We start from the raw sequence: 71,214 nt of genomic DNA on the forward strand, positions 1-71,214 counted from the left end.
AAACCATTAGAATTCTGCTCAGTGTATTACTTAACTACATAACCTGTCTTGATTTTTCACATCTGAAACATTCTTCATCTCAGTGCATGGTAACAGTGAGAACTGTCATGGACTGATGGTCCCTTGCATGGGGGAAGTCTCTCCATTCACCATCTTTCAATGCTCTACCTTCCAGCGTTCAGGACCCACTTGTTTCCCTTTTTCAGGACCTATCAGTGGAATTTTTAGTGCAGGTTGTTGTTTGTTTTTTTTTTCCCATGGCCTTACCTATGCTCTAAACTGTGATTTCAGCTGAAGTAGTTATTTCACCCAGGGGTTCAGAGAGTGATTTAGGTGCTGGAGTTGCAAGATTTCTTGCCTTTTCTTCCATCCCATGACTCTTGCATTTTTCTTGGGTTTATCATCAGAGTTTTTCCTTCCTATAGCAACCCCAAGCTCCTTGGTGGTGGTGGAGGAGGAGGAGGAGGACTAAGCTCACACAGAGTCCTGGATAGATTTCCTGGCTGTTGAAGCCCACTAGTAGGCTTGGAAGATTTAATTTACCATCACAGCTTTGCCTCAGAATTTCTGAGGGGCCTCAGAGAGCGTTTGGCTCAAATATGTAAGCTCAGAATTAGGCAGTTTTAATTATCCATCTTGGGAAGTGGCTTCTGTTCAGTTCTAATTTGAGGCTGGACCAGACCAGCAGGGTGGGAGAGGTTGATTATTAATTTCCCTGCAAGGTGTCACATGATACTGAGCAGGAGGGAAAGGGATAAATAATTATAGAATTGTGCCTGGATAATTGCAGGAGCTCACATTTTATTGGGAACCTGCAGTCAGGATTTTGCCTCTGTGCATAATTACAGCCAAGCCCAGCTGCATCTTAGCTCTCTGCTTGCTTGCTGCCCTGTGCCATGCCTGCCCTCAGAAGCTGCCTGGCAGCCCCTCCTCACCTTTCAGTGCACAGTTAACGTGTCAAAAGCTGTAGCATCCTCCAGTTAATCAGTGGGGTTCAGTCACTAAGGATGCTGCAGTACATTAGTGCACTGTAGCCTGCTGGAATAAATAATTAAGGTGTGGTTGTCAAAAGGAGTTAATTATTGGCAAAGTTATTCTTCTTCAGCCTCTTTGCTTTATGATTAATTCATGCACTTCAGCCAGTTCTAATTGTGTCAGCACTGAGAATTGCTGCTTTAAAAGAGAATTCCTCTCGTAGCCAAACGTGCCATTTTTGCTCCCATTGCAGCAGGAGAGCTGAGGATCCTTCTTGTTGATGGAACACTGGCTTGATGGGCTGTCTAGGTACTGCATAAAGCTAGTGAGGGTTTCAGCTGGAGGCAGGAGAAATCAAAACAAACTCAACTTTATGTGCAAACTCCTGTCCTAGTGGGGTATTGAAATTGCTGTACTCCTTAAATAAGGCAGATTCTCCCTCTGAGAAGGTGCAGTAGTGATTCTCCCCCTCTACACTACTCTGCTGAGACCCCTCCTGGAGCACTGTGTCCAGTTCTGGAGCCTCCATTACCAGAAGGATCTGGAGGTGCTGGAAGGTGTCCAGAGAAGGGCCATGAGGATGAGCAGAGGGCTGGAGCTGCTCTGCTATGGAGACAGACTGAGAGAGTTGGGGTTGTGCAGTCTGGAGAGGAGAAGGTTCTGAGGAGACCTTCTTGTGGCCTTCCAGGATCTGAAGGAGGCTCCAAGAAAGCTGGGGAGGGAATTTTGAGGGTGTCAGGGAGTGAAAGGATGGGGGTGGGGGGTGGGGGGGTGGAAAAACCTGGAAATGGGGAGATTCAGATTGGATGTTAGGAAGAAATTCTTCCCCATGAGGGTGGTGAGAGCCTGGCACAGGTTGCCCAGGGAGGTGGTGGAAGCCTCATCCCTGGAGGTTTTTGCAGCCAGGCTGGATGTGGCTGTGAGCAACCTGCTGTGGTGTGAGGTGTCCCTGCCCATGGCAGGGGGGTTGGGACTGGCTGAGCCTTGAGGTCCCTTCCAACCCTGACAATTCAGTGATTCTATGAAAGGACCTCAGAGATCACCAAGTCCAGAACTACTGGTGAGGCTGGTAAGCAGGGAGATGTACTGTGTGCTTCTGAGTGATACAGACTGCTGTGCAGGACTGCTGTCCTCCTTGGATTTGCCTCTCTCTTGGGCTTTTAATCAATGTAAATTCTGGGAGGTGAATTGATCTGGGAGGTGAATTGATCTAAATATTGGGGAAGAAATTAGATTGGAACCGCTAGCATCAGTCAGATCAGTGTTGGCATCACCCAGCAGCTATTGGCCTCTTGATATTAGCTAAAGAATCCCTAAGTTGCCAGGTAGGAGGGGATGGCTCAGCCCTACCACTGACACTGATCATTAGCTAATGCAAATGAGTGGCCCTTTGCTGGGAGCTGCAGCTAGGTAAACAGCTCGAAGCCCAAATGGAAACCCTTTGAATTACTGCAGATCCAATTTATCAGTATTTGGGGTGACAAATGGAATAAATTGTTGTGAATGAATCCCATTTGGCTGTGTCAGTTGAGCACAACTGAATGTATTTACAGAAAGAATTTAGAACTGGGGGTGAGGGGGAGGGGTTCTTGATAAGCCAAATAAAAAATGTGCCTACCTTCTGTGTTCATTACCTCAGTGCCTGCCTTTATTTGAGGAGGAGAAAGAATTGTTTTCTAACAGAACACAGCTGCCTTGCAAGTGAGAGTTCAGTGATGAGGTTTGTCACAGGGACTGCATTTATTTGTATCTGATACACTGATCTCCACACTATGTGGAAATACTTTGGGATGTGTAGTTTTGGGTGGGCTCTGCTCTGCAGCCCTGCAGCGTCTGAAGCTGTGCTTGACCTTCTCAGCAGCCAGGACAGTGGAGAAGCTCTCTATGACCTTCTCAGATAGGACAGTGGGGAAGCTGTGCTTGACCTTCTCAGCAGCCTGGAGAGCGGAGAAGCTCTCCATGACCTTCTCAGATAGGACAGTGGAGAAGCTGTGCTTGACCTTCTCAGCAGCCTGGAGAGCGGAGAAGCTCTCCATGACCTTCTCAGATAGGACAGTGGAGAAGCTGTGCTTGACCTTCTCAGCAGCCTGGAGAGTGGAGAAGCTCTCTATGACCTTCTCAGATAGGACAGTGGGGAAGCTGTGCTTGACCTTCTCAGCAGCCAGCAGAGTGGAGAAGCTCTCATGACCTTCTCAGGAGACAGGACAGTGGGGAAGCTGTGCTTGACCTTCTCAAATAGGAGACTGGGGCTCTGTGTTCCCCTCATCCAGGTGTTTTTCAGCCTGGGAGCCTGTGGAATGCTTGGCTAGGGAGGTTCTTCTCCCCTTCTGCTGTGCCCTGGTGAGACTGCACCTGGAATAGTGTGTCCAGTTTTGGGATCCCAAATTCAGGAGAGACAGAGATCTGCTGGAGAGAGTCCAGTGGAGGCTTTGAGGAAGATGAAGGGGCTTGAACATCTCTCCTGTGAAGAAAGACTGAGAGACCCTGGGACTGTGAGAAGGCTGAGAAAGGATCTTATGAATGTCTATAAATATCTGAGGGGTGGGTGTCAAGGTAAAGGTGCCAGGATCCTTTTTGTGGTGCCCAGTGATAGGAGAAGGAACAAAGGGTACAAGCTAGAACCCAGGAGGTTCCACATCAACACAAGGAGAAACTTCTTTCCAGTGAGGTTGACAGAGCCCTGGAGCAGGCTGCCCAGAGAGGTTATGGATTCTCTTCCTCTGGAGACTTTCTAAACCTGCCTGGATGTGTTCCTGTGCAGCCTGCCCTAGGAGACCCTGCTTTGGCAGGGGCGTTGGACTCAATGATCTCTAGAGGTCCCTCCCAACCCCTAACATTCTGTGATTCTGTGATTTCTTTTTGTGTTTATTCCCTTCCCTTGTGCTTCCTCTACCAAGATGGGCTCCTCTTGGAGCTCAGCTCTAGGCAGAGACACCTGCTGATGAGCAGCAGTTATTCAGTATGTGTCTTGGATCACAGAATCACAGAATGTCAGGAGCTGGAAGGGACCTCAGAAGATCATCCATTTAATCCAATTTCAAACTTGTCTGCTGGTCAGGCATGTGCTGGACACAGCCTTGTACACTGTGACCAGCAGGAATTGTTTCAGTTGCCTTTTTCAGCCCTCTCAGGACATTTGAGGTCAACATGGAGAGGCAGCACTTGGTGAAAGATCACAGTTTGGTTCTGAAGGTCATTTTCTTTACCATGAGGGTAGTGAAACACTGGAAAAGGTTGCTCAGGGAGGTGGTTGGGGCCCCATCCCTGGAGATATTCAAGATGAGGCTCAACAGGGCTCTGGGCAACCTGATCTAGTTGGGGATGTCCCTGCTGAGTGCAAAGGGAGCTGGACTGGATGAGCTTTGGAGGTCCCTTCCAGCCTGGACCATTCTATGATTCTTCTTGATCTCCTCTTCAGCTCTTAATTACTGAACAAAGAGGACAATAGTGCCACACAGACACCTCTTCCCATATGTAAATCTGCTGAATTCTAGAAATGGCCACTGAAAATGACAAAGATTCATCAGAATGTGAAGAGATCCTCAGGGTTTAACTAGGCATAGATTGAAAATAATAAGTAAGGCTCTGGAAAATGGCAGTTGCTCATCTCATGCTGAAGTCAAGGCTTAGGCTTTCTGCACACCACAGACAGACCCAAAAGGCCATCAAGGTGTTTAGAATTGGTCTGTTATTTTCACAGGGAAGAAGGCTAAGGAGCTCTAAAGGGAAAGGAAAGCTGTTTGAGTAGACAGTGAATGACTCCTCACACTTCAAGTATCAGCTGAAAAAAAAAATTAATCATTTGTAGAATAAGAATCTTTACACTCCTCTTCCAGCTGCTGCCATGAGCAGCAAAGGGTTGAACCATAGTTTGTACAGGTAAAAGAAGGCCACATTTGTGCAAACCTTGTGCAAGGAAGGCTGTGATGGCTCTCCCTACATACAGATAGACAGAAAAAATAGAGCATGAAAGAAATGGCCTTTGGAATTGGGGTGGCATGGCTGAGCCTGAAAGAGGAACTTCAGCAAGGGGTGCACAGGAGAAGATCTCCCAAGTGCTCAGCTGGCAGCCTTCTTGAAACAGTTTATTCTTTGACTCTGGATGCCAGACCGAGCTGGCAAGTGGCACTGGTGTCACCAGGCAGTGTCTTTGGGGAGAAGAATCACTTTTTCATCAGCCAACTGTGAGAAAAAAAAACCCTCTGTGCCTCTGTGTCTGTAACCAGAAACAGGCATCCTAGGAAACTGTGCTCTTGAGGAAAAGTTTGCAGGTGGCTTTTGTTCTGCAGCACCTGAAAGAAGAAGGTATCCTTTGGAAAGCTGCAGTCCCCTCCCTTAGCTGAGATCTGCCCAGGCTCTGCCCTGGGGTGAGGACTAGCTTCTGGCTGCCACACAGATAGCAGGGGTGGCACTGCCTTTGACTCTGTGCACAGATCAAGTTTGAAAGTTTTTAGAATGCAGATAAGCTGCTTAAATCTGTGGAGAACAGAGATTTCAGTGCTCTTCCTCTGTACCTTCTTAGCATTTTTGTTTATCTCTTGAGAGAATAACAGGGGAGAGTTAAGCCTTTTTGGGTTGGTTTTTTTTGGCCCCAAAGCCTTCTGGTGGAGAGCCCAAGCACTGTGCTGTTTGTTCTGCTACCTCCTGAGAGAAAGAGAGAAATTCAACAGCTGCCAGCAGCCCCCCAGCTCAGTCTGTCACCATCCTCTGTCTGTGCTGCTCTGTGACCACCTGGGAATTCTGTCTGGGGAATGGGGGGTTATTTTCTCCCCCAGGCAACATCCTTCCCCGCCTCTCCTCCCTCCCACCCCAACCTTCTTTCTCCTTGAGTTTCAGTAGCATTTAGAGCTTCACTAAAAGCATCTCTTTAGGCCTGGAGGCAAACTGTTCCAGGCATGCTTGCTTTTTTTTTTCCTATCCACTTCTTCTAGACATATGGAACTTTTCTGACTTGGAATTATTATTGTGGCACATAATTATAACTGGATGTCTTCATTCTATAATTGCATGATATATAACGAGGAGCAGAAGCTGATTTCCTCTGCTCTTTGAATGCTGAACTTCTGAGATTAATTAAGCTGATACTGAAAATGCTTTTAATTATATATGCTGCATAAACAGCACTATTAAGATCAGATGAGAATATTATTGCCTGAGCAGTTGCAGGGTTGTTGTTGGTTTGTTTTTTTCTTTTTTTCTTTCAGCTACCCACTGTGTGTTTTGTATCACTGACTAAAGAGGTGTGGGGCTTTGTTCTGAAGGGAAAACCTGCCCTGGCAATCAGAGGCTCACAGGATGTTAGGGGTTGGAAGGGACCCAAACAGATCATTGAGTCCAACCCACCTGCCAGAGCAGGACCATACAACCTAGCTCAGATCACACAGGAACACATCCAGATGGGTCTTGAAAGTCTCCAGAGAAGGAGACTCCACAACCCCTCTGGGCAGCCTGCTCCAGGGCTCTGTCACCCTCACTGGAAAGAAGTTTCTCCTCATGTTGAGATGAAATCTTCTCTGTTCAAGTCTGAACCCATTGTTCCTTGGCTTATCACTGTGAACCACCAACAAGAGCCTGGCCCCCTCCACTTGGCACCCACCCCTCAGCTATTGATAGACATTGATCAGATCCCCTCTCAGCCTTCTCTTCTCCAAACTAAACAGCCCCAGGGCTCTCAATCTCTCTCCATAGGGGAGATGCCCAAGTCCCAGTGAAGAAGTTCCTCCTCATGTGGAGGTGGAACCTCCTGTGCTGCAGTTTCTATCCATTGCCTCTTGTCCTATCCCAGGGTGCAACTGAGCAGAGCCTGTCCCCTCCCTCCTGACCTCCAGCCCTCAGATATTGATAAACATTTATTAAATCCCCTCTCAGTCTTCTCTTTTACAGACTAAAAAGCCCCAGGTCCATCAGCCTCTCCTCCCCAGGCAGTGCTCCAGTACCCTCATCATCCTCGTAGCCCTCCCCTGGACCCTCTCCAGCAGGTCCCTGTCCCTCCTGAACTGGGGAGCCCAAAGCTGAACACAGTACTCAAGATGAGGTCTCACCAGGGCAGAGTAGAGGGGGAGCAGTGGATGGCCTCAGGCAGGAGTACCTGACTTTTGCTCATCAGCTGCTTTGGTCTAAGTGCAGCACCCAAAAGCAAGCCCCTGTAAAATGAAGACTATTTTATTTCAGTAAAGAAAAGCTTCCACATGTCTCAGCCCTAATGTCCCTCTCTAGGTAGGAAGTTAATGAAGTGTGTTTCCTTCTTCCTTCTGTGCTGTCCATCAGCCTCTTTGAAAGAAGCAACCATAGAATAGTCAGAATTGGAAGGGACCTCAAGGCTCATCCAGTCCCAACCCCCCTGCCATGGGCAGGGACACCTCACACTACAGCAGGTTGCTCACAGCCACCTCCAGCCTGGCTGCAAAAACCTCCAGGGATGAGGCTTCCACCACCTCATAAATCCTTCATCAATCCCTCATACTTCAGGGTGCTCTGCTGGGAAGATTCTGAGTGGGCATGAGGAAAACATCTCCCTTATGAAGAGAGACTGAGGGAGCTGAGGGCTCTTTAGCTTGGGGAAGAGGAGCCTCAGGGCTGACCTCATTGCTGTTGATAAAGATGTGCAGGGTGAGTGCCCAGAGGCTGGAGCCAGGCTCTGCTGGGTGATGCCCAATGCCAGCACAAGGGGCAGTGGTGGAAGTTAAGGCATAGGAAGTTCCATGGGAACAGGAGGAATTTTTTTTCCCTGTGAGGGTGACAGAACACTGGAACAGGCTGCCCTGGGGGGTTCTGGAGTTTCCTTATCTGCAGATATTCAAGACCCTCCTGGATGTGTTCCTGTGTGATCCTGCTCTGGCAGGGGGTTGGACTGGATGATCTCTTGAGGTCCTTTCCAACCCCTAACATTCTGTGATGCTATGAAAACTGTACACAATGAGAACAACCAGTCCCTGGAATCATCTCCTTGGAGAAGTAGTGAACTCCCCAACATCAGACATGTTAAGTTTTGGCTTGGCAAGGTGCTGGGCCAGCTTGTCTAGACCATGCTTTTCCCAAGAAAGCTCTCAGCAGCAATCTTCACTCCATTGACTGTCACCTCTTAAATGTCTGTCTAGTTAAATCTTTGAAGCCCTTTCCAGGGAAGTATTCTTAGCATGCCTGCAGAACACAGAATAAACTCGAATTTCTATTTATTTTGAGCACCACTTCTTCTTTTGTGTCTCAGAAGACTTTAAAAAGGTTGAGCAGGAGTTGCAGCCCTGTTGACTGCACTGCTGTCTTTCTACATTTGTCTGGCTTCCCTGGCCCTCCTACAAGAGGCATTTTAGGGACCTGTCAAGTGCTCAGGAAAATGGACTCGTTTATGTTTGCTCTTTCCCTCTCACCAGTCATTTACAACCATCTGAAATGGCTGTGTGTTTGCAGCAGAGGAGAGCTCAAACTCACTAATTGATGCACAAACAGCCTCATTTACATGCAATTTTGGCATGGTGTTTTTTTCTTTTTTTAAGAAGTGCATCTATTTGCATAAATAAGACCTCTCTCCCAAATATTAGTGTGAACAAAAGCAGTTTTCATGGGTGCCAAAAGAAGTGGCTTGAATAGAAAAGCCAATTCTAAATTTGCATAATAGTTGCTAATTGTTCTCCTTGCTATTTGCCTGTCTCTGCTTAATAGGCAACACTGGCTGCAGCCTCATTTCTGGGTACAGCTTGAGCTAAGGATTTTGTCCTGCTGTGGAGACCTGAATAATTCAGAGCATCTTGGTGTATGGGTCTAGGACTGGGTTTTCTACAGGAGTCTGGCAGAGAAATCACAGGATCACAGGATGTTAGGTGTTGGAAGGGACCTCCAGAGATCATCCAGTCCAACCCCCCTGCCAGAGCAGGACCAGAGAATCCAGCACAGGTCACACAGGAACACATCCAGATGGATCTTGACAGTCTCCAGAGAAGGAGACTCCACAACCTCTCTGGGCAGCCTGTTCCAGTGCTCTGGGACCCTCCCAGTGAAGAAGTTCCTCCTCATGTGGAGGTGGAACCTCCTGTGCTGGAGTTTCTATCCACTGCCCCTTATCCTATCCCAGGGTGCAGCTGAGCAGAGCCTGTCCCCTCCCTCCTGACCCCCAGCCCTCAGATATTGGTAGACATTTATTGAATCCCCTCTCAGCCTTCTCCTCTCCAGACTAACCATCCCCAGGGCTCTCAGCCTCTTCTTACAGGGCATTCCTCCAGTCCCTTCAGCATCCTTGGAGCCCTCCCTTGGACTCTCTCCAGCAGATCCCTGTCCCTCTTGAACTGGGGAGCCCAGAACTGGAGACAGTATTCCAGGTGAGGTCTCACCAGGGCAGAGTAGAGGGGGAGGATTCTCCCAAGGCATTCTGAAGTGTGGAGACAACCTAAGGTTTCTTTAGGGGAAGGAAGGCACATCCTTGTTGCAGCCAGCTTTGCCAGCTTTGGGTGGATGCTTTGTTCCCTTCAAATGGTATCACTGAAGCCTCCAGAGAGCTGCTGGAATGCACACTGTTTAAATTGGGAGTAATGAATAAATGTCCCTCTGCCTGCCTCAAGGGTATTTAATGAATTGCCTTCATTTAGAAATGCAGAGTAAAATCCAACATGTTTTGTGCTGCTGTTCCTGGTATTCACTGCAGCAGGTTTGTGCTGAATGCAGCAGTCAGGATGGCTTGAGAGCATTAAGTAGGAGTAAGCTGTCAAGCACCTTCAGGAAACAGAGAACAAAATCAGGTTTTCTGGACAGAGGTTTATTCAGTAGAGAATCATAAAACCACAGAATGTTAGAGGTTGGAAGCGACCTCCAGAGATCATCCAGTCCAAACCCCCTGCCATAAGCAGGATCACCCAGGGTTGTCTACACAGGAATGCATCCAGGTGGGTTTGGAAAGGCTCCAGTGAAGGAGACTCCACAACCCCCCTGGGCAGCCTGCTCCAGGGCTCTGTCACCCTCACTGGAAAGAAGTTTCTCCTCATGTTGAGGTGAAACTTGTATCCATTGGTCCTTGTCTTATTACTGTGCACCACTAAAAAGAGCTTGGCCCCTTCCACTTGACACCCATCCCTCAGATACCATTTGCCCTCTTGGCTACAGGGGCACATTGCTGTCCCATGCAGAACTTGCTGTCCACCAGCACTCCAAGGTCTTTCTCCATGGAGCTGCTTTCCAGCAGGGCTGTGCCTAACCTGTCCTGGTGCCTGTTGTTATTCCTCCCCAGGAACTCCAGAACTCTATTGATTTTCTACACCTAGATTTTCCCCCAAGAAAGGGAAGAAGAGTAACCCAAATATGTTTTCTTCTGGAGCAGAAAGGATGATTATTTTATTTCAGAGAGGTTCTGGTGCACCTTTAAAACTTTCCTGTTAAAAACCAACCTCTTCATTCCAGTGGAATGAGTGATTGCCATGCACTCTGTCCAGCAGGGAAGATGGAAGAAGCTAGGTTCTGCCTGCAGCATGGCAGAGGAGCTGGCCTGGAGGCCAGAACCCTTGTAATTCATCTACAGCAGGCACTGGAAATCATTCTGGGTAGCTCTTTGCACACATCTCATATTCTGACATACTGTATTTAGGGATCTCAGGTCTTCTTCAGCAGGTCCTCACCCCTTATATCCAAATTGCTTCAGGAATTTGGTGTTGTTTGGAAGGACATCCTCAATGTGAGGAAGAGCTTCTTAATGTAAGGGTCACAGAGCACTGGATCAGGCTCCCCAGAGAGGTTGTGGAGTCTCCTTCTCTGGAGACTTTCAAGCCTTGTCTGGATGTGTTCCTGTGTGACTTGTGCTGGATTCTCTGGTCCTGCTCTGGCAGGGGGGTTGGACTGGATGATCTTTGGAGGTCCCTTCCAGTCCCTAACATCCTGTGATCTGCCAGTTTGGTGACTGTAGCCTGAGGCCAAGTGTGGCCTGGGAAAAGCTGGCTACGTCCCTGGGACAGATCAGGGGTTTGATCCTGGGAGGAGGATGAGCTGTTGTGGGAAGGGGAGCTGCCTTGGAGAGAAGGTAGAGGGAGCAGCATCACGCCTCTCTGTGCTGTGGATCCTAAAGTGGAGATGAAAAGCTCCAGAAGTAATACTGCTGGCCATTTATGTGTATTCTTGGGGTGAAGAGATGCCATTAATGCCACCTCCAGTCTATCTCTAGCAGGGGGCGAGAGCTTTCTTTCCTCATCTGTAACTTTCTTCCTCTCTTGCCTGTACTTCCTGCTTTTCACAGCAGTAGTGCTAGAAGAATTTCAGGAAGTGGCTCTATTATCAGTCTTTACAGATGTTTCTTTAGCTTGCCCCTTGCTGAAGCAAATCTGTTTCCTCTAAAGATGCAGTGCCCCTTTCCGCTGCCCCCGCCGTGATTCAGAAGCTCTTTTCGGGCAGCTCTGCACACGGTCTCAGAAACATCTCTGTGCAGTTCTGCTTGAACAAGTGTTCCTGCTTTCTCAGGAAAACTTTGACATGGTGGTTTCCTTCGTAAGAAATGTCTCTCTGTTGGAAAGGAAACATATTTTCCCTTTAAAAAAGCATGCCACCAAGAAAGCCACAGGAGAGACAAGATGGAGATGCTGCCCTAGAGCCAGGTCTGCTGCCCTGCTGCTCGTCCGTGGGCCCTAGGTGGGTTGTGTGCACTGTAAGCCTGTGGGTCTCACTCTGCACACAGGGGGATTGTGGTGGAGTTTTGTGGAACACTGTTCTTGGGAGATTTAATGGAATCACAGAATCATTTAGGCTGGGAAACACCTTTCAGATCATTGAGTCCAGCGGTTAACTCAGCACTGCAAAGTCTGCTGCTAAACCATAGCATAGAATTGTCAGGCTTGGAAGGGACCTCAAGGATCATTCAGTTCCAATTCCCCCCTGCCATGGGCAGGGACACCTCACACTAGATCCTGTTGCTCAGAGCCACATCCAGCCTGGCTGCAAAAACCTCCAGGGATGAGGCTTCCACCACCACCTCTCTGGGCAACCTGTGCCAGTGTCTCACCACCCTCATGGGGAAGAATTTCTTCCTCACATCCAATCTTTATCTCCCCATTTCTAGTTTTGTTCCATCCCCCCCAGTCCTATCACTCCCTGACACCCTAAAAAGTCCCTTCCCAGCTTTCTTGTAGCCCCCTTCAGATACTGGAAGGCCACAAGAAGGTCTCCTTGGAGCCAAACTAACAACCCCGACTCTCTCAACCTGTCCTCATAGGAGAGGTTCTCCAGCTCATCCTCGTGGCCCTTCTCTGGACACATTCCAGCAATGTTCAACAAAAGAACAGGGGTCAGTGGTAATGTTCCCAGTGTACAGAGGAAGAAATGAAGCAAGAAAGAGTTAAACTTCTAGGAAAGAAATGGCAGAGTGCAGTGGAAGATGCAGGTCTCCTGGGACCGATTTCTCTGTCACTGTCACATTTTGCTGCAGTTTCTGAGGAGCCTTTTTTAGGGATGTTTGCTGGACTGAAGCAGTAGAGATGAGGTTTCATTGTTCCTTGGCTGGTGACATTCCTCTTTTTTTTCTTTTTTTTTGCTGGCTTCATTGTCCAAGGTGCCAAAACCATCTGATAGAATCTCTTTCTTTGTGATGTTTCTGAACTGGTGCTTTACAACCACTGAAGATGAGAAGTCCCTTGGGTTTATTTTATTCTTGTGCTTTGTTGTCTTTAGCAAAGGTCAGCGTTAAGGCTCCACTCTTTGCAGCTCTTCATTTAACCTGGACAACACCAAGATGTGTTAATCTCTTCAGGTTTCACATCTGGCAGAGGTAACCATCCCAGGTAGCCCTCTGGACCAATGCACCATTCAGCCTGATTGGTTTGGAGGAACATGCAGTGAAGGGTAAAGAGGAGGTGTTGGGAGTTGTTGGTACTCAACACCTCTTGTACTCAGCTTCTCTAGATACCAGACCAAAGTGGGATGATTTGAGTCTCTTTGTTCAGCAATCACCTTTTAAAGCATGACAAAACTAAGCTCTGAGAGTCCAGATGTACAAAGACAGAACTGGAAAGATCAGTCACTGTTTCACAGGGTGCCAGGGGGTTGGAAGGGACCTCTGGAGATGATTGACCCCAACCCCCCTGCCAGAGCAGGACCATAGAATCCAGCACAGGTCACAAAAGAATACATCCAGATGGGTCTTGAAGGCTCCAGAGAAGGAGACTCCACAACCTCTCTGGGGTCCACTGTAACCTCATTCATACATTGAGGTTTGCTCATTAAGTATTGCTTTGAGTTTGGTGGTGTTTTTTTTTCCCTGCTGCATACTACACCTATTAATTTAGGGCTTAAAGACGCCCAGGTTTGGGGTTGTCACAGAACCACACAGAATCAAGAATTAACCAGGTTGGAAAAGAGCTTCAAGATCATCAAGCCCAACCTATCATGAAACCAACCTTGTCATGAAATCCTGAGCTTTTCTACCCAAATATGAACTGAGGGAGAATGTAACTTAGCTATTCATAAGTGACACTCATTGGGCTGTGTTAACAGCTGCCTGGAAGAAGGAAGTTGTGTTTGATGTGAACATGGCATGTGCCAGGGCGTGCTGCCAGGCTGTGTGCCCCAACCTTTCTGTGAGGTGGCTCTGTGACTGTTACAGGACTACTCCTTTGTGCCATACTTGGACTGACCTGGAACAGGCTGCCCAGGGGGGTTGTGGAGTCTCCCTCTCTGGAGATATTCCAAACCCACCTGGATGTGTTCCTGTGTGACCTGCTCTAGGTGCTCCTGCTCTGGCAGGGGGTTGAACTGGATGAGCTTTTGAGGTCCCTTCAACTCCTAACATTCTGTGATTCTCTGATATGCACACCCTGACACTTCTCTGCAAGCTGGTTCCCTTCCTCTTGCTCTTTAACTGCAGCTCTGAACCAGATGCCTCTCAAATCCTTTCAGCTGCTCTGAAATCCTGAAGTCTTGATGTGTTGTTCTAACAAAGCTGTATTTCAGCCTTTCTTCTTGGGGATGCTGGGATTAAAGTGGCCACTCCAGTTCCACCAGTGCTTTCTAAACCTACAGCATCTTGTGTGCTCTTTTAAGAGATCCAACACAAACCTGTAGCAGGATGAGTCAAGAACTAAATCCCAGTTAAAGTCTCTTGATGCCTTCCTCTTTTGTCTGAGTGCCATTAGTCTAAATTAGCATTATCCTAATTAAACACAAAAGGCACGGTGTGAGTTTTATGTTGTATTCCCTCGATGAGGCTGGAGAAACAATACACACAAAATCAGATTTTATAATAGCTATAAAGTCAGTTTCCATAGTAGCTCTTGCAGCTTGCAATAAAAGCCACTGGTGGCTGTGCAGTTCACAGCAGATGAAGCTTTTTGCCTTTGAGTCCATTGTGTCTTATGAGGCTATAAAATGAAATCCCAATCTAGCAGCAATTCCAGACACAGAGCTAAGCAGGCATCAACTTTTGTTCCATTAATTGTAAGGATGATTGATTTTCATACTTCATGGCAGTTGCTAGGCAGAGCAAAGGTTGTCCTCAGGTTAGAACAAGATGTTTAATTAATTTTTATGTGACTCTCTCACCCTTAGAAAGGGATAAATTGATGCCTTTTGAAGGGTGCTTCAGTGATGAATTGAAGCCAGCGTGCAGAATATCCACAGTAATATTTGCAGCTCTCAAAGTCTGCTTATTTTTGTTCTCCAGCATCTCTCTTCATTGCCTTTCTGTGCTCTCTGTTGGCAGACAGCACAGCAGTGAGCAGTAATAACAGGCCAGGAAGAGCCAGAACTGGGAGACACTGCTGTTGTGTGGTGGTTGGATTGGAATGGTGTTGCAGCATGGCACTCTTCACTTGGGTCTTCTCTTTAAATGGCTTGCTTGGAGAGCTCTGGCTCTGTGCTGAGGAGCTAAAATTAGTGACCAGCCACCAGATTTTAAGAGGTACCACCCAGAAGTATTTATAGAGGGATTTTCAGGGGTAACAAGAGCCTTAAATGAGAATCACTCAAGAAGGATGGAGAGAGACTGTTTACAAAGCTTGCACTGATAGGATGAGAGGCAATGGCTTCAAACTAGGGAGCAGAGCAGATTTAGATTGGATGTGAGGAACAAGATCAGCACCATGAGGGTGGTGGAACACTGGAACAGGTTGCCCAGGGAGGTGGTTGGGACCCCAGCCCTGGAGATATTGAAGGTGAGGCTGGACAGGGCTGTGAGCAACCTGATCTGGTTGGGGATGTCCCTGCTGAGTGCAGGGGGGTTGGACTGGATGAGCTTTGGAGGTCCCTTCCAACGCAGGCCATTCTATGACCATCATGACTGTGGTGCCCAGATGTTCTTGGACGTTTATCTGACCTCTGTACCTGCTGTTTGGCACCAAAGCTGGCACAATTCTGGCCATGGCTGTTGGCTGGTGCTGATGCCATTCAGTGGTATGCACAGGTTGGTATCAGTACAGCTGGGCACCTAAAGCCACAGGAACTAATTCTCCTTACTCATGCTTTTTGGGATATGTTTTCCAAACCAGACATCTGAAAACAAGAGAGGGAAAGAAAATCATTGTTTCTGTGAAGACTGAAAGCAGAGTATCATTTCTGTAAGTCATATTTAGTATTTTTAGAGAAGGAAATGGGTGCATTCATGACTCTCTTAAAAGACAGCTTGTTCTAAGCAGGAGTAACATTGTGTTCTCCCCCAGCCTACTTCAGCTGATGTTATTCACACAAGCACAGAATTGTCAGGGTTGGAAGGGACCTCAAGGATCAGCCATTTCCATCCCACCTTCCACTACATCAGGTTGCTCACAGCCACATCCAGCCTGGCTGCAAAAACCTCCAGGGATGAGGCTTCCACCACCTCCCTGGGCAACCTGTGCCAGGCTCTCACCACCCTCATGGGGAAGAATTTCTTCCTAATATCTAATCAGAATCTCCCCACTTCTAGTTTTGCTCCATTCCCCCCAGTCCTATCACTCTCTGACACCCTCAAAAGTCCCTCTCCAGCTTTCTTGGAGCCTCCTTCAGATCCTGGAAGGCCACAAGAAGGTCTCCTCAAAACCTTCTCCTCTCCAGCCTGTTCAACCCCAACTCTCTCAGTTTGTCTCCAGAGCAGAGCAGCTCCAGCCCTCTGCTCATCCTCATGGCCCTTCTCTGGACACCTTCCAGCACCTCCAGATCCTTCCTGCAATAGAAGCTCCAGAAGTGGACACAGAGCTCCAGGTGTGGCCTCAGCAGAGTGGAGCAGAGGGGGAGAATCCCCTCCCTCACCTGCTGGCCACACTTCTCTTGCTGCAGCCCAGGCTCTGCTTGGCTCTCTGGGCTGCAAGTGCTCACTGCTGGCTGCTGTTGAGCTTCTCCTCCACCAACACCCCTAAGTCCTTTTCTTCAGGGCTGCTCTCCAGCCAATCCCTGCCCAGCCTATATTGGTGCCTGGGATTGCCCTGACCCAGCTGCAGGACCTTGCACTTATTTCTGCAATCCTCACCTTAACAGCACTTAGGGTGATTTGTAAACACTCTTCTCCTTTTTGCTGAAGTGGGAAGGACTTGAAACACTCAACAGCTCCAAATCTGCAGACTCTTTTCCCTTTTGCTGGGAGCTCCACAGAAGGTGCAATCCAGTCTCTGTCCCAGGTGTCATGTGCAGAGCAGGAGGAAGCCTGCAGAGGTTGTGTTCCACCTGATCCTCTCGCAAATATTTCCCTGCGAGGAGCTGTTTCATTTCCAACCCACGATGACATTGTATTTGCCTCGTGTTTTCTTTCAAGAGCTCAAAGTGTGTTTTGACAAGAGCTTTACCACACAGAAACACTAATAGCATGCTAATTCCACTCAGGAGCTGACAGTGGAGAGCTAGCAAAGCTCTTGAAGATAACCCCTGCTCCTCTTCTGCATTACAATCAGCCTTCCAAATTAGCGCTGCTCTTTAGGAGCCGTCGTTAATCTGCCATTTGTTTATTCTTCCTTAACAATGAGATTAGTTCAGGATTCCCTCAGGCAGACTTCAATAAAGATCTACCCCAAGCACTGCTCCAGGCTTGGGGCAGTGTGGCTGGAAAGCTGCTGGCAGAAAGGGACCTGGGGGTGCTGAGGGACAAGCAGCTGAAGAGGAGCCAGCAGTGTGCCCAGGTGGCCAAGAAAGCCAAAGGCATCCTGGCTGGGATCAGCAATGCTGTGTCCAGCAGGAGCAGGGAGGGGATTGTCCCCTGGAGACTCAGCTCTGGGGAGGCCACACCTGGAGTGCTGTGTCCAGGTTTGGGCACCTCAGTCCAAGAGAGATGTGGAGGTGCTGGAGCCAGGGCAGAGGAGGGCAAGGAAACTGGGAAGGGCCTGGAGAATAAATCTGATGAAGAGAGACTGAAGGAGCTGGGGATGGTTAGTGTGGAAAAGAGGAGGCTGAGGGCAGAGCTCATTGCTGTCTACAACTACCTGAAAGGAGGTTGTGGAGAGGCTGCTGCTGGTAATTAGTGACAGAACAAGAAGGAATGGCCTCAGGTTGCCACTGGGTAGGTTCAGGCTGGACATTAGAAAACATTTTTTCTCAGGAGGAGTGGTCAGGGATTGGAATGTGCTGCCCAGGGAGGTGGTGGAGTCCCCAAGCCTGGCTGTGTTTCAAGGTGATTTGGATGTGGTGCTTGGGGCTATGGTTTAGGGGTGAGCCTTGCAGAGTAGGGTTCTGGGTTGGCCTTGGTGATCCTGAGGCTCTCTTCCAACCTGAATGTTTCTGTGATTTGTCACTTGGGAAGGGACCTTCCCACTTATTCACATGCTACTCCTAGCAGTGACTTTGGCTTCAGTGGTTATATTTTGTCTGATTTAATTTCTCCCAGCATGGTTGTGTTCCATTTGTTGTGTGGCAGAACATCAAGACTCCAGAGCTGTATAAAAATCCTGAGAAGCAGTTGGGCTTACTTCAGTGGAAATTTTATTACATGGCTGCTAGTTCAGAGCTTCCTTGGTGCTTACAGGCTCACAGAATGTTAGGGGTTGGAAGGGACCTCCGGAGATCCGCAAGTCCAACTCCCCTGCCAGAGCAGAACCATAGAATCCAGCACAGGTCACACAGGAACACATCCAGATGGGGCTTGAAAGTCTCCAGGGACTCCACAACTTCTCTGGGCAGCCTGTTCCAGTGCTCTGGGACCCTCCCAGTGAAGAAATTCTTCCTCGTGTTGAGGAGGAACCTCCTGTGCTGCAGTTTCTATCCATTGCCCCTTGTCCTATCATAGGGCACAAGTGAGCAGAGGCTGTTCCTGTCCCTTCCTTCCTGTCCCCCAGCCCTCAGATATTTATAGGCATTGATTAAATCTCCTCTGTCTTCTCCTCTCCAGACTCACCAGCCCCAGGTTTCTCAGCCTTTCCTCACAGGGCAGTGCTCCAGTCCCTGCATTGTTCTTGTAGCTCTCCCTTGGACTCTCTCCATCAGATCCCTGTCCCTCTTGGACTGGGGAGCCCAGAACTGGATGCAATATTCCAGGTGTTGCTCTTTGTGGGCTGTGCCGTGCCTCAGAATACATTGTGGAGTGATGGCCACTGAGGCACAGCCAGGGGCCAAGCAGCAGGAGCCTATGACCACTGCCATCACATCTGTGAAGTGCAAAGGGAGAAGCAATTCCCTGCTCCAAGTGGATATCCTGGGCAAAGGAAAGTCCTGGGTGTGCAGAGAGTGCAGGGTGGCATCAGAGGTCACAGGAGGAGCTTCTCTGTGTGGTGAGAGGAGGAGTCTTATGCAAAAGGAGGAAGGGAAGGGATGGAGAAACCACTACAATTGGGAGGCATTTTAAAAGGATGGGGAGAAAGTGTGGAAGCTGACAGTGCAGAGCACCTCGTGCAGCCTGGCCTGTGCCACCAGAGTAAAACAGTGGCAAAGTTCCTATGGATGAAGAAGTGAGGCTTCACTCCCTGCTGCCAAGGAACAGGTCCCAGAATGAAATCATTCTTCTTTCTGTTGTCTTGGTGACACTTGAGGAAGCAGGCAGGACTCACAGCACCTCTTACCTAGGTGCTTGCATTTGCTTCAGCTTTTCCACCTCTTCTGGGATGTTATTCATGCTGCTTCCCTGAGAAACTGCTCTGTGTCCCTCTGCAACTTTCCTCCCATAGCAGTTCTTGTTTAAGATTCTAAGACACTTTGGCTTTATCTGGAGGGTTTTCTGGGCTGCATGCAGTTGAGATCTTCTGAAGTTTTTATTCAGGTGATATTTTTTCTGTTCAAATGAAGCCTCACAAAAGCAGTGCTAGAACTAAGCTACTTTGTCCTTAGAATAACATGCTTCTGGCAACAGCAATTTCCTTTTGATTATTCTTCTTCTTTTCCTTTCTTTTAACTTTTGCCTTGCAAATAAGACAAAACTTCTCTCTCTAAAATGTCTGAGTACACCTGGGGATGTGTGTTACACAGGCAAACATTTTGTGTCCAGAGTTAAGCAGCTGCCATGGACTTTGTAGGTATCCAGTGAGGTCCTGCCACGGACTTTGTGGCTCTCCAGTGGGGTTCACCTGCTTGCAAGCTGGAGTGGCAATAGTGATGTCTGCACAGCAAACATGGATTGTGAAATCACAGAGTGAGTGCAGAGCCTTGCTTTCAGAGCCTTGCTTTCAGTGCCTGGACTCTACCCCTGCAAACTAGCTCTGCAGAGGGTCACTTCCCTAAGCCCATTTTGAAACACTTTATTGTTCTTTTTGTCCTGGTTTGCTCACTGAATACTCTCCTTAATATGCCATAAAATGATGTTACCATGACTGGAGGCTGCTTTCAACCCCAAGGTGTGGCAGCAGTCTTTAATTTCTTTAGAAGTCATGCACTGAATAATAGAGGTGGAGAAAAAGCCACTTGCAGTGCATTAAGTCCATATGGAATTCCCTACCTGCTGGCTGGAGCGCTGTAGGTGATTGAAGCTGGCCAGTGCTCTTTGTGACTGATTTCTAGATGTTCACAGAATCACAGAATTAATTAGTGAGGCTGGAAAAGACCTCTGAGATCATCAAGTCCAGCTTATGACCTAGCACCATGCCATCAGCTAAGCCATGCCACCAAGGGCCACATCTAATCTCTTCTTTAAGAGCTGCTAGCTCCTCTTTAAGAATTATTTCTTACACCACTAAAAAACTCCAGCAAGGGTTTCATGAGTCACACCAATTTCAGCAGTATCAAGCAGAGTATCAAGGCAGAATGAGAGAGGAGGGGGAGGGGGTGAAAAAAAAGGATTTTGAGGCAGAGCATGGATCTGTGTTATTTTTAGCACTTTTTTTGAGTTCCTGTTGATAAGTGCAGGAGCTGACAGGCAGGAGAAACAGGGTGTGAACCAAGATGTGGAGCTGTCAGCTGTTCATGTCTGTGCTTTGGGAAGTTGGCAATGCAAATAGTTCTGCTGCTGCTGCTGCTGGTGGTGGTGTGGACTGATGCAGGCACCCTTGGTGATGCATTCAAGAGACAGAGGACTTCCTGTGCATAGCAGCCACAAAGATGGTTAACGGAGTGGAACATCTTCCTTAGGAGGAGAGACTGAGGGAGTTTGGGGAAGAGGAGCCTCAGGGCTGACCTCATTCATGTTGATAAAGATGTGCAGGGGGAGTGCCCAGAGGCTGGAGCCAGGCTCTGCTGGCTGATGCCCAATGACAGCACAAAGGGAAGTGGTGGAAGCTGAGGCATAGGAAGTGCCATGGAAACAGGAGGGAACAGAAGACTGGAACAGGCTGTGTGCCCCAACCTTTCCATGAGGTAGCTCTGTGACTGTGACAGGACAACTCCTTTGTGCCACACCTTGATTGACCTTGGAACAGGCTGCCCAGAAGGGTTGTGGAGTCTCCTTCTCTGAAGATATAAAAAACCTGCCTGGATGTGTTCCTGTGTGATCTGCTCTAGGTGATCCTCCTCTGGCAGGGGGGTTGGACTAGATGATCTCTCTTCCAGGCCCTAACATTCTGTGATTCTCCGATTCCATGGCATTCCCTGTGGAATGGGGTAAGGCATCCTCTGTGAGACAACTAAAGATAAGTCATCCTAACACATTGTGGTGTTGTTCTGAATGTGTTTGCTTAAAATGGGCCAGAAATGGATAAATAAGCCCCAAGAGGAGTTCTCCAGCAGTAAGCAGTATACTTTCACTCTTAAGTAGGAAAACAGTGAATTACCTACCAAAGTGAGTGCCTCTCCTCTCAGATACTCAGCAAGAGGAAGTTAACTTCACTTAACAAGGCCATTATCTGTTGGCTTCCCACTGCCAGCTTTTGCAGTGTGCCTGCCTAGCCCAGAGCGTGGAAATCTAAAGCTCTCCAGGACAGCATTGCCCTGTGCTCCATTTCAACAGGTTGAGAACAAAGGAGGGGACAAAGCCATGTGCAGAGCAGATGTCTGTGTGCTCTGTCTGTTCAGTGAGCAGCTCAGCTGGAAGAGGATTCATTTAGCCCTTGGCAAATTGTTCTCCAGTGTCTAACACGCTCAGTGCCTCAACCAAAGGCTTTTGTGAGACACTTCATAGAATCATAGAATGGTAGGGGTTGGAAGGGACCTCTGGAGATCATCATGACCAAACCCCCTGCCAAAGCAGGGTCACCTAGGGCAGGTCACACAGGAGCACAGCCAGACTGGTCTTGAAAGTCTAGAGAAGGAGACTCCACTACCTCTCTGGGCAGCCTGTTCTGGGCATCCATCACAGGATGTTAGACGTTGGAAGGGACCCCCAGAGATCATCCAGTCCAACCCCCCTGCCAGAGCAGGACCATAGAATCCAGCACAGGTCACACAGGAACACATCTAGATGGGTCTTGAAAGTCTCCAGAGGAGACTCCACAACCTCTCTGGGCAGCCTGTTCTGAAGATACAGAAACCCTGCCGAAGAGAACAGTTCCCTCTTCTTATCTCAGACCATACAGAATGAAATTACCATTAAAAATCCCTAGTAACAAGGGATTTTAACCAAAATACAAGCCTTACAAACTGTCAGCTCAGCCACAGCCTTGCTGTCGGGGCAGAACCTGAGCGCTGCGCGGCTCCCCTCGGCGCCGCCCGCCCGCGTCTGCCGGCGCTAAGCCCTCGCATTAGTTCCGCTTGTCTGAAGTGATTTCCCCTTGGCTGCTGTGCCTGCTGCTTGGTTAAGACATCCTTCAGTGAGCTGGCTGTGCAAAGTGCTCCCCTCCAGCTCCTTTCTAGAGCACTGACAGACCCACAGCAGTGGGCTGCAGGCTGGCTGGAGAACCTCTCTTGGCTTGGGGCCACCTCGGGGGCCACCCCAGCTGCTGCCTTAATGCCTCCCGGGAGCTCTGGCAGTGCCCAGACCTTCAGACTGCACGGAGCTCAGAGGTTTGGGTTCTGTATCTTCTCAGACATCTGCTGTGCCCTCTGCCCCTGCCTTTGGTTCCCAGCCATGCAGGCTTTCTTCTTGTCAGTGTTCCACTGAATAAAGTTTGAAAACATGACAACCCGGCATTCCCCCCCCCCGCTGCTCTGTAATTTAACAGCTAAATATGGAGCAGGGTCTGACTTTGCTCGTTTTGTAATAGCCTCTTTGTTATTTTGGCAGCATTTTCCACCAGAGTTGCCATTTGTGTAGTCTGTTAAGCTATTGCAGATGTGACTCACTGATCACTTCACCCCATACCTGCATTTGAAGCAGGGACTGTTCAGTGGATAAGGAACTGGCTGGGTGGTTGCATCCAGAGGGCAGTGCTCAACAGCTTGAACTCCAGATGGAGAGCAGTGAGAGTGGTGTCCCTCAGGGATCTGTACTGGGACCTGTGCTGTTTAGTATTTTTATCAATGATACAGACAGTGACAACCCTGGATGTGATTGAAGGTGGTTTGGATGTGGTGCTTGGGGCTATAGTTCAGGGGTGAACCTTGTAGAGTAGGGTTCTGGGTTGGACTTGGTAATCCTGAGGCTCTTTTCCAACCTGAATATTTCTGTGAACCTGAGATTGAATGCACCAGCAGCAAGTTTGCAGATGACACCAGAGGGATGAGATATCATCCAGAGGGACCTGGAGAAGCTGGAGGGGTGGGCCCAGGTGAACCTCATGAGGTTCAACAAGAGCAAGTGCAGCACCTGGGCCAGAACAGATCAATACAGATGGGGGGATGAGGTGATAGAAAGCAGCCCTGAGGAAAAGGACTTGGGGATGCTGGTGCATGAGAAGCTGGACATGAGCAGGCAGTGTGAGCTTGCAAGCCAGAAGGCCAATGGCAGCCTGGGCTGCATCAAAAGATGTGTTGTCAGCAGATCCAGAGGTGATTCTGCCACCTTACTCTGGTGAGACCTCACCTGCAGTACTGTGTACAGGTCCAGAGCCCTCAATATAGGAAGGACATGGACCTGACAGAGCAGGTCCAGAGGAGGGCCCAATTCTCTCAGCCTATCCCCATAGGAGAGGTTCTCCAGCTCTTTGGTCATCTTCATGGCCTCCTCTGCATCCCTCCAGCAGCTCCATATCCTCTTTGTGTTGGGAGCCCCAGAACTGGACATACTGTCCCAGGTGAAGTCTCGCCAGAGCAGAGCAGAGCAGAGGGGCAGAATCCCCTCCCTTGATCTGCTGAGTGGAGTCCTGTGGACATGTTCTTGGAAGAGGGAAGGAAACTAAGCACTGCTGAAGATGTACTCATGGTTATGCAGGGAGTTTTATGATCTCAGTGAGTTCTGCCTCATTTCTCAACTCAGAGGAAGGCAGCCAGAGCCTGGAAGATGAGAGCACTCACAGTGCAAAGTTACTGACAGTTTAACAGAGGGGATAAATCTGTGGCTGCAGCACTCACAAGAGCACAAATGGCTGTGTTTGTTACTCTGATAATAGAGGCAGTGTTGTCAAAACTACAGGCTGGGAGGAAGCCCTGGTGAGTGCCATCCATGGGCAATCTGCTGAGGGAAGGCTGCAGGCTGTGGCTGGAGCCTGGCACAGATCCATCCCTTTGCACTGCACCACCAGCGTTCAGTACAGCTTTTAGGAGTTAAGAGTTCAACACTTAGAGGAAACCCAGAATTTTCACTGGGGACAGCAAAAATGTCACATTGCAGCATCTCTGCCATCTCACCCTGCAAATGAAGCAGAGCTTCAGTGCTGAGGTCTCTTCCCTCTGCTGTTTGCTACACAGTGGGTAGTCCATGTCTGGTTCTGTAGGATCCCTTACCTGGGTGCAGAACAGACCCAGCAGATCCACAGAGGTGATTCTGCTCTGGTGAGACCTCTCCTGGAGTGCTGTGTCCAACTCCAGAGCCCTCAATACAGGAAGGACATGGACCTGATGGAGAAGGTCCAGAGGAGGCCACAGAATTGATCAGGGGGTTGGAGCAGCTCTGCTCTGAGGACAGGCTGAGGGAGCTGGGGGTGTTCAGCATGGAGAAGAGGAGGCTCTGGGAAACCTAAGAGCAGCCTGACAGTACCTGGATGGGGCTACAAGAAGGCTGGAGAGAGACTGTTTGCAAAGGGACAGGACCAGGGGCAATGGCTTCAAACTAGAGCAGAGCAGATTGAGATTGGATGTGAGGAACAAGTTCTGCACCAGGAGGGTGGTGGAACACTGGAACAGGTTGCCCAGGGAGGTGATTGAGGCTCCTTCCCTGGAGATATTGAAGGTGAGGCTGGACAGGGCTGTGAGCAACCTGATCTAGTTGGGGATGTCCCTGCTGAGTGCAGGGGGGTTGGACTGGGTGAGCTTTGGAGGCCCCTTCCAACCCAGACCATTCTGTGACTCTGTAAACAGTAATCACAATTCCACACGGAGTACCATGGCTGGTAAGAAGGAACTCCCCAATGACCTGGCACACTCTGCCACTTTGTTTAGTGAAAACTCTCCTCAGCACATGCAAGCTTGTAAAAGAACCAAGACAAGGAAGAGGAATCTACTTGATAAAGTAGCAATATGCCCATCAAGGCCTCCTCGGTAGCAGGCAGATGTGTCACTTGTATACACAGGGATGAGGCTGCTGTGCAAAACATTCACACCTTTCCCCCTGATTTGTGACAATTTTCCTGCTAAGAGCCATATGGCTTCAGAAACTGCAGCATATTAAACCCTCATGGAGACCATTTCAAATGCCACACTTCTTTTTTTGTTTGTTCTGTCTGGGCTTAAAATCCAAATATGTCACAGCAGAAAGCTCTTGATGAATCCCCAAGTTTCCAGAGAGATTCACAGCAGAAAGCTCCTGATAGATCCCAAGTTTCCAGAGAGATTCACAGCAGAAAGCTCCTGATAGATCCCAAGTTTCCAGACAGATTCACAGCAGAAAGCTCCTGATAGATCCCAAGTTTCCAGAGAGATTCACAGCAGAAAGCTCTTGATGGATCCCAAGTTTCCAGAGAGATTCACAGCAGAAAGCTCCTGATAGATCCCAAGTTTCCAGAGAGATTCACAGCAGAAAGCTCTTGATGGATCCCAAGTTTCCAGAGAGATTCACAGCAGAAAGCTCCTGATAGATCCCAAGTTTCCAGAGATATTCAGAGCTGAAATCTCCTGATGGATCCCAAGTTTCCAGAGGGATCTGGCTGTGGGAAGAGCTCAGGATGTTTTTGATGAGGTGTTTGCAATGGATGCGTTTCAAGTTGAGCTGCCTCAAGTAGTGGTGGTGCAGCTGTTAGAGATCACAGAGTCACAGAAACATTCAGGTTGGAAGAGAGCCTCAGGATCACCAAGTCCAACCCAGGACCCTACTCTGCAAGGCTCACCCCTGAACCATAGCCCCAAGCACCACATCCAAATCACCTTCAAACACAGCCAGGCTTGGGGACTCCACCACCTCCCTGGGCAGCACATTCCAAGCCCTGACCACTCCTCCTGGGAAAAAAGGTTTCCTAATGTCCAGTCTGAACCTACCCAGTGACAGCTGGAGGCCATTCCCTCTTGTTCTGTCACTAATTAGCTGTGAGCAGAGACCAGCAGCAGCCTCTCTGCAATGTCCTTTCAGGTACTGTAGACAGCAATAAGCTCTGCCCTCAGCCTCCTCTTTTCCAAACTAACCATCCCCAGCTCCTTCAGTTGCTCCTCATCAGATTTCTTCTCCAGGCCCTTCCCAGTTTCCTTGCCCTCCTCTGCCCTGGCTCCAGCACCTCCACATCTCTCTTGGACTGAGGTGCCCAAACCTGGACACAACACTCGAGGTGTGGCCTCCCTGGAGCTGAGTCCCAGGGGGATGTTGAGCACTTGAAGGGGCAGAGCTCTGGTTCACATCTGAGCTCTCTGCTGTAAGTGCTCAGCAGTGTTGAAGCAGAGTGCCAAGGGGTCTGCAGTGTGTGCATTATGTACAAAGGCAGCTTTTTTGTGTCTGTGAGGGGTAGACAGAGCCAGCTCCTCACCACTGCAGAAGTGGTGGGTCGCTGTGGCATGGATCAGGTCCTGTCTGGAAGTCTTCTCTTGGCTTCCTTGTTTTTTGCTGGCTGACCCTCTTGGACTGAAAACGTGCAGCAGGGAGATGCAGGCTGCTGCTGCTGCTGCCTCAGAAGGGCTTGCTTGGCTGTTCTTCCACTTGGACACATGGCTGAGTTTCCTGAGTGATCAGGCTGCTGGTGCTGCCTGATAAGGGGTCTGGAAGCTGGGAGATCATGCTTGGAGGCTGCTGGTGTGCCTCAGGAATGAGCTGTCTGGGTATGACCCAACATTGCTGCACTCTTAACCCTTTCCTCAGCCTTGAATCCTGTTTCTAGTGTATCCCTGCTGCTCTGTTGTGACATGGAGGTCATGGGAAGCAACCAAATAAGCCAGATGACGAATCACAGAATGTTAGAGGTTGGAAGGGACGTCCAGAGGTCATCCAGTCCGACCCCCCTACCAGAGCAGGATCCCCCAGGGTAGTCTGCACAGGAATACATCCGGGGGTTTTGAATGTGTCCAGAGGAGACTCCACAATGCCCCTGGGCAGCCTGCTCCAGGGCTCTGTCAGCCTCACTGGAAAGAAGTCTCTCCTCATGCTGAGGTGAAATCTTCCATTTGAAATTTGTGTCCATTGGTCCTGGCCCTATTACTGCACACCACTGAAGAGAGCTTGGCCCCATTCACTTGACCCCCACCCCTCAGATACTGATAGACATTGATCAGATCCCCTCTCAGTCTTCTCCAGACTCAACAGCCCCAGGGCTCTCAGTCTCTCTCCATAGGGGAGATGCTCAAGTCCCCTAAGCATCCTCGTGGCTCTCCCTTGGAATCTCTCCAGCAGGTCTCTGTCTCTCTTGAACTGGGGAGCCCCAAACTGGACACAGGATTGCAGGTGTGGTCTCCCCAGTGCAGAGCAGAGGGGGAGCAGAACCTCCCTGGCCCTGCTGGCCACACTTTTCTTGCTGCACCCCAGGATGCCATTGGCTCTCTTGGCCACAAGGGCACATTGCTGTCAGATGACTTCTGCAATGGCCACAGGGTGACAGACACATCTCTTGTTACCATCCTAAGCCCATCATCTTTCTGCCTTTCAGAGCACCTCAATCCTAAAGCATTTCCTAAGCAGTTCTCTTCTCTTATGACCAAGTGGGTAGATGAGGGAAAAGCAGTGGATGTCTTCAGTAAAGCTTTGATACTGTCTCCCATAACACCCTCACAGAAAGGCTCAGGAGATGTGGCACAGATGGTTGGGCCATGAGGTGGGTTGCACACTGGCTCCACAACAGACCTCAGAGGGTTGGCAGCAGTGGCACAGAGTCACCTTGGAGGCCTGTGGCCAGTGGTGTCCCCCACCCAGGGATCAGTACTGGGTCCAGTTTTGTTCAATATCTTTATCAAAGACCTGGCTGGGGGCATTGAGAGGACCCTCAGCCACAAGGATACTTAGGGGACTTGAGCACCTCCCCTGTGAATAGAGACTGAGAGCCCTGGGGCTGTTTAGTCTGGAGAAGAGAAGGCTGAGAGGGGATCTGATCAATGTCTGTCAATAGCTGAGGGGTGGGTGTCAAGTGGAGGGGGCCAGGCTCTTGTTGGTGGTTCCCAGTGATAAGCCAAGGAACAACGGGTTCAGACTTGAACCCATTCAAGATTATTTCACCTCCACATGAGGAGAAACTTCTTTCCAGTGAGGGTGACAGAGCCCTGGAGCAGGCTGCTGTGTCGGTGTGAGCTGAAATTCCCCCCCCACCGACAATAACCAGGCTAGCCCAGTCTGGAAGCAAATGAAAAGCTGTATTTACAAGCAGAGTCTAAAATCTACAATGAAATGCAATGAATATGTACAAATATACAAAATTCACAACATTCACAAATATATACAATCAACAGAAAAAGCACAACCGATCTCCCTTTGCTTCCCCCCAAGGGGACCCTCCCAAAGGGGCCTCCCTCTCCCAGGAGCTTCCCCCCCAGACCCCCCTGGACAGAGAAGCAGAGTTAGTTAAGCAGAAAGTTGTTGACTTAGCTGCCAAGGTCAGTGTGTTATCTTCAGCCAGAAGAGAAGAAGAAACAGCAGCCAGACAGCCCAGCAACTGCCCCCACTGCCGAACGCAGAATGTGCCGAATGCCTACTTTGTTTTGGGTAATAGTTCTTAAACATTTCTATCTATCCAATGGAAGTGTTTAGAACAATCGTTATTTTGCTTTCTTACACCCAATAGTGACTTATTTACATTCTTTCACTTTCTCTGTTCTGAACTTTGCAAGGAAAAATTAAAAAGACAGTTTCAAACCATCACAGTCCACCCCTTCTAAACAATTCCATTGGCTGCTACTATCATTTATCTAATCTAAAATAATATCTACAACAATAGGTGAATAAAGACCATAGTCCATTCCGGCTATCTCAGATGTAGATGATTCAAAAGAGTCAAATCACAGGAAAAACAGCAAACAGCTTGTTTCCTCGCAGATGGAGCGAAGGAAGGAACAGGGACTCTCAGGTGACTCAGGGCTCTCAGGGTTCGTGCACCGTAGATCTCATGAACTCTCCTCTTGGGCGCGATGCTGTATCTGCGCAACACTCCGAATTTAACCTCTCTCAGCCAAAGTTAGATTTCTTTGTGGAATACACTGAATTTCACCATTTTCTTGCATCACCCAATAGGTGTGACCAGGACCTTCAGCAGAAACCACCCCTCGGACAGGTTTGGCCTCTCCTGAAGGAGAAAATACCCAAACAGTTTTGCCTAACAGATTCTTTTCTCTGATAACAGGAACTCTATCACCTTCCTCCTTTCGCAACAAATCTGATTGGGCAGGTCCAGCTCGATTCACTGAACCTCTACTATTCACCAACCAGGTTGCTTGTGCTAAATGTTTCTCCCAGTTTTTCAAAGATCCACCCCCCATGGCTTTGAGAGTGGTTTTCAGCAAACCGTTGTAGCGTTCGATCTTCCCTGCAGCTGGTGCATAGTAGGGAATGTGGAATATCCACTCGATGCCGTGCTCTTTGGCCCAGTTTTTTACAAGATTGTTCTTGAAATGAGTTCCATTGTCCGACTCAATCCTCTCTGGAGTTCCGTGTCTCCACAGGATTTGTCTCTCCAGGCCAAGAATGGTGTTACGTGCAGTTGCATGAGGAACTGGATAAGTTTCCAGCCATCCAGTGCTTGCCTCTACCATAGTCAGCACATACTGCTTACCAGATGGAGAACGAGGTAGAGTGATGTAGTCAATCTGCCAGGCTTCACCATACTTGTACTTGGACCATCGGTCACCATACCATAAGGGCTTGATCCGCTTTGCCTGCTTAATAGCAGCACAAATGTCACAGTCATGGATGACTTGTGTGATAGCATCCATGGAAATGTCAATGGATCTGTCACGAGCCCATCGGTAGGTTGCATCTCTGCCTTGATGTCCTGACGAGTCATGGGCCCACCGAGCTAAGAACAGCTCACCTCGGTGTTTCCAGTCAAGATCAGGATCAAGATCAGAGTTTGTGTCCACCTGGGAAACTCTTGCAGCTAGATCTGCCTGATGGTTGTGGTGTTGTTCCTCTGTAGCTTTGCTCTTAGGAATGTGAGCATCGATGTGTCTCACTTTCACTGGGATTCTCTCAATGCGAGCAGCAATGTCTTGCCACAGATCTGCAGCCCAGATTGGCTTTCCTTTCCTCTGCCAGCCATTCTTCTTCCAGTCTTTCAGCCAACCCCACAAGGCATTGGCTACCATCCACGAGTCGGTGTAGAGATAAAGCTTTGGCCATCTCTCACGTTCAGCTACGTTAAGAGCTAGCTGGACAGCTTTTACCTCTGCGAATTGACTGGATTCTCCTTCTCCATCTCTCGCTTCTGCAACTCTGCGCGTTGGGCTCCACACTGCAGATTTCCATCTCCGCTTGTTCCCAACAAGACGACAGGAACCGTCTGTGAACAAAGCATATCTCTTTTCATCATCAGACAGATCACTGTAAGGAGGAGCTTCCTCTGCACGAGCTACTCTCTCCTCTGGAGGTTTAGCACAGCTTGTGCCTTCTGGCCAGTTTGTGATCACCTCCACCAAACCAGGCCTTTCGAGATTTCCCATTCGAGCTCTCTGTGTTATCACAGCCATCCACTTAGACCAGGTAGCATCTGTTGCATGATGTGGTGAAGAACCTTTGCCTTTGAACATCCAATTCAGAACTGGCAATCTAGGAGCTAGAAGAAGTTGTGACTCAGTTCCAATGACTTCAGAAGCAGCTTTCACTCCTTCATAAGCAGCTAAAATCTCTTTCTCTGTTGGAGTGTAGTTTGCCTCTGAGCCTCTGTAGCCACGACCCCAGAAACCAAGAGGACGTCCTCGTGTCTCCCCTGGAGCTCTTTGCCATAAGCACCAGGTTGGACCATTGTCACTCGCGGCCGTGTACAGAATGTTCTTAATGTCTGGACCAGTTCGGACAGGTCCCAGACCCATCGCTTGGACTACCTCTCGCTTGATCTGGTCAAAGGCTGCTTGTTGCTCAGGACCCCATTGGAAACTGTTTCTCTTTCGAGTCACATCATAGAGAGGTTTCACAATCTGACTGTATCCAGGAATGTGCAGTCTCCAAAATCCCACTATGCCTAAGAAACGCAGAGTTTCTTTCTTGTTGATGGGATTTGCCATGGTGGAGACTCTGTTTATCACATCCATTGGGATGTGACGGCGACCATCTTGCCACCGCACTCCCAGAAACTGGATTTCTCTGGCAGGTCCTTTCACCTTGTCTCACTTGATAGCGAAACCAGCTTGCAAGAGAATGTCAAGGATTTTGTTACCTTTCTCGAAGACTTCTTCAGCAGTCTCACCCCAGACGATGATGTCATCGATGAACTGAATGTGTTCTGGAGCTCCACCTTTCTCCAAAGCATCATGGATCACTGCATGGCAGATGGTTGAACTGTGAATCCACCCCTGGGGCAAACGATTGAATGTGTACTGAATGCCTCTCCAGGTGAAAGCAAACTGAGGCCTGCATTCCTCTGCTATGGGAATAGAGAAGAAAGCATTAGCAATGTCTATGGTAGCATACCATTTGGCCTGCTTGGATTCCAGCTCATATTGGAGTTCCATCATGTCTGGTACAGCTGCACTCATGGGTGGAGTTACTTCGTTCAAGGCACGGAAATCAACTGTCAGACGCCACTCTCCATTCTGCTTTCTCACAGGCCAGATTGGACTGTTGAAAGGTGAATGAGTTTTGCTGATGACCTTCTGACTCTCCAACTGACGAATCAAGTTTTGAATGGGCACCAAAGAGTCACGGTTGGTTCTGTATTGTCTGTGATGCACAGTTTGAGAAGCAACCGGCAGCTTTACATCCTCTATCTCATGTTGTCCCACAACTGCAGATTCATCTGAAAGCTCAGGTCTAATGGACAACTTCAATTTTCCTCCATCAGTTTCTACAGTTGCTATTCCAAAAGCCCATTTGTAACCCTTAGGGTCTTTAAAACGCCCTTCTCTCAGAAAGTCAATTCCCAAAATACAAGGTGCATTAGGACCTGTTACAATAGTATGTTTCTTCCACTGCTTCCCAGTTAAACTTATATCAACCTCTATCTTAAACAACTCTTGAGATCCACCAGTGACTCCCTGAATAGTTATAGATTCTCCCCCTTGATAATTTGATGGTATTATGGTGCACTGAGCTCCTGTGTCAACCAAGGCCCTGTACTTCTGAAATTTTGAAGTGCCAGGCCACTGGATGTACACATCCCAATAGATTCTGTTATCTCCATTATCCCTTACCTCCCCCTGGCGGAAGGCAGGGCACCCCTAATGGTGGGGATTACCTCCACATGTACAGCCGGCACAATGTCCAGCACCAGAATTAGGATCACTGTTGGAGCTATCAGAGTTGTTCTGGGAAACTGAGGAAGCGACAGCTACCCTCCTGGTATTGCTACCTCGGGATCTGCCCCTCTGCAGCTCCCGTAACCTCTTGAAAAGATCAGAAGTTGGTTGACCATCCCATCTGTTCATGTTCTCACCAAACTGATCACGCAGAGTTATCCAGATACTGCCACGTGATTGCCTCTGCTGTCTGTTTTGGTTTGACCTATTCTGGAATGGCCTTCTTGGAGCACGTCTGTTTCTGACAGCTGAAACTTGTATCCATCTGGAGGAAGAGGAATTAGAATCATCCCCCTTCATCAAGTTGGATATGGAGGTTTTAAGTTCCTCCTTCAGCTCTTTCATGCAATTCTCCATCTTTCCAGACAGAGTTTCAATGGCTGAAACCAAAGAAGTACGTGCAAGACTATCCTCCAACTGCCTCATTTGGTCAGTGAAATGGCCAACAGTAGGAGGTGCTCCACCATAATTTCTTGCCACAATCCTGCTTGCCAGAATAGTGGCATAATTAGGAGGAGCAAGCTTAATGAGCTTTTTGGCAAGGCCTGTTCCAACAGGAATTTCATCAGGATTCAGAGTCTTATGATCTCCATACATTACTTCTCTCACAGCAAACTCTCTCAGACGCTTGATTCCCTCAGCTATTGTGGTCCAAGGCTTAGGGTTCCATGGTAAATCATCTCTGCTGGGGTACCTCAGCGAGACTGCCAGTAGGAGGCGTGCCCACAGAGAAACTTTACCAATGCACTTGCCTAGGTGCCTGTCTATGCCTGTATCCTTTGAGAGCATCCCCAACTGAGAGGCCGACTTGTCGCCTACCACCAATGCTGGGGCTCCCATATCAAAACACCTGGCTAGCCAAGACAGGACTGGCTCGTTATCTCCTCTGATGTAATCCTTCCTCACATGTCTAATTTCCTGTCTGGGTGCATTAGCTGACTGTATGTCATCCTCATCATCATCATCATCATCATCATCCTGAGGTCGCTGTCCCCATAATCCTATTTTAATCCTCCGTTGAATTTCTTTGAGTTCAGAGGCACTACCAGCAGTTGCTAATCTACTAGGGTCTACATCCTGACCTACATCTCCATCATCCATGTGGGGTCTCAAGAGGTCTACCAGAGTTTTAAGGCTAACCCTCTCTTCCTCATCAGAAGGATCTTTCTTAAGAGAGGGACCCTGAGTAGAAGGACCCTCATCTCCATCTGCACCATCTCCTGCAGCATCTGCATCTCCTCCTGCAGCTCCTTTACGCTTTCTGGTTACAGTGGCCACCAAATTTACTGGCTTGGTTTTCACATTCACAGCAGAGTTGGAAGAGCAAGTAGCCTTATGTCTTTCTTGACACAGTGCTATCAGTAGCCATATGATTATTCCAAGAAGCAACAAATTTAAGATTAAGGCAAGTACAAGATATCTAGGGTACCACTGGTTACAAAGACCCTCTGTAGTTGTAAGAGGAGTAACAAACTCATATGTGTCTGCTAGCAGATCCATAGTTGAGTTACCATAGCTTCTTAGCCCAATAAGACCACAACAGAATTCACCAACATTCAGTAACTTGTTCTTAACCCAAAGAAACGACTTATATGCCACATATCTCACAATCTTGTCTATCATGCAAGAAATGGCCCATCTGTAAACAATCACACTGATAATAGATGAAATAGAATGACTCAGAATCCAAAACAGCTTCATTTTGCTTCCTAATCTGAGCAGAAATAAATCAAACAAGCAATCGAGCCCCACGTTGGGCGCCAAAAATAAAAAGTGTGTCGGTGTGAGCTGAAATTCCCCCCCCACCGACAATAACCAGGCTAGCCCAGTCTGGAAGCAAATGAAAAGCTGTATTTACAAGCAGAGTCTAAAATCTACAATGAAATGCAATGAATATGTACAAATATACAAAATTCACAACATTCACAAATATATACAATCAACAGAAAAAGCACAATCGATCTCCCTTTGCTTCCCCCCAAGGGGACCCTCCCAAAGGGGCCTCCCTCTCCCAGGAGCTTCCCCCCCAGACCCCCCTGGACAGAGAAGCAGAGTTAGTTAAGCAGAAAGTTGTTGAACTTAGCTGCCAAGGTCAGTGTGTTATCTTCAGCCAGAAGAGAAGAAGAAACAGCAGCCAGACAGCCCAGCAACTGCCCCCACTGCCGAACGCAGAATGTGCAGAGTGCCTACTTTGTTTTGGGTAATAGTTCTTAAACATTTCTATCTATCCAATGGAAGTGTTTAGAACAATCGTTATTTTGCTTTCTTACACCCAATAGTGACTTATTTACATTCTTTCACTTTCTCTGTTCTGAACTTTGCAAGGAAAAATTAAAAAGACAGTTTCAAACCATCACAGCTGCGCAGAGAGGTTGTGGAGTCTCCTCTGGAGACTTTCCAAACCCACCTGGATGCATTCCTGTGCAGACTCCCCTAAGTGATGCTGCTCTGGCAGGGGGGTTGGACCTATGATCTCTTGAGGTTCCTTCCAACCTCTGATATCCTGTGAGACTGTGAGACTGTGATCTCCCAGCTCCGTGGGGGACCCCTCCAGCACTTCCTTCTCATCGCAGCGTCCTGCAAGCTCTCTCTTCAGAGACAGATTGTTTGAGTTTCTGCAGAGTCAAAGAATGTTCAGTACTGCAGAAGCCTCTCTGAAGCTGCCATTGCAGGGTACTTGCTGGCTGCACACACTGCAGTCTGTTCATTCCCAACACCTTCCAGAAACCTATTTGGAAAGCACCCTTGGAGTGCTTGCAAAATGTTCACACGTTGTCAGTCAGTGTGCTGTCAGAACTGTTCATTTGTCCTTTCTTGCCTACTTGGAGCAGCTCAGAGATGGTTACAAAATGGAGCTCTTCCAGAAGCTGGTCCATGCTGACAGGATTTTTGCTGCTCTCTCTTCCCAGGAGGTTTGGCCAGGCTCAGGAGCAGGGAGCAGGTGCTTCCTGGGCACAGCAGCCCCTTCTACCTCTTCCCAATCCAGAACTATGTGCCCTCAAGTCAGAGAATCATGGAATCAGAGAATCATAGAATCAGAGAATCATGGAATCAGAATCATGGAATCACAGAATCATATATTAGGAATCACAGAATCACAGAATTATTAAGGCTGGAAAAGACCTGTGAGATCATCAAGTCCAGCCTATGACCTAACACCACAACATCAGCTAAACCATGAATGGTTTGGGGCTTCATACTCTTAGGAGAAGCACCCACTATTTCCTAAAGGCTAAAAGAATCATGGAATCAGAATCATGGAATCATGGAATAGGAATCATGAAATCAGCATCATGAAGTCAGAGAATCATGGAATTAGAGAATCATAGAATCATAGAATTATGGAATCAGAGAATCATGGAATCATATAATCATGGAATCATGGAATCATAGACTCATAGAATGGCCTAGGTTGGAAGGGACCTCAGAGATCATCGACTCCAACCCCCCTGCCAAGGGCAGGGATGCCTCTCAACTAGACTCAGCTGCTCAAGGCCTCATCCAGCCTGGCCTTCAAAACATCCAGACAAGATTCAGCCACAACCTCTCTGGGAAGCTATTCCAATGTCTCACCACGCTCATACTGAAGAACTTCTTCCTAAGATCCAGTCTAAACCTACTCTCCTTCAACTTCAAACCATTCCCCGTCGTTCTATTGCTAGACACCCCTATGAAAAATCCCCTGAAGGCTTTTTGGGGTGCAGTTGTATGTGCTGGGTGCAGTGTTTCTGTGGAGAGCAGGAATTCCTTCTCTGGGCACTCAGACACTAACAGAGCTGCCAGATCTGTCCCAGAGTGGCTGCACAGTTGCTGGCTCTTTCCTGGTTACCTGACTTCTCCACCTCACCTTACCCTCTTCTACTCCAGCTGATATGTGGGGAACCCACTCCTGCTTTTGGGGTCACTGCCACTTTGTCTGCATGGATAGACAGAAGGAAAGAGAGGAGATTCTGCCACTTTTCTCTGGTGAGACCTCACCTGGAGCACCACATCCAGCTCTGGTGCCCTTGATACAGGAAAGACATGAACTGATGGAGCAGGTCCAGAGGAGGGCCATGAAAATGAGCAGGGGGTTGGAGCAGCTCTGCTCTGAGGACAGGCTGAGGGAGCTGGGGGTGTTCAGCCTGGAGAAGAGGAGGCTCTGGGGAGACCTAAGAGCAGCCTGACAGTACCTGGATGAGGCTGCAAGAAGGCTGCAGAGAGACTGTTTGCAAAGGGACAGGACCAGGGGCAGTGGCTTCAAACTAGAGCAGAGCAGATTGAGATTGGATGTGAGGAACAAGTTCTGCACCAGGAGGGTGGTGGAACACTGGAACAGGTTGCCCAGGGAGGTGGTTGAGACCCCATCCCTGGAGATATTGAAGGTGAGGCTGGACAGGGCTCTGGGTAACCTGATCTAGTTGGGGATGTCCCTGCTGAGTGCAGGGGGGTTGGACTGGATGAGCTTTGGAGGTCCCTTCCAATCCAGACCATTCTGTGATTCTATGGATGTGTTTCCAGGGCTGAAGCATGCAGCTGGCTGCATGAATTTAAGGTGGTTGCTTTGTCTTAGTGTGGGAGGAGCAGACCAGACCTGCTTCCCTTTGCAAAGCAGTTAAGAGAACAAGGCTGACAGGTAGGACATGGGCACAAAATAACATCCCTGAGTGCCTCATTGAGGGCATTACCCTGCATGGCTGTGTGCTGTGAAATCAGCATCTGCAACAGCTGAACTGGAACGGGATGGTGCTCTTTAGGAAGCTCCAAGGCAGCTGCTGGGGGAGCAGTGGCCACTGTAGAGGACAACTCCACTTTCTGTACCCCATCCTTTAGCTACTTGAGGCTCTGTGTTTTCCAGGAGAATCCATGTGAGGGCTTTGTCACTCCCAGCACTGTGGAAGGAGCTCAGAAACCCCAATGGAATGAATCTCTCTCCCATACAGGATATTCTTCCACTCTGAGGCTCTTCAACTTGACATTTGAAGAACATTCCAGAAAGGTTGTTCAAGAACAAGTCTGGCCTTCAGCAGGGCATTAAGCAGCCTCTGCAGGGCACTGTCTGTGAGGAGGAAATGCTGCTCCTGGTGCATCACCTCTGCTTTCCACCCCACAGCTGTGTGAGGCAGGGCTGAGCTCACGAGTCAGGCGTATGAGAAGGGACAGGGAGGGCTTTGTTTGCTGTTTACAGCACTGGTACTCCCCAAAGGAAAACCACTGCTTCAGATGGCCTTGCTTTGACCACAGGCTGTGTTAGCTGACCTCCAGAGGTCCCTCCTGACCTGCATTAGTCTGCAGCAGTGCTCACTGCTCTGATTGCAGAGGCTGGGAAGGGTGGTGACAGTGCAGAGAGACAGTCCTGCCTCTTTCTCTGCTAAAGGCAGATGCACAGCTGGGGCAGGAGAGCTCCACCGGCACAACCCAAAGGTTCTGTACTTGTTAGAACGACCTCCTAGGCCAACAGAACTGGAAGGTCTATATTCAAACATTAAAACAGCAGTTCTGATACCCTGCTTGTCTTTTTCTCCACAAAGCAGAAGCTTGAAAACATGAGAAACTACAAGGATTTGTTTTCTTTGTTTTTTTGCTGAGCTGTCAACTCAGCACTCAATGCACTCAACCCAAACTGCAGAAGGCACTGAAATTAAGGTGGAAGGACACTCCAAGGCACCTCACCCTCTGCCCAAGGCCTCCTTCCATGTGCTGACTCCTGTGCTATAAACACTCCCCTTGTCCCAGCTTCAGTTGTCAGAGCTCCTCACTGTCTTCACTCTGGAGACATGGGAACAGATGGCAATGGAGCTGTGCCACGAGCAAGGTTTGCACATGCAAGTTTCTAAACAGAGACAAATGGGCTGAAAATGGGAGGATGTGTGAAATGTGGCTGCCTGACTGAGAACTTCTCTCAGGTGTTTGCAGCCAACGCTGCTTTTACTCTGTCTGAAAGGTGGGAAGAATCTCAGGACACCTCTGAAACTCCAAGTCTCAGGAGTTCAGCACAAGGGGAAATGATGTCTTGATCCTAAATTCATTACTTGTTGGAGTTGGTCTCTTCTCTCTAGTATCAGGTGACAGAATGAGAGGAAATGGCTTGAAATTGTGCCAGGGCAGGTTTAGGTTGGAGATTAGGAAAAGTATTTTTATGGACATTTTTATGGTCAGGGATTGGAAGAGGCTCCCCAGGGAGGTGGTAGAGTCACCACCCCTGGAGGTATTCAAGAAACCTGTGGCCATGGCACTTTGAGACATAGTTTAATGGCCATGGTGGAGTTGGGCTGATGGTTGGACTGGATGATCTTAGAGGTCTTTTCCAGCTGAAACAATTCTGTGATTCTATTACCCATCAAATGGTTGTTAAGGATTCTGAATCCTGAAAGCCTGTAGGAACAAGTTTGAAATAGAATCACTTTGGGTCTGGGTCTGTTTTTACCTTCAGAGAAGAGTTTTTCCTACAGTGAAGAGTTTTCTCTTTCCATTTCATCCTGTCCCATGACAGAGGAAGTTTGTGAAGGGTCTTTGGTGGAGGACCTCAAGAAAAGTGCTGTGAAAAATGCGGGTGCACCTTTAGTGTCTGTGTTACAGCCCTGCTGACCAGGAATAACCAGGAGTGAGATGTGGCTTTGCCCTGCAGCAGCACTGCTGCCCCACCTCTGTCATACCTCTTATCCAGGTGTCTGCTGATCCCATCTCGTTGGGGCACTGCACACTGCCCTCTGAGGAGAGGCTGAGAGCCCTGGGGCTTCTTAGTCTGGGGAAGAGAGGACTGAGAGGGCTCTGCAGCCCTGGGCTCTGCTGGCATCAGATGATGGTTTGGCCAGCTGGCAATGCCCATTGCCCACCCTCTTGCAGCAGTCTAACAGGAAAGGTTTATGACTTAACCACCTACAGTTTCTGAATGTGATAGGATGTGACTGATGTTTTCTGACACAGGCCTTCTCTGCTCATGCTGCTGTGCCTGTATTTAATTGGGAAGGGAATTAGGTAGAAGGAAATCAAATTTGATGAAGATGTGTTTTTTGCTGTAGGTCATTTTCTCCTCCTGTTCCAAATTCAAATCAATATGTCATTATGCTACTGGCTGATACTGGTCAGAGTGGAACCTGCATTTTGAATGCAGGACTTGGTTGTCTTTCCTGCAGTTTTGGTTTTTAGGAGCACAAATTCGGCACAGTTTTAAACCTCACTCAGTGGAAGATGTGAGGCTGGCTCAGCAGCCCTGGCCAGCCCTGGCTACCTATTCTGAAACTGCAGAAATGGCAACTGAGGAGCAGCTGGGAATGATTCTGACCAAAGGGGGTCTAGCAAAGATTTCTGGAGGCAGCAAGAGATGGGGACAGCAGTTAGACACCCTCAGGACTAGATGATCTTGAAGGTGTCTTCCAGCCAAAGATTTTCTGGATGAAAACAGGTGTGAGCCAGAAGGGGAGGTGTGGGAGAAGGCAGTGGTGGTGATGTGGCTGTGGGAGAAGGCAGTGGTGGTGATGTGGCTGTGGGAGAACACAGGGCTCTCACCTGAGGACTGCTCCATGGTGTAAGATGTCAAGGACCACACAGTCAGTAACTGGAGCTAAATGTGATGGCACTGGAGCTCACTTCTATGAATAGCAAAAGCTCTTCATAACTGCTAGAACAAAGCTAAAAGCTGAGAGCCAAATGGCAGCATCACTGCTTAAGCAAGACCAGCTGCCTGGAATGGAAAGTGATAGGCCAGTAGATGTTGTTCTGAGTGTGCATGATGCTCACAGACTGCAGCCTGAGAATCTCCAGCAGCCAGCAAGAAGTTTTCTTTTCAAATCTTTTGTGTGTTTTTGTGTTTTGGGTTGTGGCTTGGGGTGTTTTTTTGTTTTGGTTTTGGTTTTGTTTGCTTTTAAGACCATAAAATGAAACGTTCAAAACTTACCCAAAACATCTGGAGGCTGCAAAAGGAAATCAAATAGCTGAGTTCCTTGTTGAGATGAGCAGCACGTTTAAAAGGAGGCACTGTGAATGGAAGGTTGGGCCCTGGGAGGCCACCCTCAGCACTGGGACCAGCAGGACTTGGCCACAGGGGCAGTGCTTTCCAGCTCCATGAAGTGGAACTCCTTTGAAGCCACTTCAACAGTACAGTTTGAGAGTTCATCTCAAATTTCACTTAGTTTCACAAGATAAACACAGGGAAAAGTTAACCCTTCCTTCCAAAGCAGCTGATGAAGGAAAACAAAGCTACAATGTCCAGTTCTGGAGCCCCTGGACATGCTGGAAGGTGTCCAGAGAAGGGCCATGAGGATGAGCAGAGGGCTGGAGCTGCTCTGCTATGAGGACAGACTGAGAGAGTTGGGGTTGTGCAGTCTGGAGAGAAGAAGGCTCTGAGGAGACCTTCTTGTGGCCTTCCAGTATCTGAAGGGGACTACAAGAAAGCTGAGGAGAGACTTTTGAGGGTGTCAGGGAGTGATAGGACTGGGGGGGATGGAGCAAAACTAGAAATGGGGAGATTCAGATTGGATGTGAGGAAGAAATTCTTCCCCATGAGGGTGGTGAGACACTTGCACAGGTTGCCCAGGGAGGTGGTGGAAGCCTCATGCCTGGAGGTTTTTGCAGCCAGGCTGGATGTGGCTGTGAGCAACCTGCTGTAGTGTGAGGTGTCCCTGCCCATGGCAGGGGGGTTGGAACTGGATAACCCCTGAGGTCTCTTCCAACTCTGACAATTCTGTGATTCTGTGATTCTACAGATGTCATAACTGCACAGGATCTAGATCAAGCACAAGTTCCTTTTACTCCTTTGCTGTTTGGTCATAAAAGATAATTCCAATCCCTTTCTGATAAACAGAGACTGGCCTGGAGAGTGAAATCTGCATCTGAAAGGGATGGTGGCAGGACCCCAATTAAACAGAAATCCAAGCAGCTGCATTCTCTGAGAGGATGCTCATTTAAGTTTTGATTAGGAGGAGATGAAGGTGCTGCTTCAAGGAGCTGAGATATTAGAAGTACCCAGAGCTTCTCCTGCTTTGCTGTAGATCATAACAGCAGTCTGAGGGATAAATTAGTATCCCATTTGAAAAGCCAATGCTTGTTTGCCATGGCAATAGCTCCATTCATGAGCAACGCTGTGGCTGTCAGAATACCCCCTTGGGAACTGCATGTTCTTACTCCAGCTATTTTGTTTAAGCAATAACTTCCAGGCATATTGGAAAATAAGAGGTAGCAACCATGGATTGCATGCTGAGTGTATACAGAGGACCTGCACCAAGCTGTTTATTCAGAGCACTGCAGGGCTGTCTGCCTGCTGAGGTTTACATTGTGCTTGGAATCTGAGCTGAATTCCTCTTCCCCCCCCCCAAAAAAAAAAAAACCCAAACCAAGCCAAAACATAAAAACAACACAAAACAAGGTAAAAAAAAAAAAAAGAAGTCTTGTGAAAGAGTTTAGAGCATTAAACTCAACATGGCAGTGCTGCAGAGTTTCCACAGCAAGGAGGATGGAGAAAATGCAAGGATTTGGGTGTATGCTGGGAAGGAAATGCTGGCTTTAATTAATGAATCTGCTGTCTTGGCTGCCTTGCTGTTTAATGGCTGTAGGTTTGCATCTTCTGTGACTAAATGGGGCTGTCCAGATGGTGCTTCAGTGGGGCTCTGATTTTCATGACAGTATCCAAAGCAAGCAGCAAAGGAGAGGCCAGTCTAAAATGAAGTTGATTCCTGTCATAGAATCATAGAATCAGTCAGGGTTGGAAGGGACCACAAGGATCATCCAGTTCCAACCCCCCTGCCACGGGCAGGGACACCTCACACTAGATCAGGCTGGCCAGAGCCTCATCCAGCCTGGCCTTAAACACCTCCAGGGATGGGGCCTCAACCACCTCCCTGGACAACCCATTCCAGGCTCTCCCCACTCTCATGGGGAAGAACTTCTTCCTCACATCCAGCCTGAATCTCCCCACTTCCAGCTTTATTCCATTCCCCCTAGTCCTGTCACTACCTGATATCCTAAAAAGTCCCTCCCCAGCTTTCTTGGAGCCCCCTTCAGATACTGAAAGGCCACAAGAAGGTCTCCTTGGAGCCTTCTCTTCTCCAGACTGCACAACCCCAACTCTCTCAGTTTGTCCTCATAGCAGAGCAGCTCCAGCCCTCTGCTCATCCTGGTGGCCCTTCTCTGGACACCTTCCAGCATGTCCATATCCCTCTTGTAACAGAGGCTCCAGAACTGGATGCAGTACTCCAGGTGTGGTCTCAGCAGAGCTGAGCAGAGAGGGAGAATCACCTCCCTTGACCTGCTGGCCACACTTCTCCTGATGCAGCCCAGGCTCTGCTTGTCTCTCTGAGCATCAAGTGCACACTGACAGCTCCTGTTGAGCTTCTCATCCCCCAGCACCCCCAAGACCCTCTCCTCAGGGCTGCTCTCCAGCCAGTCCCTGCCCAGCCTGTATTGGTGCTTGGGATTGCCTCGACCCAGCTGCAGGACCCTGCACTTGGTCTTGTTGAACCTCCTGAGGTTGGCTTGTGCCCAGCTCTCCAGCCTGTCCAGGTCCCTCTGGATGGATCCCTTCCCTCCAGCTGTCAGCCACACCACACAGCTTGGTGTCATCAGCAAGCCTGCTGAGGGTGCACTCAATGCCTCTGTCCATGGCACTGACAAAGATGTTGAACAATATGTTTGCTGCAAGGTAGCTCCGTGTCCTCAGAGCCTCAGAGAGCTAGTCCAGAGCCTAGGAGCAAGCAAGGAGGAAGGGAGAAAGGGCAGTTATCCTCAGGCTCACAGAATTGTTGAGGCTGGAGAAGTCCTCTGAGATCATCAAGTGCAGCCTATCCATGGTGTAACTCCAGCACTGGAGGGAGGTGCTGGGTTCCAAACCCAGGGCTGATTTCTAATGGTTTTGCTTTCCTTGGGGTGCATTCAGAGGAGTGTGGCCAACAGATCCAGGGAGGTTCTCCTCCCCTTCTTCTCTACCCTGGTGGGACTTCACCTGGAATATTGCATCCAGTTCTGGGCTCCCCAGTTCAAGAGGGACAGGGATCTGTGGAGAGAGTCCAAGGGAGGGCTACAAGGATGCTGAAGGGACTGGAGCACTGCCTGGGGAGGAGAGGCTGAGAGCCCTGGGGCTGGTTAGTCTGGAGAGGGGAAGGCTGAGAGGGGATTTAATCAATGTCTATCAATATCTGAGGGCTGGGGGTCAGGAGGGAGGGGACAGGCTCTACTGAGTTGCACCCAGGGATAGGACAAGGGGCAATGGATAGAAACTCCAGCACAGGAGGTTCCACCTCCACATGAGGAGGAACTTCACTGGGAGGGTCCCAGAGCACTGGAACAGGCTGCCCAGAGAGGTTGTGGAGTCTCCTTCTCTGGAGACTTTCAAGCCCTGTCTGCATGTGTTCCTGCATGACCTGTGCTGGATTCTCTGCTCCTGCTCTGGCAGAGGGGTTGGACTGGATGATCTCTGGAGGTCCCTTCCAATCCCTAACACCCTGTGGTCTGTGATCCTTTCTAACCTGACAAGGAGTTGGTCACATCCACTCTTGAGGTGCTCAGTGCTTTATGCACCCTGACTGCTATGAGCCATCAGAGCAACAGATAATTTACATACCTGATACCCTGGGGGGATGTTTGGACATTGCCTGAGTGTGCAGACACAGGATTCTTTCTGTGTGTCACAGTTCAAGAGAAAAAGGAAAGGCAGTATCCAGCTCTGAGCTGACTGCAACCTGTGTCTTCTGCTCCTTAAAAGAGCTTAAGCCTGAGCCCTAGTAACCCAGATCTGAGTGGAGCTGATGCCCATAGGCTTGTTCATGGCATGGTTGTGCTGTGAGGAACCCAACTGGAACTAATGGCAGAAAATCCCCAGGGTGTAGATTCCCATTGAGCGTGAAACCATCTTGTCACAGTTCACAACCTTTGGAACACTGCTGCCTAGCAGCAAATGGATCAAGAGCCCAGCAGTGGCCCAAGAGCAGTCTTGAGGAGAAGGCCTTGGGGGTGTCAGTTGGTGACAAACTCCCCAGGAGCCAGCAATGGTCCCTGGCAGCCCAGCAGGCAGCTGTGTGCTGAGCTGCATCCAGAGCAGGGAGAGCAGCAGCACAGGGAGGGGATTCTGCCCTCTGCTCTGCTCTGCTCTGCTCTGCTCAGACCCCACCTGCAGCACTGTGTCTAGTTCTGGTGCCCCCAGCATAAGAAGGACCTGGAGCTGCTGGAGCAGGTCCAGAGGAAGCCATGAAGAATCTCCCCTGTGGGGTCAGGCTGGGAGAGTTGGAGTTGTTCAGTCTGGAGAAGATAAGGCTCGAGAGAGACCTTAGAGCAGCCTTCCAGTACCTGAAGGGGCTCCAGGAGAGCTGGGGAGAGACTTTGTACAAGAGATTGTAGTGATAGGACAAGGGGCAATGGACTGAAGCTTGAGGAGTGGAAATTGAGACTGGAGATTAGGAAGAAATTTTTCCCCATGAGGGTGGTGAGATGTTGGAACAGGTTGCCCAGGGAGGTGGTGGAAGCCTCATCCCTGGAGGTTTTTGCAGCCAGACTGGAGGTGGCTATGAGCAACCTGCTGGAGTGTGAGGGGCTGGAACTGGCTGATCCTTGAGGTCCCTTCCAACCCTGACAATTCTATGATCTACCACCAGGAAATGTGACAGAGGTTTAGTTTGGGTGGAGGTAAAACTGCTAATCCCCACATTTCTCCATCTGTTTTGCCAGCAGAGCAGCCTCCCTCCTCAGGGCTTTGTTCCCCTTCTTTTCCTCCCCAGCTGGTAGCTGTCTCCTGTGTGCTTGGCCTGGCAGCTGGGCACAGGCAGTGCTCACAGCCATGTCCTGCCTAACTGGAAGGGATAATGCTGTGTGTATGAGGAATGAGAGGACAGAGGAGTTTTCTTCAATGTGTTCCAGCTGCATGGAACACTTTAGGATGAAGCCTACATTTTATGGGCTTGAACTAACATTAAAAAGCCTTTTTTGTTGTTTTTTGTTTGTTTATTTCCAGGCAGATAAATAAGCTTAGCCATTTTTGTTTGGTTGATAGGGCAGTTATCACAGGCTGGGACATACCTGATTGTATCTGGATGCAACTGAGAACATCCTAATATTCCATCTGGGAACAAGCTTTTAGATACCAGAATGACAAGGAGCATTTTTCATGGGAAGGCAGGAATCTGGAGCCTGTGCTCCCACATCTGTACTGTGGCACTCACTCGTTCAAAGCAGCAGGATACAATCCTGGCTCTGATAAGCTCAGCAGGAGTCTCTTGCAAAGAAATCCAACAGATCAGCTCCAAGAATTCCACCACAATCTGTTTTTCAAAGGCTTGCCTTGGAAATGTCTGATCAGCTTATTGCCCTTACCAGCCACCATCCTGTTTCCCAGCCTTGTCTGGCCAGAGAACAGGTCCTGAAACGCTGAGCAGCCCCAGGAGAGCTGAGAGCTGAACCCTTCTCTGTCCCAGTCATCAGCACTTACTGCTGGGTTTATTCCTGAGCAGGATGAGTTTCCTTTGGAGTGGGAGAGCACAGCCTGAACTCCTTGAGGCTTAGTTCTTACACTTAAGCAGAGATTTAAGTAACTCATCCAGCAGACACTGGATGGAGCCCTACTCTCTGAGGAGACCCATTCAAGTCTATGGGATGTGGAAGCAGGGGTGAGCTGCCCAAATGAATCCCTCAGGCGTGGCTCAAGACAGCCTGCATCTAAAAATAGCCTCTCAAAGAAGCAGATGTGCCTCCACCTCCAAGGCAGAGGCTTTCTGCCCACCACAGGAAGGACAGAGCCTTCCTATGGAGCCTGCCTTGGAGAGACACAGAGTCTGTGACTGGGGAGGGAATGCCTCAAATGAAAGGGAACGACAAGAATCAGTGAATTCCAAAGTAAAAAAAGCAGCCAATCTGGGTTTGATTGCTGGGTTCCTGCCCTGGAGAGGGAAGTTCCTCTGAAGCTGAGTTGGAGCCAGCAGCTGAAGCCCCCAGGCACAATGACAACATGTTTTGGAAAGTTCTAGATGGATGGAAGTCTTTTGTTTCTTTATTATTCTGTGGCTGTGTGGATGCCTGTGCTGGAAATGCAGTTTGGCTTCACCAACCACGTTTATAGTCTATTTATAGAGGTTTTTTTTTTTTTCTTAATTTAATTTTTTTTTTTAAATCAAAATTACAGAGGAGCTTTGCCAGTACTTATTACACAGAAATAAAGTCAGAACAAAGCCCTTTAAAACTGCAGAACGTTTGGGGAGCCTTTCATTAGTATTTTGAGGGTTTAGTTCTTAGAAAGACAAAAAAAAAATAGCATTGGAAGCATAAAGGTTATGCTTCCTGTGGTTTTGAAATGGGAGTAGAGGCCTTTTTGTGTATTGCAAATGCCCTTTTCTCTTCTTTTGCTCCCCCCAGGCAGGCAGTGAGAGCATCTCTCTGTGGTGAGGCTGGGTTAGGGTCAGTCAGCATGGCAGGGCTAGAGCTAATGCTGCCCTTCCTCAGGGCTCTCCTTCCTTAGTGCTGCCCTTCCTCAGGGATCTCCTTCCTTCATGCTCTGCTTCCTCAGGGCTCTCCTTCCTTCAGGCTCTGCTTCCTCAGGGCTCTCCTTCCTTCAGGCTCTGCTTCCTTCAGGCTCTGCTTCCTCAGGGCTCTGCTTCCTTAGGGCTGTAGCTGGTGCTCTGCTTCCTTAGCTGAAGAGATGAAGCTGCTTTGACTGGCTGGTTCAGTTTTATTGGCTTGAGAGCTAGGAGCTTTGTTTTTATTAAGCCCTGATAAGTTTAAGAGCAGCCTAATGTGGTTAGAGCTTGTTTTGCTAATAGATTGGCTCAATGGCTCTCTGCTGCTTGTCATTGATTACCAGCAGTTTTAATCTCCTCAGAGGCTTAATGTGCAACCTCTTGGTTATATTAATCTCCACTTATATTGCAGCTGAGACACTGCAGAGCAGTTTGTATTGAACAGTGGCCTCTTACTGCCTGGAGATGCATTCAGATTTGCTTTTAGGTGATGTGGCAGGCTGAAGGGTCTGCACATGCATAGCCAGAGTGTCATGGGCTGGGTGCCCCTCTGCATGGAGAGGGGAATGTGAGGTATTTTCCAAGGTGTTTGAAGAAGGGGAGGCTCAGCTTCTCTTAGCACCATTCCCTCTCTGAGCATACAACTTCCAGCAAAGCCTGGAAGAAACAGTTAGACAAGAACATGTCCATGAGGCCAAGGAGACAGGGGGCAAGGGTAGATGTGCAGGAGAGCACATCCCTGCTCTGCCTCCCAGCCCTCCTAGCTCTCAGGGTGATGAAGAGGGAAGGAAGGCAGCAGCTCCAGCACTCCCAGCTGCTGCCATTGCAGTGTTGAAATAGGTTCCTGAGAGAGCTTCTCCTCCAGTGGTGATCTGTTTCTCTTTTCTGGGAGTCTAATCCTGAGCCCACCTGGGTGCATGTTACCCCCATCACCAGCACAGACTGAAAAGCATCTCCTAGGATCACCTGTGCTTCTCTGTCTCCTTGCCTTTAGTTTTGCTGGATAGCCCAAAACTATCGGGGTGCCTGCCTGCTGAAATGGCAGCTCTCAGCCTCAGACTCCTTCAGCCTTTGAGCCCTGGCTTGTTCCTGTTTCCCAGCTGGGCAGAGCTGACTTCACCCTGCAAGCGACCCCAGCAGCACTCTCCTCCCTTGCTGTCCCGTGGGCAGACAGCTTTTCTTGCAGTGATTTATCAATTAAAAACACAAAGAGATGCCCTGCAGGCAGGTGACTGCTTTCAGGTGACAGCTACCTGTGTCAGACAGCCTGGCAGCAGCTGTTTTACCTTGCAGCTTTGTGCTCCCATGAGGGATCACTGTGAGGAGCTTCTTCACCTGCTGGAATGTGTCCAGAGAAGGGCCATGAGGATGAGCAGAGGGCTGGAGCTCCTCTGTGATGCAGACAGATTGAGAGAGTTGGGGTTGTTCAGTCTGGAGAGGAGAAGGCTCTGAGGAGACCTTCTTGTGGCCTTCCAGTATCTGAAGGGGGCTACAAGAAAGCTGGGGAGGGACTTTTGAGGGTGTCAGGGAGTGATAGGACTGGGGGGGATGGAGCAAAACTAGAAATGGGTAGAGTCAAATTGGATGTGAGGAAGAAATTCTTCCCCATGAGGGTGGTGAGACATTGGCACAGGTTGCCCAGGGAGGTGGTGGAAGCCTCATCCCTGGAGGTTTTTGCAGCCAGGCTGGAGGTGGCTGTGAGCAACCTGCTGTAGTGTGAGGTGTCCCTGCCCATGGCAGGGGGTTGGAACTGGCTGAGCCTTGAGATCCTTTCCAACCCAAACCATTCTCTGATTCTCAGAGAGCATGGCCCAGCAAACAGCTCCACTGATCTACAGGAAATGCACTGAAAGGAGTGAAAGCAAATTGGCCAGTAAGAACTCTATCTTCCTAGATCTCCTGCCCAGAAGAGCAAGCTTCCTGCTGGCTTGCTGGCCTGGACTAGTGGTGCTGAAGCCCAGCAGCAATGGACTTTCTCTGAACCCTGATGGGAGACGAGCTGAAAAGGTAACTATTCTGATTAACATTTACTTCACAGTTACAGAAGAAAAGAAAACATCTTTTCTCCCTCCTTTCCATGCCTCCTCATTAGAGTTGGTGATGTCCATATGTTTTCCAAGCTCAGGCTGCATCATTGCATATGGAATTGCATCTGGATGTGTTCCTGTGTGACCTGTGCTGGATTCTCTGGTCCTGCTCTGGCAGGGGGCGTTGGGCTCGATGATCTCTGGAGGTCCTTTCCAACCCCTAACATCCTGTGAGCCTGTGATCTGAGTCCTCCATTCACAATCCTGAAAGGACTGCAGCTCTGTGGGGCTGGTGCCACACAGCTTGGTGTGTTGGCTCTCAGGAAGCAGATCAAGCTGGGCACGGTGTGACTGCCGCTGGTCAAGCTGATGCTCCCTGCAGCAGCCTTCTGCAGCAGGCTCTGTGCCTCTCCTGACTGGAATGGAATCAGAAGGCACTCACCTGCTGCTGCAAAGGACTTGCTGATCTCATGGGGGCAAGAGGCTCTCTGCAGGACAGCAGAGAATCAGAGAATCACAGAATCAATAAGGTTGGAAAAGACCTCAAGGATCATCAAAGTCCATCCTGTCATCCAAGACCTCATGACCACTAAACCATGGCACCAAGTGCCCCTCCAATCCCCTCTTGAACATCTCCAGGAATGGTGACTCCACCACCTCCCTGGGCAGCACATTCCAATGGCCAACAACTCCCTCTGTGAAGAACTTTCTCCTCATCTCAAGCCTAAACCTCCCCTGTCATCCTGTGCTGCCCATGGGGACCCTGGGACCAGCCAGAGCAAGCTGGGTGCTCCCTGTTCCACTGGGAGGGGGCAGCACAAAGCTCTGAATGGCCAAGGGCTTGCTGGCCATGGGACAGCAGAGCTGCAGCTGGTGGACACAGAGTTCACAGACACCTCCTGCTTGGCCTTTCCAGGGCCTGTCTGGAATGCACCCATCTGGATGCATTCCTGTGTGACCTGTGCTGGATTCCATGTTCCTGCTCTGGCAGGGGGGTTGGACTCGATCTCTGGAGGTCCCTTCCAACCTCTAACATCCTTTGATCTGTGATCCTGTACTGCAGACCTCTCAAACATGACCATTCCAGTGCTGACTGCAGACTGGAGGACATATCTGCAGCTCTGAACTGAACAGCTGCTCTGTTATTAGAAGATTCATCAAACCTACAAAAGGCCTCATGAATTTCTAAAGGATCTGCAATGAAGAGTGTGCAGAAGAACATCTGCTCCTGTTTCCTAAGGTCTGTTGTGGCATCTGCCCTGACAAAGGATCCCAAAGAATGCAGATGGTTTACATATTTTCTAAACACTTCAGGAGACAACATTTCCAGCAGCTGATTTGAATAGCCAGGAATAGCCTTTCATGTGATTTTCCTCTGCAGTCTAACAGGAGCTAAGAGGAAAATCTTATTTTAATACTTGAAAAAGAGATCTACTGGAAATCAGTTACTGGAGGCATCAATGACAGTGCTTGGGAACCAAATGATTAGGTCCCTTCCTCTGATTCTCCCTTTGCTTGCCCATGAAGCTTTTCTAAGTTTGCTCCCACACTAAGGGGGTCTCCAGGAGAGCTGGAGAGGGGCTTTTTACAAAGAGATGTGGTGACGGAACAAGGGGCATGGCTTCAAACTGGATTGAGATGAGACATCATGAGGAAATTCTTCTCTGTGAGGGTGGTGAGGCACTGGAACAGTTACCCAGGGAGGTTGTAGAGGCTCCAGCCCTGGAAGTATTCAGAGCCAGGTTGGAGGAGGCCTTGAGCAACCTGAGCTAGTGAAAGGTGTCCCTGTCTATGGCAGGGGGGATGGAACTAGGTGATCTTTAAAGTCCCTTCCAACCCAAACCAGCCTGTGATTTTCTGATCATGAGAGTCAAGATGTTCAAAAGAGACAAGATGAAGAAAAGACCATTTGAATTTTCCTAACAAGATTATTGCAGCCTCCTCCAGCCTTTCTCTCTCTCTTCTTCATACTCCACCCAGTGCTTTTTAATGTACTTCCAAGCTTTTGGGACGGAATTCATGTTGATTACTGCAGGCAGCAGGGCTGAAGATGAGTCAGGCATTGGAATAGGTTACCCAGGGAGCTAGTGGAGTCCCCATCCCTGGAGGTGTTCAAGAACTGTGTGGCCATGGCACTTTGGGACATGGTTTAATGGCCATGGTGGTGTGAGGTTGAAGGTTGGACTCAGTGACCTTGGAGGTCTGCTCCAGTTGAAACAATTCTATGATTCTGTGATTCTCTCCACTGGCTGTGTGGCTTCACAGACCCTGCCTGCCTGTACCTGGCTTTGCAGGTCAGCATGGTGAGTGCTCCCTTTGGGACCTGCTCCTGCAGCCCACTGCAGCCAGGTTCAGGTGACAAGCCTGGCATGCAGCCTGCTCCTTTGCACTGCTTGTCATAGAAGGGAGCCTCCTGCTGCCTCACATTAAGTCAGGATTTCATAGGATCGTGGGATCACAGGGTGCTTCCTCATCAGAGAATCCTAAATCAGAGGGGTCTTGATTTGCAGTTATCTACTCTGGGCTGCTGCTCAGTGTGCTCCTGCCCCCTGTTAAAAGCCAGATTTCACAGATCACAAATCACAGGGTGGTAGGGGTTGGAAGGGGCCTCCAAAGATCATCCAGTCCAACGCCCCTGCCAGGGCAGGACCAGAGAATCCAGCACAGGTCACACAGGAACACATCCAGATGGATCTTGACAGTCTCCAGAGAAGGAGACTCCACAACCTCTCTGGGCAGCCTGTTCCAGTGCTCTGGGACCCTCCCAGTGAAGATGTTCCTCCTCATGTTGAGGTGGAACCTCCTGTGCTGGAGTTTCTATCCATTGCTCCTTGTCCTATCCCAGGGTGCAACTGAGCAGAGCCTGTCCCCTCCCTCCTGACCCCCAGCCCTCAGATATTGATAAACATTGATCAGATCCCCTCTCAGTCTTCTCTTCTTCAGGCTTCATTGCTCCCCTCAGAACCTCTGGAGTTGGGTACTGAGCTTGTTCTTTGGAGCTGCAGTCCTAGTCAGAACATTCTGTCCTGGTGTTCAGCACTGCTGCTTCTAACCCTAAGATCTCTGACTTTCTAGTACTGCCAGGAGCTTGTGGCAGAGCCAAAAGTGATTTTTTGTTCCCAGCTGAGGCTGGAGGGGAGCAGCCCAAGCACTCCACTGTGTTGTGGGGCTGTGGTGCTGCCATATCCTCATCCTGACTGTGCTCCCCTTGGACTGGACTGCAACAGGACAACATTTCAAACATGCTAACACAGAGTGGTAGTCCAGATTAATGATATTATTTTAATGCTCTCTTTCAGTGTGCATAAATATTACCCCCAATGTCATCTCTCAGTTATGCAGCAGGCTTTTGTGTCACTTGGAATAACTGGTAATTGAAAAAAATCTTTCCCATCTGCTTAGAATCAAAAGCATCTGTTCAACATCTGCCAGAAAGGGGGGAAAAAGGGGAAAAAAAGAAAAGAAAAAAAAAAGGAAAAAAAAGGAAAAAAAAAGAAGAGTCTTTGGTGGGAGAGAATTTGTGGATTAGGGAAAAAAGGGGAAAAAAAGAAAAGAAAAAAAAAGAAGAAGAAGAGTCTTTGTTTGGAGAGAATTTGTGGATTAGAGAAAAGGGTCTCTGTTCAGGGGCCAGAAATCCTGGGGTGAACCTGCAAGGTCTGCAGTTTCAGATTTTAGAAGGACACTTCCAGAGAGAGTGACCTGGGGGGGAGGAAGGGCTGCTGAGCTCCCCCTCAGCCTCACACAGCAAATCCTCCCTTCCATTGCTCTGCCTGGATTTAAGGCAGTGGTACAGCATCATCCATGAGGATCACACCCTGATGCCAGGATCCCACCATGCAGGCACTGACCTCTCTTGTACAAAGCAGCTCTTTGCCATCACTCATGAAGTCAAGGCTGCTGGGTCCTCTGCTTTGGGCTTCCAGTGCAGCCTTTGAACCCAGCAGTCCCTTTGCAGGCTGGGCTGGTGCAGCCACAGTCATTCTCTCTGGCCCCTGAGAGAAGAGCTTAGGTCACAGAAACACAGACACACTCAGGTTGGAAGAGAGCCTCAGGATCACCAAGGCCAGCCCAGAACCCTTCTCTGCAAGGCTCACCCCTAAACCATAGCCCCAAGCACCACAGCCAAACCACCTTCAAACACAGCCAGGCTTGGGGACTCCACCACCTCCCTGGGCAGCACATTCCAAGCCCTGACCACTCCTCCTGGGAAAAAAGGTTTCCTAATGTCCAGTCTGAACCTACCCAGTGGCAGCTGGAGGCCATTCCCTCTTGTTCTGTCACTAATTAGCTGTGAGCAGAGACCAGCAGCAGCCTCTCTGCAATGTCCTTTCAGGTACTGTAGACAGCAATGAGCTCTGCCCTCAGCCTCCTCTTTTCCAAACTAACCATCCCCAGCTCCTTCAGTTGCTCCTCATCAGATTTCTTCTCCAGGCCCTTCCCAGTTTCCTTGCTCTCCTCTGCCCTGGCTCCAGCACCTCCACATCTCTCTTGGATTGAAGTGCCCAAACCTGGACACAACACTCAAGGTGTGGCCTCCCCAGAGCTGAGTCCCAGGAGACAATCCCCTCCCTGCTCCTGCTGAAGTCCTGTTCCTCCAGAGTTTGCACAGTTCTGTGGGCACCACAGCATTGCATTCTGGCACCCACTCCTTCCCATGGCCTTTTCTACCCCTCCTGAAGCAGCAGGATAATTGCAGTTTGATTCCTGCTTGTAGATGAAAGCTTTCCCTGCTGATACAATCCCAGACTGCAACAGAGAATCAGAGATTCCTTAAAATCTGAGAGATAGCCCTTAAAATATCCCAGTTTTTACCATGAACCATACACATGAAACCCTTTCTGAGACAAAGAAGAGCTCTGGGCTGCACAGCAGATGGTGATATTTGTAAAGCAAGCAGTAAGTAGAATGGGGAAAAAAAAGCAGCCTGTTGCTATTTTTGTTGTGTTTTCAGTCTTTTAACAGGAAGGCAACATAAATCCATGCTTGAACCATTCCTTGCCAGGCCCATGGATGTGCCTCTCAAAGCACCTGCCCATGCTGGCTGCCAAAGCAGCACCAGGAGCAGCAAAGCTGAACCTTCCCATGGTGCTTGTGCTGTCTCTGATCAAACCCCAGCCCCAGTGGGCATCTCCCAGCTGCTCCCTGTTCTGGGCACTGCACACACCTGGTCATGAGCCAGCAGATCCAAGGAGGTTCTCCTCCCCTTCTGCTTTGCTCTGGTGAGGCCACACCTGGAATATTGCATCCAGTTCTGGGCTCCCCAGTTCAAGAGGGACAGGGATCTGCTGAAAAGAGTCCAAGGGAAGGCTACAAGGATGCTGAAGGGACTGGAGCACTGCCTGGGGAGGAGAGGCTGAGAGCCCTGGGGCTGGTTAGTCTGGAGAAGAGAAAACTGAGAGGGGATCTGATCAATATCTATCAATAGCTGAGGGCTGGGGGTCAAGAGGGAGGGGACAGGCTCTGCTCAGTTGCACCCTGGGATAGGACAAGGGGCAGTGGATAGAAACTCCAGCACAGGAGGTTCCACCTCCACATGAGGAGGAACTTCTTCACTGGGAGGGTCCCAGAGCACTGGAACAGGCTGCCCAGAGAGGTTGTGGAGTCTCCTTCTCTGGAGCCTTTCAAGCCCCATCTGGATGTGTTCCTGTGTGACCTGTGCTGGATTCTCTGGTCCTGCCCTGGCAGGGAGGTTGGGCTGGATGATCTCCAGAGGTCCCTTCCAACCCCTGACATCCTGTGATCTGTGAAATCTGGCTTTTAACAGGGAGCAGGAGCACACTGAGCAGCAGCCCAGAGTAGATAACTGCAAATTGAGACTCCTCTGGTTTGGATTCACTGATGGGGAAGCATGACAAGCCAAATCCTGCTGGGTACAAAGGTAAGCTGGTGCTGTTGGGGGGTAGATGTTCCATAAAGCACCACAGCAGAGCTGGGCAGGATTTATGCACAGGCTTGCAAACACTGCCTTTGGGAAATGGCACAGATTTTCGTTACCATTAGCTTTTTGCTGTTTGAGTATTTTGGTTTGCTTTGCTTTCATCTGGTAAAGTCACTTTCCAGGTGATTTAGTCATGACATGGAATATTCTACTGCAGGAGGGCAGATTTAAACTGGAGAGTAGGAAGAAATTCTCTCCAGTGAGGGTGGGGAGACACTGGAACGAGTCACCCAGGGAGGCTGTGGTTGTCCCCTCCCTGGAGGTGTTCAAGGCCAGGCTGGATGGGGCCTTAAGCAGCCTCTTCTAGTGAGAGGTGTCCAAAGAACCTTAAACATCATTGAGTTCCAACCTCCCTGCCCATGAGGGTGTCTGAGACAGGACAAGGGGCAGTGGTTGGAAGCTGAGGCACAGCAGGGTAGGACTGGAGCTGAGGAAGAAGTTCTGCAGTATGAGGGTGGTGAGACTCTGGAGCAGGCTGCCCAGGGAGGTTGTGGCTGCCTCCTCCCTGGGGGTGTTGAAGGCCAGGTTGGATGAGGCTTTGAGCAGCTGAGTCCAGTTGAGAGGAGTCTCTGCCCATGGCAGGATGGTCTCTGAGGTCCCTTCCATCCTGAGCCATTCTATGATTATTGTCCTGGTTATTAATTTTTGGTTACAGGTAGTAAAGAAGAGGAGTCTCTTCTGCTGGCCTGATGGGCAAAGTTGTGCTTTAATGCTCATGTCAGAGCCAGGTACACAGGAGGGTCAGAGAAGTGAAAGCTTTGGGGGGAAGTGGCAGGAGGCTGCCCCCAGGGCATGTCTAGCAGGGGACTCCTCAACACCATCTGAGTGCCAGTGCAGAATGAGCCATCCACAGCTCCAGGTCATGATCACTTGGAGGCAGGGCAGACAGTGACACATGAAGTGCAAGAATGCCCTTTGAGTGATGTGGATTGGCAGAGTTTCAGGTCTCCTTTTGATTGTGCATCTGTTAAACTGCTCAGACAACACTGGGGAGTAATGAGCAGCAATTACAGCCACCTCATCTGCCCTCCCCAGATTGGGTTGTGTGTTTTGAGTCATCCTCCCCTGTCACTCAGGGAGATCCTCAGCAGGTTTCACTGCAACATAAACGTTAGTGAAATGTGCTGTCCAAGTCAGTCAGTGTTATGAAGAAATTAATCAAGCCCAGTTCCTCCTCTTAATGAACTTCATCAGCTGCTGACTCTTCTCTCTCTTTAGTGGTCAGGCAGAGAGGAGCTTCAGTAGCACCTCAGTGGCGTCTTCCTCTGGTGGCTTTGGCAGTTTAAGATGCTCAGATGTGGCAGCATTTTGCTGATCATTCTCCAGCTTTTCAGGCCTCCTCTTGTAGTTCTTTTAGCTATAGCACCTCTGGCTCTGCTATTAATTACTCAGCTTCACAGGAAAGAAGTTTTTCTTCATGTTGAGGTGGAACTTCTTGGGTTCCACTCTGTCCATTGCCTATCATCCTACCAGAGGACACCATGAAAAGAGCCTTGCCCCCCACCCTTCAGATATTTACAAACATTCATAAGATCTCCTCTCAGTCTTTTCCAGATTAGACAGCCCCATGTCTGTCAGCCTTTTCCTCAGCAGAGAGTTGTTCCAGGCCTTTCAGCATCCTCCTAGCCTCTGTTGGACACTCTCCAGTTCATCCCTGTCCTTCTTGAACTGGGGAGCCCAGAACTGGACACAATATTCAGATGAGGTCTCACCAAGGCAGAGCAGTGAAGTGCTACACCTGCTCCCCAGCTTTGTTTGTCTGACCTGCTGCTCACCAGTGCCCAGGGACAGAGCACAGCCCAGGATCTCAGGTGGTCTCTCCTAGCAGGGACTGCACAGGACAGTGGCTGTCAGGAGAATCCACCCTCCCAGTCCACCTCTTCTGCTGCTGGGCCCCTGCTCAGCCCCAGGAGTACAGACTCAGTGTGCTCCTACAGAGCACAGCACGTTGCTCTGCTGCCATTAGTCACACACTGTAAAGCTCTGGGTTTGCACCATCTTGTACTGCTCCTGTGGGACTTGGGCTTGTCAGAGAAATAGCTGCAGGCATCGAGTGCAGATCCATGTCAGGAGCCATCCTGCTGCTAACAGGACTGTATGGGGAATGACAGCCTTCAAATACCTGAAGGGAACCTACTGGAGGGCTGGAGAGGGACCTTTCACAGGAGTGTCCCCCCATAGGACAAAGGGAAGTGGATTTAAATTGAAGGAGAATAGGTTTAAATTGTATCTTAGGAAGAAATTCTTCACTATAAGGGTGGCAAGGCTCTGGAATGGGTTGTCTAGAGAGGTTGTGGATGCCTCCTCCCTGGAGATGTTCAAGGCCAGGTTGGATGAGGCCTTGAGTAACCTGGGTTAGGTGAGAAGCATCCCTGCCCATGGCAGGGAGGTTGGATTAGATGATCTTCTGAGGTCTCTTCCAACTTAAGGCATTCTATGATTCCATGATTCTGTGGTTCTATGATTCCATGACTCTGTGGTTCTATGATTCCATGATTCTATGATTCTATTATTTCATGGTTCTGTGATTCCATGATTCTATGGTTCCATGATTCTATGGTTTCATTATTCCATGATTCCATGATTCTGTGGTTCCATGAGTCTGTGATTCCATGATTCTATGGTTTCATTATTCCATGATTCCATGATTCTATGATTCTGTGATTCTGTGATTCCATCATTCCATCATTCTATGATTGGATGATTCTATGATTCCATGATTTCATGATTCCGTGATTCTATGATTCCATGATTCCATGATTCTAGGACTAGAGGACGCATAGTTTTGTTCCTCCCATTTCCTTAAGGACCAATGCCCCTTTCCATATTGGTATGGGTGCCTCTGGCCTCCTGATGGAGCAGCTGGAAGCTTTGGAGCTCCAACAATGGTCTGGACAGGCAAGGAAAAGAGCATTGAAGGAGTGGGTGTGGAGGCTGAGGTTGCTTTACCTGTGGATAGCTCTCTGTGCTTCCAGAGGCAGAACAGTGCAGAAAGCCTTGTGGGACTCAGTCCTGGCTGGATCTGCACCAGGGAGAAGCTTTGGACCTGCAAAAAACCCCCAAAATGTCTCCTCCATCAGGCTGCAGCAGCACAAATGCTTCCTCACTTGGTGATTTCACGATGGTCCTGTGAACTAAGGAGTCCTCCAGCTAACAAAGGCTAGGCTCAACCTGTGCCTGCAGGGTGAAAGCTCAGCCTTTGCCGAGAGGATGCTTACTGCAGGACTGGATGACCTGTAGAGGTCCCTTCCAACCCGGGCTGGATTCTCTGGTTCTGTAAGTGCCCATCCCTCTCAAAGTAAGGGTCTCAAAGCTCATGGAGCTGGTCCTGGTGGCAGCATCCAGTGTGTCCTCCACAGGGACCAAGTGTTGTGGGAACATGGCAGAGACCTGGAGGCTGAGATTTGGGGGTGTATGCATGCGGGAGAGTGGGGAAGGAGCAGCTGGGGGAGAAGAGGCAGCAAGACCTCCCTGGTTAGCACTTTCCTCTGGGAGATGGGAAGAGACATGTCCCACTGCAGCCACTGATGGGGAGGCTGAAGGGACTGTGTCCTGCAGCACCCAGTACAGGCAATGGAATCACCATCCCTGGAGGTGAGGGGGGATTGGAGGGGCACTTGGTGCCATGGTTTAGTAGTCATGAGGTCTTGGGTGACAGGTTGGACTTTGATGATCCTTGAGGTCTTTTCCAATCTTATTGATTCTGTGATTCTGTGACAAGGCTTGGGCAGAGCTGCTGTCAGGAGGGCACTGCTGCTGCTGAGCTGCTGCCCACTCCCCATGCCAGGCAGCAACAAGGGGAGCCTGGGCTACCTCCCCTCAGCTGCTGTGACCCTGCCAGGTTTCTGTGTCAGATCTAGCAGTGTCTGGGATTTCTGGTTCCCAACCTTTTCTCCTTGTCAGGAGTGCTTGGCATGGGTGAAGCACAGGGCACACTACCCCAGTTCCTCTCCCCGCTCTCAAGCCCCGGAGCCATTCAGGGCTCCATCTGCATTTCTCTTAATGATGTCATTTGTCCTCCTGGCTGACTACAATGAGGGGAATTCCCCAGCGGTGCTCAGGATGTCCAGCACTTCGGGCAGCCAGGAAGATGCTCATCCTGCTTCCTTTATGGACCCCAGATCCTTTGGAGCACATCATTTATCACCACGGAGTCAGCAGCCAGGCTCAATAAAACAAAGGCTCTGCTGGGGCATCGGAGCACACGTGGCTGCTCATAAAGAGCTCTGATGCCCTGCAGTCACAGAAGGGGCACCTGGGTGATCCTGCAATATTGCTTGGGCCTCGGGCAATTTATTTTGTCCTTTAATCTTCAAGCAAGCAAATGGTGTTACAGGGCTCCTGAATTATTTAGTGAGGAGCATGACAAAAGTGGGAGCTGTGCAAGCTGCTCCTTCCCCAGGAGCTGCATTCCTGCTCAGCCACCTAACCCCAGCTAGCCCCCCAGACAGGAGATGGGCTCTGAGCTCCAGCCTCTGCTGCTCCTGAGGATGGACCTGGGGCTTTTTAGTCTGGAGAAGATAAGACTGAGGGGGGATTCAATAAATGTTTATCAATATCTGAGGGCTGAGGGTCAAGAGGGAGGGGACAGGCTCTGCTCAGTTGCACCCTGGGATAGGACAAGGGGCAGTGGATAGAAACTCCAGCACAGGAGGTTCCACCTCCACATGAGGAGGAACTTCACTGGGAGGGTCCCAGAGCACTGGAACAGGCTGCCCAGAGAGGTTGTGGAGTCTCCTTCTCTGGAGACTGTCAAGCCCCATCTGGATGTGTTCCTGTGTGACCTGTGCTGGATTCTCTGGTCCTGCTCTGGCAGGGGGGTTGGACTGCATGATCTTTGGAGGCCCCTTCCAACCCCTAACAGCTTCTGAGCCTGTGACCTCGATTCCAGCCCACTGGCACTTTGTTTTGTGAGTCACTCATGAGCAGGGTCAGTTGGGAAGCACTGCTTGCAGGTTTCCTATTTTCAGTTCTTTTCCATGCTTTTGCAGTTGGGATACTTTCCATGCTGAGGATGTCCCTGCTTACTGCAGGAGGGGTTGGACTAGATGACTTTCAGAGGTCCCTTACAGCCCAGACCATTCTCCCTCTCTGGAGATATTCAAAACCCACCTGGAAGTGTTCTGCTCTGGGTGATCCTGCTCTGGCAGGGGGCTTGGACTGGATGAACTTTTGAGGTCCCTTCCAGCCCCTAACATTCTGTGATTCTGTGATCAGTCACAGAGTCCTTGGTTTGGGACATTATGGATCATTGTCTACTGCATTGAAGCTTAGGGCTGCAAGGGCTTTGCAGTTTGCTGTGTGATCAGTCCAGTCCTCCTCATTATTTTGGCCAATTGCATCCTAGAGGTTTTCTCTTTCTAGGTCAAGATCAACTCAATGGATATTTATTACTTAGACAAACAATTCAGCAGGACACTCACCTTCTGTGGAAGGAATACATCTTGATGCTGCCTGCCAGTAGCTGGGAAGGTTCAGATCTTAACTTAGAAACATTTGTCTTAGGAAAACACTGAAAGAGGAGCTACAAAGAGCACCAAACACACAGAGAGAGGAGACTGCACATACAGTCAGCTACAGAATGACATGCAGTGATCTTCTTGGTGGTGGAAGTAAACTGGGAGGAATATTCTCAGTGGTCTGAACTGGGCCCCAGATACTTCTGTCTCCCAGTGACTGGTGCTGTGTGGATGAGATGGGTGCTGCATGGTTCCCTGTTGAAGGGTTTCTTGTCTAAATAGGCTCTTAGAGGATAAGAGAGAAACAAAGGCAGAGGTTTCCTAGAGATTGCCATGCCTGGTTCTGCTGTGGTGCCATCTCTTCACCTGGGTCTCATTTCTGATTTGCTTGGGCTGCCACAAATGTTTCAGGGCAAACACAAGTGTCTGTGTAACAGCTCAGAATCTCCTCTCAGCTCCCTCAGTCAGGGCAGTCATGCAGCTGAAGAGAAACAAAATACTTTGTGAAGAGCTCTTGATTTACTCTAGAAGTGTTTTAGCTGAAGGCTGCAGCACAGGTCCAGTCCTGTCCAAGCCAGGAGCTCCAGGGCTCTGTCACCCTCACTGAAAAGAAGTTTCTCCTCGTGTTGAGCTGAAACCTTCTGTGTTCAACTTTGTGTCCATTGTTCCTTGGCTTATTACTGTGCACCACCCAAAAGAGATTGTCCTCCTCCCCTTGACCCCCACCCCTCAGATACTGATAGACTTAATCATCCTTGTGGCTCTCCCTTGGACTCTCTCCAGCAGGTCTCTGCCTCTCTTGAACTGGGGAGTCCCAAACTGTATTGCAGGGGTGGTCTCAGCAGGGCAGAGTTGAGAGGGAGAAGAACTTCCCTAGCCCTGCTGGCCACACTTTTCTGGCTGCATGGGGAGCCTCTGGCAATTGTAGGACATTAATTTGCTGTCTATGTGTTATTCTTAATTGTGTGTTGCCCTGGTGCCATATGGTCTCTCTCTGGCACTGGAGCAGCCATCCCATCTCTTCTTCATGCAAGCAGCAGGAGGTGGCTAGCATGGCCTAAGCCAGCTGGGCTCAGAGGTGTTAACTCCCTCAGTGCCTCGCTGGGAGGTTTGCTTTGGGAAAGGCAGTGGCCTCAAGCCTTGAATATGTTTAAGTAGGTTATGGCTGCAGTCTTACAGTTAGAATTTAAGAAGGTTCCCTTGTTGAAGTTCATTGCAAAGTCAACCAACATCCTGTTCTCTGGAACAGAGTTTGGATGAGAACTCTGTCATCAGCTGAAGCTGACCTGCCCACAGCTCAGAGCAAGATGAAGAGCATTTAGCTATGCCAGTTGGAAGGCATTTGCTGTTTCCTTTTGTTCCCCCCCCCCCTGAAAATCCCATCATGGGCATCTGTGGAGGTCTCAGTGAGGTTTGGGTGGCATTAGGGTGTGTTGAGCCATTTAGACAACCCTGATGTGTCAGCAATCCCTGCCATGAATTGAAGCTGAGCAGCTTCTCCTACCCAGCCTCTCAGGCACTCTTGCCTCCTCAATTCGATTTGCTTGGAGTCAGCAATGGCTTTATTAGGGAGGGAAATGCTTTTGTGAACAGAGCCCCCTGCCCAAAGCAGGGGGAGGAGGCTGCTCAGGATTAATCTCAGACTCTGACAGCCTCTCTGGATGCTGCTTGGCACAGAAACCACCACTAGAAGCACACACAAAGACAACTGAGGACAGTTTGTCTCACCCACTGGGCCAGAGCTGCTTTGCTCCTTGGAGTGCCCAAAGCCTCCCTTGGTGTGGGGTTGGGAACTCAGCTGAGGATGAATTTATTTGGCTATTTGGGGATTAAATGAAGCCAACCCATTTTGTACCACCCTGCACCTAACCAGCTTAAGGTCAGAAAGCTAACCCAGGAGAGGAGGGAATAGTTGCTGTGAAGAGAGTCTGTCCTTGCTTCCTGATCCTGCAGCAATGCAGCCATGGATTTCAGTTATCCCTGTGCTGACAGCACAAAGCTGGCCCCTTGCAGCTCCACTCCAGATGTCAGCCCTGTTCTTGGCACGCTGCTGCTCCAGTCTTCACTTACCACTTCATCTCTGAAGACCCTCTTCATGTGGAAGACATCTGCTTAATCAGCAGCAAAGTTTTGGCCATGTTTTGACATGAGCAAACTCTTTGTTTTCTTTAGAAGGTTCATGCCATTCCCAACTGTCTTCAACTGCTGATGACAAAAAGCTGACAAGAAAAAAAAAATCTTTCCCACTTCTCCAGGGATGGAATTCATAAGCTTCCGTCCAAAAGAGGGAGGAGGCAAAGACACAGCAGGCTCTGAGCCAGCTGCAGCTTCAGGAGTGGGTCTGCACAGTAAAGGAGTTCAAATACCCAGAGCATTATTTGGGTTTGTCCTCAAAGCCTTGCAAATCCTTCTTGCTTGGCAATGATGGAGAAAAGAACTGAAGCTAAAGGATGTGTATATGCACAGAAATGCACAAGAAGTTGCAGCTAAAACCACATTTAACCTCAGCTAGAAAAACTCAGGATGGTGTATCCCAGGGGTCTGCTGCATTGCTGAGAATGGAAGGGTAAAGCATTCCTGATGGATCAAAGCAAAGCCTGGCACAGCAGGCCCTTCCCTGTGGTCCCTCTGGGCAATGTGTGTGACACTGGAAGGGCACCCCCTGCCCTGACTGGTGGCTAGCAGGCCTAGATGGTTGAGATGAACACTCTGGTGCAACCAAAGAGGCTCAGCAGTCATTCACTGCAGGTTGGCAGATGGCTGCAAAGATTTCTGCAAAGACATTTTTCTCAATATCCAACCTAAGCCTCCCCTGGCACAGTCTCAGGCCATTTCCTCTCATTAATGTATGTTAAATGGCTTCCAAGCAGACAGAGGGGCAGTGCAGAAGGGAGCAGGTTTGGAAGGAGCAGAAGGTTTGCCTGGCTCCACAGACCATCAGTTTCCCCCCAAAAGCCAGAGCTGGGAGACAGCTTGTCCAAGGGCAGGACTATCAGAGACAGCTTTTCAGCTGGAAACCATTCCATGGGGCTCCTAAACAGAAGGCCCTTTCTCCATGGCACTGTGAGGTGTGTGTCCTGCAGCAGACAGCAAGGGTCAGCTTCCCACCTCAGCTGGGCATGCAGAATGTCACCCCCTGCTTGGAAGCCACTCAGCATACACTAATGAGGGGAAATGGCCTGAGGTTGTGCCAGGGGAGGGCTAGGTTGGATATTGAGAAAAATTTCTTTGCTGCAAGGGTGGTCAGGCACTGGAACAGGCTGCCCAGGGAGGTGGTGGAGTCCCCATCCCTGGAGGGGTTGAAGAAAGGTGTGGCCATGGCACGTGGGGACAGGGTTTAGTGGCCATGGTGGTCTGAGGTGAATGATTGGACTGGATGATCTTGGAGGGCTCTTCCAACCCCAACAGTTCTATGATTCTAAGAGCCAGTAAGATGGTGCCCAAGGATCAATGTCCACAAGAGGTTTCCCCCAGTCTACTCCTGAAGTCCTGCTGCAGGTTGCTGTCCTGGCAGTGCCTGCAGCCCCTCAGGGCAGTGGGGGTGGAGGTTTCCCCTCCAGGGGCAGAAGCTTGCTGCCCAGCAGTGTGCAGCACAGAGCCTGTCTGTCACCTTCCTGCTGTCAGCAGTGTGCTGCTTGCTTTGCAGTGGGCTGTGTGCCACAGCTGTGTCTGCAGCCACACAGAGAGAGGTGGAACAAGCAGTTGTGCTTTGCTCTTACTTGGGCAACCTCAGAAACAGAGGCTTGTTCCCTCTCTTGCTTTGCTGCTTATTTGGCCTTCTGGTTTCAGCCTTGGAGTTGGTTCCTAAGGAGCCTGCTCTGTTGGTGTTGCTATATTCTCACTGCAGCATGGGAGGATGAGCCCACACAAAGCATCTTCTGTTCCAGACACTCTGGTCACTGCAGAGTGCTGCACTCCAGGAGAATTCAGAGATGAGCTCATATTTTTCAGCCTTAGAAGAATGTGATGTGGCATGAAAGACATCACTTTTTGGTGCTGAACTCTGTTGCTTCCTTCCTTCTCTCTACCTCAGGCTAATTTTAGGGCATTCCCAGTATGAAACTGAAGTGTGTTCAGACACATCCTTGTGGGTGGCTCAGTCAGAGAGTGCTCTAACACTCCTGCAGTTGCTTTAGCTCAGAGGACAGCAAAGAGCTAGAGACAGCATTTCCCCTTAGTTAAGAGCTGTGTTGTAGTCTGTGATGTCTGAGGCCTCTTCCAGCCAGATGGATTCTGTGATACTCTGCTTGTGACCATGGGCATTTGTGTCAGAGGAGATCCAGGAAGAGTCAGGAATGGACAATGAGCTTAGCTCAGGGGCTGCTGCCCAGGGGTTGAGCAGAGGATAGCTTAGCTTGGGAAGTGCTGCCCAGGGGCTGAGCAGAGGATAGCTTAGCTCAGGGGCTGCTGCCCAGGGGCTGAGCAGAGGATAGCTTAGCTTCGGAGGTGCTGCCCAGGGGCTGAGCAGAAGCTTGGGGGGTGAAGTCCTCACTGTGCCTTCCTAGGCAGCATTTGCTTTTGCTTTCTTTCCCTGTTGAGCTCTGCAGTAGAGGTGCTGGATGACTTTCCTCTTTCTCCTGCTCCATCAGGGTTGCTCTGTGGGGATGTTTCTGCAGTTGGACAGCTGCTTTGGTGTCCCCTCCCATTGTAGATGTATCTATACATGTACATGTGCATAGAGAGGGGGCGAGCTGAAAACCAGGCACTCTACCTGTCCCTAACATTGGTTTGTAAGAGGGCAAAGCTTCTGAGGGTTGGACTGCAGGAAGAGCTGTGGTTTGCCCTTGCTATACAGCCCAGGTGCTAAGTGCTGTCTACCAGCAACCAGCAAAGCCTAAGTGGAGAAAGCTTTTTCTGATGCAACCATCAATGGAGATCTTGGTGAGGGTTTCAGTGGGCCAAACCAGGTAAGTCTTCAGAGGAGGAAAGTGCCCTAGATTGGGAGGGACTCCTTCAGCTCCTGTTTTCCTGCTGGCACTGTGTTTCCCTGCTCAACCCTTGGTGACTCTGACCCTCCATGACTCTGTTAAGCAAAGAGGTTCTTTTAGTTCAGCTTAGACCCAAGATGGACTGAGCAGAAAGTTCTGCAGGATGGTTTTGCCGTGTAAAGGAGGCAGGAGAGTCCCATCTGCGTGGTTCAGGGGTTATTATGGTCTGGGCAGAGGGTGTCTCAGTGCAGGAACAAGCCCCAAGCCCCAAGCCCCAAGCCCGGCTGTAACAAGTCCTTCACCTTCCCCTGCTCGCAGCGAATGGCAGCTGCTGTAGTGCCACTTTGTGGTGAGCCTGAGGAACAGAAACACCTCAGGCTTCACACATGAAGAGGTGAGGAGCTGAGCCTCCGGGCCCTGCTTTCACTGCTCAGCTTTGGGCACCCTGGTGCTCTGATCTCTGAGGCCAGCATCCTCCCCAGTGTCTGCATCCAAAGGGTCCCAGGTTTTCACCTGGAGGTGACCTCCAGGAGCTTCAGGTCTCAAAGCACTGATGATTTTTGCAGAGGACCACCCTTCAGCCTCTCAGAAGGAGGACATTTCCAGCCTTTAGAGCTTGAGCTTGGAGTTTCCATCTCTGGAGATATTCCAAACCCACCTGGATGTGTTCCTGTGTGATCTGCTCTGGCAGGGGGGTTGGACTGGATGAGCCCTTGAGGTCCCTTCCAGCACCTAACATTCTGTGATTCAGACTCCTGTGCTTGTACAGGGGTCCTTGTGACTGAAATCCATGGATCAGGAGCTTTGTCCTCTACACAGAAGTCCTGCAGCAGAAATGTACCTCAGGAAGGCAAGTTCTGGGCACACAAGGGGGATGTCAAACTGCTGCCACAGTTCTGGTGAGCTGCCTCTGAGGATGGAGGGCAGTAGGATATTTCTTCCCTGGGGTAGCATGACAGGGAAGGACCTGAATGATTCTGTGAGCAGATTTTGATCAGTAGCTTAACATCAAATAGAAAATTTTCAAATTTCAAATAGAAAATGAGAAATGTTGCAGGTCAGGTAAAGTTAATTCTCCCTCCTGAGTTACTGCTTTAAGTGATGAGAATAACCTCCTGCTTTGACCTTTTAGAGGCAAAATACCCCAAATTCCTTGAAGCTTATCATAATAGTTGAGGTCTTGGGGAAGTAAGAAGAAAATAATCTCCTCATGTCCATGCTGCAATATCTAAGTCCCATTCCAAGGTGGTTTTTGTCAGTGTGTCCTTCAGAAGGTTTGATGTGCAGATGGCTTTGATGAGCAGGTTTCAAAGGTGTTTTCACAAACCTCCACAGGAATATGGCACAGAGAGAGAAAAACAGAGAGACAAGAACTCTGGGCAGAAGGAACAGAAAGGATCCCTCTGAGTGACCATGGCTGAACTTCACCTCAGCCTGCTCAGCCTCAGGTTGCCATCTGAGCAGCTCACAGCTCCTGGCAGTCAGTGAGGTGTTCATCTGCAACTGAGAAACATCAAGAGTTACTCACTGACATAGGGAAAGTGCAAAGCCAGGCAGGAAGCAGAGTGGGGACCAGGGCTCCTTGTGGGGAAATGGCAAATTGCAGAGTTAAAGCCAAATGATTCCTGGGCAGACCAGTGAGACAAGAGCTTCACAGAATCACAGTGCATTAGAGGTGGGAAGGGACCTCCAGAGATCACCCAGTCCAACCCCCCTTCCAGGGCAGCATCGCCCAGGGTAGACCACACAGGAATGCATCCAGACTGGTTTTGAATATGTCCAGAGAAGGAGACTCCACAACCCCCCTGGGCAGCCTGCTCCAGGGCTCTGTCACCCTCACTGGAAAGAAGTTTCTCCTCATGTTGAGATGAAATCTTCTGTGTTCAAGCTTGAACCTGTTGTTCCTTGGCTTATCACTGTGCAACACCCAAAAGAGCCTGGCCCCCTCCTCTTGACACCCACCCCTCAGCTATTGATAGACATTGATCAGATCCCTCTCAGCCTTCTCTTCTCCAGACTAAACATCCCCAGGGCTCTCAGTCTCTCTTCACAGGGGAGATGCTCAAGTCCCCTAAGCATCCTCCTGGCTCTCTGTTGGATTCTCTCCAGCAGGTCTCTGTCTCTCTTGAACTGGGGAGCCCAAAATTGGACACAGGATTGCAGGTATGCAGAGGTGGAGCAGAACCTCCCTAGCCCTGCTGGTCACACTTTCCTTGCTGCACCCCAGGATCCCATTGGCTCTCTTGGCCACAAGGGCACTTTGCTGTCCCATGCAGAACTTGCTGCCCCCCAGCACTCCAAGGTCTTTCTCTGTGGAGCTGCTCTCCAGCAGGGTAACCCCTAACCTGTCCTGGTGCCTGCTATTATTCCTCCCCAGATTCAGGACCCTGCACAGTGTCAGAATAGATCTTCACAGGATGTGTTGGTGGAGGGGGTGGTGGTCTTTTTTTTTCATTAAAAGAAGAGGTTTGTAAGAGAGTCACTGCAGCAGCCCTGGAGACCTCCTCTAATTGTCTTTTCTAGACAACAGGTCAGAATGGTCTGCATCAGGAAAGGTCTCCTGAATCTCCTGGCCTTGGCCTCTGATTTCATTACAAGTAATGGATCTCTTTCAAAATGTAGCTGTTTGATGGCTTTTTAAAGAGCAATCCCATTTTGGAATTGTAAAAGGAGCCAAATCATTTGGATCCCTGTACTGGGAGAAGAGCCCAAGGCCTGATACCATTCTGGCCATGCCCACAGTGGCAATGTGAGAGGAGAACCAGAGCCAGCTGAAATGAAAGCAAGGTTCTGAGTCATGTTAGAGCTTAACAGGAACAAGCTCCAGGTCTCAGTAGCAGAGTTTTGCTGGAATTTGGAGGAAAGGAAATCAAGGACCAGGAGAGAGAATTAATTTCTAGTCTTAAGTTCTTGCTGGGGAGTAAAAGCTGCCAGTGAAGAAATGAGCTCATGGTGCTCTGTGAAGCCTTTTCTGAGGGGCTCTGAAGTTCTGCTAGTATTGCAGAATGGATTTTCTTCTGTCCCTCATCCAGTCTCATTCAGCCTTTGTCCACCCCAGGTTCCTGCACTGGGCCATGCAACAGTTTTTACCTCCTGAGCCTATGGGCTGAGTACCTCTGTCTCCTTCTTGCAGTGTTTCTTTCTCCCTTACACATCCTCAACACCTGAAAACCTCCAAAGATCAACAGAGGAACAGGCAAAGGGATCATCATTCCACCTGGCTATGCATGGTGCCTTACCGCTTTAACTCAAACTTGTAGCAGAGGTGAGGAGCTAACAGGAGCCAGAAACACCACTGAGTTCAGAAGCTTTACAGGAATAATTAGTGCTGGAAATTGCAGGCACTAAATTAGCCTCATTTAATGTGCTAATAGCTAGGCTGTGCCTTTACTCTTTGCCCTGGGCTGAAGGTGGAGTTCAGCTCTTGTGTCTGGCATGGGCAGAGAGCAGAAGCTGTGGGCAGAGAGCAGGAGCTGCTGCATGCCCCCTGCCCTGCTGCTGCATGCCCCCTGCCCTGCTGCTGCCAGTGGGCAGTGAGTGCTGCTCCACTGACGCTGCTCTGCCGCCGGGCATCAGTGCCTGCCTTGGCTCTCCAGGGTGTCTGAGGGGACAGGAATGATGACAGAGCAAAAGCAAACGCTGTGTTCAGAGCCTGGTTTCCTGTTCCAGGTGAGTAAGGAGCCCCAGGGCAGGCAGGGCACTTTTATCTCACCTCTGGTTACTGCTGAGTGTGACTTTAGGATCACAGAGTTGGAAAAGACCTTTAAGCTCATCCAGTCCAACCATTCCCTAACTCTACCAAGCCTGGTGCTCACCCATGTCCCTCAGCACCACAGCTCTGCCTTTTTAAAACCACTCCAGGGATAAGGATTCAACCACCTCCCCAGACAGCCTGTCCCAGTCTTTCAGTGCAGGATTTTCTTCTACTATCCAACCTAAACCTCCCCTGGTGCAACTTGAGGCTGTTTCCTCTCATCCTACCACTTGTTCCTTGGAAGAAGAGACCAACTCCCAGCTGGCTCCAACCTCCTTTCAGGGAGTTGTAGAGAGCCAGAAGGTCTCCCCTCAGCCTCCTCTTCTCCAGACTAAACAACCCCAGGTCCCTCAGCTGCTCCTCCCCAGCCCTGTTCTCCAGACCCTTCCCCAGCTTCATTGCCCTTTTCTGGACCTGCTCCAGCCCCTCAACATCCTTCTTGGAGTGAGGGACCCAAAACTGAATGCAATACCTGAGGTGTAGAAGGACAAATGGGGAAGAAGCCTGTGCCTGGCATGTGAAATGCAAGCACAGCTGCAACCTTGTAGGAAGTAGCCTTCCCAAATCCACACACCTTTACACTAAAGCTTCAGGAAAAAGTGCAGGATGGAACATTAGGTTGTGGCTTAAAACTACAGGGATAGTTTGGAGCCCTGAAGCTCCCAAAGCCATCTCCAATTGCCATGCAGGTTCATATCCAAAGGCAGTGACTCATGCTAGGACCGAGCCAAAGACTGACAGGAACCAAGGGTGGAAATAAGGTTGAGCTGAGTAAGCAAGAAGAGAGAGCCAAAGGTTTTCCTGGTATGTTCTTAAGCCACAAATGCATTACCTAAGGTTGCGAAGTGTGATGTGCAGGCAGTTTAAGCCCTTCACATGTCCTCAGAGAGACTCCCAGGCAGAGGCACTTCCCTGCCTCAGCACTGACCTCTGCTTGTCCCTGAGATGGGACCTAAGAGCCCAGCCCTGATGCTGCAGGGAACTGAGTTCCCACTGGGGATGGCTCCCTCCAACCCCACTGCACCTGTGGGCTGTGCAGGAACACTGGCCTGCAAGAGCTGGCTGGGGCTTCCCAGCTGTTGGAGCCCCAATCCTCAGGTGAAATCAATGCTGGAGCTACAGCTGCAGAAATTCCAGAAATTCCTGCTCTGGGTTGCCTGCAATGCAAATCAGGGTGTGAGCCTGGAGAACCTGCGCTCAGGCTGATCTCTGCTTCCTCCAGCATGACTGCTGGCTTCTCTTCAAAGAAAATGTGCTTTGCCCCATATTGATCAGAGAAAGCCAGATAATGGGGTGCTCTAAACTGGCACAGCTCCAGGGATGGCAACAAGCATTTCATTCCTGGGGTCAATTCTGCTCTACCTGGCAGGAGGAACTGCTCTCTGTACTGGGCAGTAGGACAGGTGGCTGCTACACCATGGGCAGCAGGACAGGACATGACCTGGTGATGAAACCACAATGCTGTATGTGAGGAGGGCAGATTTAGACTTGAAGAGAGTAGATTTAGACTGGAGAGTAGGAAGAAATTCTCTCCAGTGAGGGTGGGGAGACACTGGAACGAGTCACCCAGGGAGGCTGTGGTTGTCCCCTCCCTGGAGGTGTTCAAGGCCAGGCTGGATGGGGCCTTAAGCAGCCTCTTCTAGTGAGAGGTGTCCAAAGAACCTTAAACATCATTGAGTTCCAACCTCCCTGCCCATGAGGGTGTCTGAGACAGGACAAGGGGCAGTGGTTGGAAGCTGAGGCACAGCAGGGTAGGACTGGAGCTGAGGAAGAAGTTCTGCAGTATGAGGGTGGTGAGACTCTGGAGCAGGCTGCCCAGGGAGGTTGTGGCTGCCTCCTCCCTGGGGGTGTTGAAGGCCAGGTTGGATGAGGCTTTGAGCAGCTGAGTCCAGTTGAGAGGAGTCCCTGCCCATGGCAGGGTGGTTGGAGTAGATGAGCTCTGAGGTCCCTTCCATCCTGAGCCATTCCATGATTCCCTGTACAAACTCCCCTTGGAGTCAGCTTTTGTTCTGAACTTGAGCTGTGGACAGCTTTTCAAACATCATCAGATATCCACTGCTCTGGTGCTGGAGGCAGTTCCCAAGCATTTTATAATGGACTTTTAAAATGCAAAACTGAAAAGCCCAGGAGTGGCCATTTTTGGAAGCAGCATTTAAACACTCCCTGGGTAAAGGTTTGACTCTGTACAGCTGGAATCTGGATATTGGATAGATAGAAGTAGACATGGATGTTAGAAAGGAATTCTGGACAGTGAGGGTGGGGAGACACTGGAATAGGTTGCCCAGGGAGGTTGTGGATGTCCTCTCCCTAGAGGTGTTCAAGGCCAGGCTGGATGAAGTCTTAAGCAACCTGGGTTAGGGGAAAGTGTCCCTGCCCATGGCAGGGGTCTGGAACGGGATGAGCTTTTAGGTCTCTTCCAGCCCAACCCAGTCTATGATTGTGTGAACAGCTCTGCATTGTCTCAATCATTGAGTCCCATCTGCTGGCACTCTGACTTCCAGACTCTCTGAGGTACCCACCTGCAACTCAAACTGCTCTGTTTTTCAGAGGGACCATTTGCCCCTTTCCAAAATTCTGGCAGAATGCATTTCACAGCAGTCTCTGCAACCAGGGGCTTGCCACAGGGC

The sequence above is a fragment of the Indicator indicator genome, chromosome 13 (assembly GCF_027791375.1).
Source record: "Indicator indicator isolate 239-I01 chromosome 13, UM_Iind_1.1, whole genome shotgun sequence".
Classification (NCBI taxonomy): Eukaryota; Metazoa; Chordata; class Aves; order Piciformes; family Indicatoridae; genus Indicator; species Indicator indicator.